The sequence below is a fragment of the Equus caballus genome, chromosome 8 (assembly GCF_041296265.1).
Source record: "Equus caballus isolate H_3958 breed thoroughbred chromosome 8, TB-T2T, whole genome shotgun sequence".
NCBI lineage: Eukaryota > Metazoa > Chordata > Mammalia > Perissodactyla > Equidae > Equus > Equus caballus.
The window spans coordinates 88,299,188-88,371,276 of NC_091691.1; the positions used below are offsets into that span (position 1 = coordinate 88,299,188).

The 72,089-nt window shown below is 38.7% G+C and overlaps 2 protein-coding genes, 1 long non-coding RNA gene and 1 pseudogene across 4 annotated transcripts; 2 read left to right on the forward strand and 2 right to left on the reverse strand.

Moving 5' to 3' along the window:
- The first annotated feature begins 8,073 nt into the window (after positions 1-8,073).
- On the forward strand, positions 8,074-25,027 carry SERPINB13 (serpin family B member 13). Of its 2 annotated transcripts, XM_070275810.1 has the most exons (9): positions 8,190-8,233; positions 8,426-8,536; positions 9,905-10,086; positions 10,629-10,685; positions 19,921-20,049; positions 20,439-20,556; positions 21,937-22,079; positions 22,288-22,443; positions 24,233-25,027. In XM_070275810.1, the coding sequence occupies exons 2-9, from the start codon at positions 8,467-8,469 to the stop codon at positions 24,635-24,637; spliced, it is 1,260 nt and encodes a 419-aa protein (XP_070131911.1). In that variant the 5' UTR covers positions 8,190-8,233; positions 8,426-8,466; the 3' UTR covers positions 24,638-25,027. The 2 variants fall into 2 exon arrangements, with proteins under 2 accessions (XP_005613027.2, XP_070131911.1); XM_005612970.3 differs by lacking the exon at positions 8,426-8,536 and having other exon boundaries at positions 8,074-8,233.
- Positions 25,028-33,492: 8,465 nt separating this feature from the next.
- LOC100057303 (tricarboxylate transport protein, mitochondrial pseudogene) lies at positions 33,493-34,084 on the reverse strand (annotated as a pseudogene).
- Positions 34,085-43,230: 9,146 nt separating this feature from the next.
- On the reverse strand, positions 43,231-50,913 carry LOC100057342 (serpin B3). Its single transcript, XM_001490711.4, has 8 exons — positions 50,782-50,913; positions 49,989-50,179; positions 49,316-49,372; positions 47,940-48,068; positions 47,067-47,184; positions 46,114-46,253; positions 45,677-45,832; positions 43,231-44,059 (listed from the first exon to the last, which is right to left on the reverse strand). Exons 2-8 carry the CDS (start codon positions 50,151-50,153, stop codon positions 43,658-43,660), a joined length of 1,167 nt encoding a protein of 388 aa, XP_001490761.3. The 5' UTR covers positions 50,154-50,179; positions 50,782-50,913; the 3' UTR covers positions 43,231-43,657.
- A 3,659-nt stretch (positions 50,914-54,572) lies between these two features.
- Positions 54,573-55,074, forward strand: LOC138915333 (uncharacterized). The gene is made up of 2 exons (XR_011421140.1): positions 54,573-54,768; positions 54,993-55,074. It is a non-coding gene; the product is annotated as an uncharacterized lncRNA (long non-coding RNA).
- Positions 55,075-72,089: the final 17,015 nt, after the last annotated feature.

Sequence of the window (72,089 nt, forward strand, 5' to 3'; positions counted from 1 at the left end):
TAAGGGTTGTAACACAGCACTCCCATAAGCAATGTATGTAGGTGCTGGTTTCCTTATAAGTATACCCACAGAATGTGACAAAACCTTTGGATTTTTACCAAACTGATAGGTAAGAAATGGTGTATTAGTATAGATTTAATTTGAATTTCTTGTTTCGAGTCAACTTGAGCATGTTATCATATGTTAAGTCATTTTGTTTATCTTTTCCTGTGTAACATCTTGTTCAATTTTTTTTGGACCATCTTATGTGGATTATTTTCTTGATATTTAAGAGCTCTTACATTTGTTAGGAAGATGAAGCCTTCATGTTAGAATTAGCAAAAACCTTTTCTCAGTTTGTCATTTCTTTTTGATATTGCTTATTGTATCCATATTTTCTTTGGTGCAAACAAAACCAAGTAAAGTTAAAAAAAATTTTTTATAAGCTGAATTGATCAGTCTTTTCTTTTATTGCTCCTAGATTTTAAATCCAGCTTTACCCACATCCAGGGTATGAAATAATTTACCCATGTTTTCTTCCATTATCTGTATGATTTCAGTATTAAAAATTTAGATCTCTGGTCCAGATGGAATTTATTCTGGCATATGAAGTGAAGTATGGATCCAATTTTTATCTTTTTCCAAATGGCTATCCAGTTGTTCCAACACCACTTATTCATTTATCTGTCCCTCAGGAATTTGATACTCATTTATCATGTACTAAATTCCCATATGTGCCTTGGTCTGTGTATGCACTTTTTATCCTGTTCCCTTGGTCTGTCTACTCATGTGCTAATTCCACAGTGTTTTAATTATAGAGGCTTTATTGCTTTTCCTTTACAGTACTTGCCTACTGATTCATCTTTGTGTATTTTTCCATATGAACTTTAGAATCGTTTTGTCATGCTGTTTCACTGCTCCCTTTTCAACTTTTCCTTGTGATATTTAGGAAAATTTGTGGTTTTTTTTAAGATGTAGCTTTTATCTTATATCCTTATATAATGATATTACACTCCTTTTTTCCTTACTTATGTCTCTATCATTTTTAAATGATGTCTTTTGACTTGCATCTATTACCTAGGCAATAATCAGTGGACTTATTCTACCTTTGAATTTCTTTCTATCATCTCCTGACACTTTTTGAGCCATGTTATTTCTACTTTGGCAGAACATATAAAACACATAGTATTTGCATGTTACTTTTCCACCTTTATCTCCATATTTGTTTTAGTCTTCCAAATGCAATAAAATATATTCATACTCACTACCAGCCTTTTGCTGAAGTTTCCCCAATCAGTTTCTGTTGTTTTTCGATGAAGCTTATCATATCTCAAGAAGGGCCAACAAGTACAATATTCTGGAAATTCTTGACTGTTTAACACTGTTTCTCTGTGGTTTTAATTCATGAAAGAGAACTTGTTGAGATATAAAATCTTTGGTTTGGATTTTCTTTGAGTTTCTTTAAATATCATTCTACTGATTTATATATTGCTCTCAAGAAGTCTGATGTCAACCTTATTTCCTTTACTTTATAATGACTTGATTTACACCTCCCAGCCTTCTTGGAGATGGTAAAGACTGATCCTTTTTCTAGAATATGTCTTAGACTGGTTTATTCAAGGTCAATTTTCCCAGGTACATTATGAGCCCTTTCAATATGTAGATTCAGGATTTAGTTGCAATTTTTGAAATTCTTTCTTGCACTACAGTTTTAAATTTTATTTCTACTACACTTTTATTTTTGTACTGCAAAGACTATAATTACATATATTTTAGACTCCTTTGTCTTTGATTTCTACCTTTCTCTTTGGTCCCTTTACTCTTTTCTTCATTTTATTTCTCTTCTTTAGCCTATTTTTTATTGCTCTTCTCTATGCCCCTTTTGTACTTTCTCCTGTAGGCAACTTATTTAGTCTTATTAGTAAGGTGATTTTATTGTTTCTATGATTTCTTTCCTAGGTTCAGACAGATCTCATGACACATTTTTCTTTTTGTTGTTTATTTCTATTCTGAGTTTTTGAAATTATGATTTGTAGCATTCTTCATGTTCACAATTGCTTTTCAAATGATATTTAATTCATAAGGTAGTGCTATCCTGCAGCTCCTTTTTTTTTTGGCCTCATGGTTGATTTCTTGGGGAATATATATATACATATATATATATTTTTTGCTGAGGAAGATTTGCCCTGAGCTAAAGTCTGTGCCAATCTTCCTCTGTTTTGTATGTGGGTTGCCAACACAGTGTGGCTGCTGACAAGTGGTGTAGGTCCACGCCTGGGAACCGAACCTGGGCCGAAGCAGAATGTGCTGAACTTAACCACCAGGTCACAGAGCCAGCCCTGAAGAATATTTTCATTAGCTGAAAAGTTTTGATTTTCACTATTTTATTCTTATAGTAGTTTTACATATTTGTTGGGCACCTTTTCCTGTTCATACTGAAATGTGTAGGATTTTCGGACTAAAAATGACAAGTAACTTTGCAAGGGTGATTTGGGTTCCTCACTGTTTCTTGGTTCAAGAGGGCTCTCTTCTGTTGGTACAGTTAAGTGCAGCTTTTGAAATAAATGGTGCCTTATTGCTGTGCTTGTTGAAATGAGTTATGTGCACAGAGATTTGAAATTATACTGAGGAACAGTTCCACTGAAGGAATAAATACTGGTAAAGAGAGACCAAGGCATTATTCAGAGACTTTATGATCATCTTTCTAGAAAATCTAAGTAAATTAGCTGACAATGTACCAAATAAGAAAGTTCTTAAAGATAGTTAGCTAGATATCCAAAAAATCCCACACCTTTCTTATACACTAGTAATAACTATTTGCAAGTTCATTGTTTTATTTAATTTATAGAGTCACCAGCTCAGGACTGAGTTACTTAAAGGAAGTTTCAACAGCACTTACCAGTTCCTCAAAGTCACTTTTCAGGTCTGTTCCAGGAAGACGAGCAACCACCAATTGCCCTGAACTGCTCCAAACCCCACTGCAGGAGTGATGCCTGCATGGACGGGCTGAGAAGCACCCAAAATGTTACCTTTGCTTCATTTTGACACTAAGATCTCTGCCCCAGAAGGAGCTTAAGGCTTATTAGCATAACATGTGATGTATGTGAAAGCATGAATATTCATTCCCCACCCAAAATAAAAGACACCTGCTTTCCCTTGCTTGAGGAGACAGAGCTTGGGAACTGATTCCCTGTGGTCTTATTTGCTGCAAATAAAATTTACTTTGTGTGACAACTACTTCTGGTGAAGGCTTTGATTTCAACTCACCAAGAAGTGAACTCATGTTGGTTCAGTAACAATAGCTCTTAATTCCATTTGAGATTTTCCTGTTACTTATTCGTTTATTTATTGGATGTATTTCCCCATTAGAATGTGAATTTAGTGAGAGAAGAAATATTTTATGCTTACTCATTGATGTAGCTCAGTACCTAACTCAGTGTTTGACATGGAGAAGATGCTCAAAAAAATTTGTTGAGTAAATAAAAGAATGGGAAAATGAAAGACTCTATTCACAAGAATATCAAAACTGTAAAATATCTATGAATGAAAATAAAAAGAAATGTTTTTTGTGATGAATAACATAAATATGGAAATATTGAAAAATATAAGCATATAGCTCAATGAATTATCAAAAAGTGAACATTCATGCCACCACCATCCAGGTAGAGAAATAAAACATTATCATTACCCCCCAAACACCCCTTTGTGTCCCTTCCAATTATTACTTTCTTCATCCTCTTTAAAATATCACCAATATGCTGATTTGTAGTGCTAAAGTTTGCCTGATTTTGAATTTTACATAAAAGGAATCATACAGTATGTATTCTTTGCATGTGGCTTCTTCTGATCAATACTGCTTGTGAAATGCATCCATTTTGTTGTCTATAGTTTTAGTTCATTGTCATTGCTGTGTAATATTTCCTTGTATGAATGTATTATAATTTATTTGTATGTTCTATTTTTGTACATATCTCTTGATGCCCATGAGCACACATTTCTGTTGAGTGTATACCTGACATGGAATTGCTGGTTTGTAGAGTAAGTATTTGTTCAACTTTAATAACATCTTTTGATTAATGAAAGTTTTTAACTTTTGTGTAGTCCAATTTGTTAATCTTTACTGTTAATGTTAATGCTTTGTTGTGTTTCATTTAGCTCTGCAATTCACTTGGAAGTGATATTTTGTATATGGTATGAGATACTAGTCAAGATTTATTTTTTCACCCTGTGGCTATCCAGCTGACTCAGTGTAATTTATTGAAAACTCCACTCTTTCTCCACTGCTCTGCAGCAATACTTAAAAAAAAAATTGGGTGCACATATGCAAAGAAACTTTTCTGGGCTTTTGTTCTGGCCTGTCTTTTGCCAAAATCACACTTAATTACTTAATGACAAGTCTTGCCCACTGCTAGAACTGGTCTTACCTGCTGCTCCTCGTTCTTTAAGAGTGTCTCAGCTGTTCTTGGCCCTCTGCTACTTCAGATGAATTTACAATCAGTGGGTCAGTTTTTTGAAAAATAAAACCTCCTGGGATTTCAATTGAATTTTCAGTGATCAGTTTTGAGAGAATTGACATCTTTACAATATTGAGTCTTTCACACCATAAATAAAATGTATCTCTCCATTTACTTAGGTCTTCTTAATTTCTCTATATTATGCTTGATCTTTTTCTATGCAAAGGCCAACACATCTTTCATTTTTAATGGGTATGTGATGCTTTTTGATGCTCTTTTAAATCAGATATTTAAAAAATTTTGATTTTCTCTGTTGCTAGTATATAAAAAATATTTGATTGTTTTTATATTGACCTTGCATTCAGCAATCTTGCTAAACTCATTTTTTAATTCTTATAACGTATGTGTCAATTCCTTTGTGAATGATAGTTTTACTTTTTCACTTTGAATTTTGAAACTTTTGATTAAATAATTAATTAATCAATTGCCTTATTGCACTTGATAGGATCTCTGGTTCGATTTTAAATGGAGGTGGTGAGAGTGGACGCACTTGTTTTGTTTTTGATCGTGAAGAGAAAACTGAATTTCTAACTCTCTCTTTCTCCATTTCTTTCTGTCTATGAACTCTATTGAAGGATATGTAAGACAAGCATGTTCCTTGCTCAATATGTAAAGATGACAATCCCCCTGACTTTAATGTACTAATTCAAAAATCCCAATCTAAATCCCCAGAGGATTTTTCACAGGCCTTGATAAGCTGATTCAGAAATTTATCTAAAGGAGAATGCATGCAAGAATTGCCAAGGAATTTTTGGAAAGCAAATACAATGAGAGGGCTTGGGCTAGATATTAAAACACATTTGTCTTAGGTCAGGTACTTTAGAAGCAGAGCCAAAGACAGAGGTTCTTATTCAGGTAATATTTTTGGGTAGAGGAGAGCAGAGTGCTTCTTTGAGAGAAGCAGGACAGAGCAAGGCAAACGTTTTAATAAATCATGAGGTCTCAGCTAGAGGTTGGCCTCAGTCTGATCCTATGGGGGAACTCTGGAGGACAAAGAACACTAGAAAGCTAGTCCTATTTTGATGACAAGGGGGTCAGCCTGTCCTTTTATATCCTTATGCCAGTGAGTTACACCTGAGGTGTGCCCTGGCTGGGGGTGGGGTGCTGCCTCGCTTAGCAGGCAAGTGGCTCTCATTCAGGTGAGAGTCGTTCGACTGAGAAAAGGGCAGCTGTAAACAATAAGACAAGAGTAACTGGGTGATAGGAGCACTGGCTGGTAGGGGGACCCCAATAGCAATCATTGCAACATGATAGACTTGGAGAAGAAAAGTCTTACAAGCCGGTGTCAGTAACAGACATGCAGAGGTTATGCCAAAACCTGGGATGGGGTGGGAAACCCACTAGCACTCTGGTTCAGAGCTTAATTACTTCCTGTCCTCACTCTAAGCAAAGGAACCATTTTTATGGTTTCTAATCATCTACATGTTTTCTACCTTTGGGACAGTTTTGATACTGGAAGGAAGAGACTGATAAAATAGAAGAATAGAGAGGGGTCCGATGATTGGAGGTTGTGATGACATTGAAAATTAGGTTTAGAGAGAACAACGATGAGAATCTGTAATCAGAGGGAGGAATTTTGGTGTCCAGTAATTTATAGCAGGAGTGGTTCCTGGTGATGACAACACCCAGTGCATGACCATGTGCGTGGGCTACGGGGGGGAAGGGAAGGTGAGGGTCAGAGAAGTGAAAGACAGCACTGACATGGTCTGTGAAGACATACAGAGGAGTGGTAGCTGTTAGGGTAGACAGAAAGACCGTGTGCCAAAGACCAGGGGGCCTCTGGTTGGGGAAAGGGTGCCACAGCAAGATGGGGTAAGTCTCCTAAGGGAATATTGAAGATGATTAAAGGAAGATAGGCTTGGAGGAAGCAAGAGTAGGAAGGGGCCAAGGAATGAGGACCTTGTTTCCTGATCCCAAGACATGAGGGACAACCAGTGAAGACTGGGATGTGGGCCCTCCAAGGAAAGTCAGGTCTCCCTGTTATGCAGAGTGGCAGAGAAAGTGCTTTAGGAAAAAGCAGAGGGCTTATGGAAATAGCTGGGTGGTAGAACAGGGAGTCTAGGGCCACAGAGAAAGGAATTAGAAGACATAAACCGATAGGGATGTGAAAATGTAGAGCATTATTGCCAACTCAAAGATTTCATACCATTTAAAAAAAGCAGCATTTTCATTTTATTGTCATGCAAGGTTAACTCCATAACTAAGTGCTAATTCTTTCCAAACCTTACTTAGTTTGCTTATTTCTCAGTGACAATTAGAAAGTAAAGTTAATTAAATACTATTTTGACTTTGCTTAAAGAACTGTAATCAACATATTTTAAAAAAAAAAAAGCAAATTGTGAGTATTGAGATTGGTGCATACATTACCCATGCCCTTAGAAGCTGCATCACTGAGGTGCTTTTTCAGGCAGACATTACAGGTGAGAGGGAAAAGAAGGATGCCCTTCTAGCTGTTGGGATTTGCTGTTTGGCAACAATGATGAATTTTCACACCCTTTACTCAAGACTAAGGCTGAGAATAATGAAGTGCTGTTTTTTTTGATAAACTAGTACAGCGAGTAGAGATGCTCCAGAGTTGACAGGAAAGACTGGAATTTGGAGGTATGATTTCCTATTGAGTTTCTTTTTTTAAAAAAAATAGTGTTGTTTTTCTAAAATCAGTAAGATTGTGGCACGTTTATGAATTATTGGTGCTTAGCTCAGTGTCTTGTATATAGCAGACTCAACAAATGTTCATGGAGTTAATTTAAATGAGAGATTTCATAATTAATGGGCAGAATATTTGAGAACAAGAGTGGTGTGAGTGTATGCGTTATGTGTTTAGCTCCCTGCCCAAACTTTTCTCACTACTTTTCCTCCTTCTTTTCTAGCAAGCAAATTTTCTTTCATTTTATTCTTTGCATTTGACACCCCAAAATAATGCAACAGCAAAGTTGACTATATTACAGAGACTGGTCTTGTCAGGACACAGCTCTGCACATCTCTGGTAAGTAAAGTACACATTAGTTCAGGTCTTCGTCAGCCTATAAACCAGTGATTCCCAACCTTGGCTGCACATCATCATCTCCTGGGGTGATAAAAATTCTGATGCCTGGCTCCCACCCCAGAGATGCTTAGTTGTCTGGGGACGGGGTTTGGGCATAGACACTTTTTTAAAAAGTTCCTCAGGAGATTTTAATGTGCATCCAAGGTAGAGAACCAGTGCTCTGAACAATTCTTTCCAGAGGATCCTGGATGCCAATAGCGATGAAGTCCCTCTCATGGTCTGTCCCTGGTCATAATTCATTTAACTGGGCCATCTGACGCAGCCCTTTGGTCCTGGACTGAGCTCCTGCTTTTAGTCTTATTTTGTTGTCTGGTTAATTTAGATCTCTTTATGCTTGGGTCCCCCAAAGAATTTGTAAGGGATTTTGGAGAAGATAGAATTCAAACTCTATTCCTCTATGTCTAAGATGCACACTTTCTGAGCTACAGTTCACAACCCAATTGCTGACAACTTCATTTCATGGCCATAAATGAAAGAAGAAGGAAATTCAATGCTTAGTTTTGTCATAAACTTTGCCTGCTAATTTTTTTATTAGGGGAGTCGTCATTGAGAAACCAAAAGTTGTCTCACAGGAAATGCAAATGATGATGAGTAGGCAGAGGCAGAGACAGAGCTATAAATTAAAAATTTCAACTACGCATGTTTCACATGCTTTCTGGCTCCTTGCCCAGCCACGTCGTCTCTCCAAAGCCAGGTAAGTTTTTCCTTCAGCTCCAACTTAAGACTTCAGTGTTTTGAGAACATGGATGCTTGTTGATTTGAAAGAAGTGTTCTTATTGTGCATGACTTTCCTTGGGATGGTTTTATTTAATTCAGTGCCTACATGGCTATGACAATGTATCTTCTTCATCTTGTTTGAAGTAAATGAATTCATTTTATCTGTAAGTTAACCTGCAAAGAATCCCTGAAAGGAAACCCGAGGTTGAAATGGGAGTTTTAACAGAAGATGTGAGATGCCTCAGCAAGGATGAGCCCTTGATAGCAAAAAGCCCTCAAAGTATGTAGCCTTTCAAAAAATTTTATTTTGCATTAATCTCATTCTTGTTTGAGGATTTTTCTAGTTGTAATATAGCAGATGACGAAGATAATATAAAATGTGTTCTATTTGTTTATTTTTGGTAAATATTCATTGCTCTTTAAAAATTAATTTTTTGTGAGATAAAAAAATTAATATGAACTCTGTGTATGTTGCCACCTACAAACATAGGTTCTTTACTCGCCGCACAAGAGGGGCCAAATAAAAACTGGAACGCCAGGCTTATGGCAAGGAAAGAGTTTTCATTTGGGATGATATCAGCTGGGAGATGAGAGTGAGCCCTCAAATTTGTCTCCTTTCATTTCATCTCCCTGAAAGATGAGAGGCCAGGGGTTTTAGAGGTTTGTGAGGAATGTGGCTGCTTGTAGATAGGGGGGAGTCAGAGGCCTTGCTGGTTGGAGCTTTCCCACCAGCCTGTGTTCAGCCTTGGGAGGCTGCTTGCAGGAAGGAGGAGGAGATGGTAAGGAGTCCAGGTGGACGACCTTGGCTGTCTGTCTCTGTAGTGGAGAGTGGATTCTGGAGCCAGGGAGCCAGGGAGTAAGCAGGGAATGAGTGCTTTGGTTTTAAACCTGTATATGCTGGGTTTAATGTAGTGGAAATGACATCAGGGCTGGCATGATGTACAAGCCTGCAACAATATAGAAAAGTATAAAGAAGAAATGCTTTCACCCCGACTTAACAATCCAAAGCCAGAGATATGTCATTGCCCATTAGCGAAAATTCAGCCCAGGGTCAAGTTTTCATGCAGTTAGGAATTGGGATTTAAGAGAATTAATCTATCTTACCACTCTCTGCACTGGATTTGAATCAATTGAGAAGTTGAAAATATCAGAGAAAAATGTGACTGTTGGCTTTACTATCGTGAGGGCTCCATTGGAGAACACTGCTTGCACCTGAGGCCAATGGGGATTCCTAGCCTGCCCCTTGCCTGGTCATGAGCCTAGCAGCTGGACAAGCCCAATATTGCATAGCCAGAGATGGGCCTGCCTGAGGGAGCTTAGCGTAGGGAGGAGATGGCCTGCAGGCAGAGGCAGGAAGGTTCTGATAGAGAACAAGAGAGAAGAAAACCATTTGAGGCATTAACCCTGCTCCCAGGTGAAATGAGAACTGAGAACCACTGGATCATGTCAGAATGATTATCTCTGTCAAGAGAGGGTCAAGAGAAGGGTTGAGAAGTGGGCAGCAGTGGCCTTTCACCAACAGGGTGAAAATCTCTATTTTCTGGATCAATGCAGGAAGAAGAAGAGAAGCAGGAAGGGTTCCTGTGAATAAAGCAATTCAAATGAGTGACAAGTGCTTGTCTTGTTTTGATTGTTGTTGCTGTTCTAGAGCTCACTAGAATCATCATGGATTCACTTGGTGCAGCAACCATTCAGTTTGCCATTGATCTTTTCAAAGAGCTGAATATAACAAAGGATGGCAACATCTTCTTTTCCCCTGCGAGCATCTCAGCTGCCATCGGCATGCTCCTCCTAGGGGCCCGAGGAGCCACCGCCACCCAGCTACAGAAGGTAAGATGGGCTTCCCTTGCTTTCCAGACAGAGAGTCATCTCCGGGGGCAGCCTTCTAGCATTACCTTGAAAATATGCTCCTCTTGACCGATGGGCCAGGAAACAGAGAAAGCATATGAAGACATGGAACAATTTCAGGTCTATTGGGGAAGTCCTCTTCCCTCTCCAAATACCGCCATGCCTTCTGCTCCCTGGTGCTTGAAATTGCTATGAGCAGGGGCTGGGTGAGTGGCCTTGTCCAAAGCCATCAACCTCCTAATTAAGGATGAAGCATGAAGAAGAAAAACTACTGGGAGATGTTGCATAATCCCCACTAGGGTATAAATGACACATCAAAGATGAAGATCTGAATGGATAAACCAATGTAGGCTCCTCTGAAGAGATCAGTGGGCAACCCAGACTTTTTCATGGTTTTGCAAGGAGAGAAATGTTACCTGTGTACCACTGAGGTTTCTTTAAAAAACATCCAATTTCCTCTGAGTGATCCTGTGTGAGGTTGTCTCTGCTCTGATCACTGCCATAATATTTTTTGTCCCTTGCAGGTGCTTTGCTCTGAAAAAGACATAGAAAGCTCAAGAATCAAAGCTGAAGAAAAAGAGGTGGGACACATGTCTTACAACCTTCAGTATGGTTGCTTTGTAGAAATGGGCTCACTGGGGGGATGTGCAGAAGAGGTAATACTTCACGCTTATTTTCAAGCAGTCACTGCAGTCAAATAAAGTTGGTAGGATTATACAATAATAATAAACCCTTAATGTTAAGAAGAAGAAGAGACATTAACTTTAATGTGCACCAACCACTATGATATATGCTGGTACAGGCTAATAGACTGAAAGTCCCTATATCAGAGTAGATGAGTTTTGAAATTAAACAGATTTGGGTTCAAATCCTGGCTCAGCTATGCTACTTTGGACAATTTATTCATCTTCTTTGAGCCCCTGTAAAGTGTCCAGTGGAGTGTCTGGAATGCACCAGTAAGTCACCCAGTGGTTGTCATGGTAGTCTTAGGTGATATTATTCCTACATTTCATTTTTATTTTAAGTGCCCTCTGCTGATATTCCACTTTAAAAAATACTAGCACAGGACCAATGACTTCCTGGGGTCTCTTCAAGCTCTAGGGTTGTAGTATTCCTCACCCAAAGGATAGTCTGTGCAAACATGGGGGAGGGATTAAGTCCATAGGTGAGGATTGGCATCCAAAGACGGTTAGAGCTCTCAGGAAGGGCATACTTGCCCTGACAGCAGTCCTAGTCCATTCCCAGGCCCTCATAAAATCATGGCTCAAATCACCAGCAATATGAGCTGTTCATTTCACAATCCCACATGGTCAGGTTGTCTGGGTGGTTCAGTTGCATATATGGAGAGTCAGCCTTCCTTCCAGAGTTTGTACAACAGAGTTGGGTCAGATAACTGCTGTGCTGTCCACTCAATCAAGGAGCACAGTTGTTTTCAGAGCACTTTCCTTTCCAAGCATGGTAGCCTATATAGAATCTTTGCGCAAATTAGAAAAAGATACACCCCCTAGGACAGATGCCCCTCCTGGCTGAAGAGCTTCGTGACTGAGGTGAGGGTTGAACTTCAGCTTTGTGCAGGGCACAGCCTGTATGACTCTGTGCAGTAGCTCTGTCCATTCCCCAGGATTTTTCTGGGAGTCACAGCGGTATGAAGAAGATTAGAATTCTTCCTTTTCTCTTTTCCTCTCTCCTTTCCTTTCCCCATTCCTCCCTCCTTCCCCCCTTCCTTCCTTCCTTCCTTCCTGAAATGACCTTATATAAGCCTTGTAGTTTACCTGGATGGCGGTCTCTCTAGTCCTGAGCTATCAAATATGGTAGCCATTCAAGTGGCTGTAGAGTGCTTGAAATGTATCTAGTCCAAATTGAGATGTGCCATAAGTATAAAATATGCACTGAACTCAAGAACTTGGTATGAAAAAAGAATGTTAAAGGAAAACTGTTTTTATACTCGCAACACTGACATCAAATGTGTGGGTTTTGTTGTCACATTAAATAATTCTGATGCTAACTACCTGGAGTTAGTGCAGATCCTACAGGTGAAGAGCTGAGTCCCACAAGACTTTCCCCACTTCAGATGCCAGGCACAGGCAGTGGGTTCCCAGGTTACCCACACTTCCGTCTGACTTGGCTGCAAATCGGAGGATCCTATGACCCCCTCCTCAAGTTCAATAATTTGCCATAATGTCTCTCAGAACTCAAGGAAACACCTTACTTTTGTTTACTGGTTCATTTCAAAGGATACAAATGAATTTCCAGATGAAGAGGTAGATAGGGTGAGGTATGAAAGGGTCCCGAGCACAGGAGCTTCTGTCCCTGTGTTTTGGGGTGCACCACCCTCCCAGCACATGGATGTGTTCACCAACCTGGAAGCTCTCTCAACAATAAAAATAGGGATTTTTACTGAAGCACCATCACATAGGCATGATCGATTATTAACTCAATTTCCAGCTCCTCTGCATTCCCTGGATGATGAGGTATGAGGCTAAAAGTTCCAAACTTCTAATACTGGTTTGGTCTTTCTGGTGACCAGATCCTACCTTGAAGCTATTCAGGAGCCCACCAAGAGTTGCCTCATTAGAACAAAGGGTGCTCCCATGACTCAGGAAATTCTGAGGGATTTGGGAGCTTGGTGTCAGGAACTGGAGTCAAAACTCAAATATTAGAATACAAGATGTTCCTAGCACCCCTGTCACTCAGGAAATTATGAGTTTTAGGAGTTCTGTATCAGGAACTGGGGACAGAGACCAAATACATATTTTTTATTATGTCACAAATGTAAAAATCTCATTAATTTTTTTTAAGGTTTTATTTTTTTCCTTTATCTCCCCAAAGCCCCCCGGTACATAGTTGTATATTCTTCATTGTGGGTCCATCTAGTTGTGGCTTGTGGGACGCTGCCTCAGCGTGGTTTGATGAGCAGTGCCATGTCCGTAGCCAGGATTCGAACCAATGAAACACTGGGCCGCCGCAGCGGAGCCCGGGAACTTAGCCACTCGGCCACGGGCCAGCCCCAAAATCTCATTAATTTTTATCTGTAAATTTTGTTGAAATAATACCTAACACATTGTATTTTAATATATAATTATTATAGTTATATATTGAAATGGTGATGTTCTACATTTAGTTTGATAAAATGTAATATTAAACTTGATATCACTTATTTCATTTTACTTTTAATAATGTAGTCACTAGGAAGTTTAAGATTGTGAATGTAGCTCAGAATTGTGGCTCACGTTGTATTTCAATGGGACAACGCTGGTCTATAATATGCATCTGGGAGGTAGGGTGTATGCATGTTCAGCTTTATTGACTATTACCAAATTGTTTGCCAAAGGGATTGTACCAATATCTATCCCTCTCAGCAGTGTATACAGGCCCATTTCATACAGCTGTGCAGAGAACGTGGGACCTGAAATCCCACTGACCTTGCAATCCCTAGTCATCCAGATTCATACATACATACATACATATGTATATCTTTTCTGTATTGTTGATGACCATATGATTTTTCTGTCTGTTAATGAAGCAAATTATATTAATAGAATTTCTAATGTTAAGCCATTTTTGTATTTGTGGCATAATCAACTTGGTCATGAGTTTTAAAAAATTTTACATTATTGAATTGGATTTGGTAATATTTTGTCAGGGTTTTAAAAAATCTCTGTTATAAACAAGATCAATCTGTAATATTTTTTCTTGTCCTGTCCTTGTCTAGTTTTGGTATCAGAGTATCACTAAACTCCTAAGATGAGTTGGGGAATGTTTCCTCTTTTACTGTTCTCTGGGAGAGTTTGTATAAATTCAGAAACACACCTGATATTCTGGGAAGAATTTGGATTTAAAACTGCCAGCCTGTTGATTGTTGATTGACTGATTGATTTCTAATTTCTGTTTCTATGATTTTGACTACTTGCAGTACTTCATGTAAGTGGAATCATGCAGTATCTATTCTTTTGTGACTGGCGTATCTTGTTTACCATAATGTCCTTGAGATTCATCCATGTTGAGGTGTGTAACAAGATTTCCTTATTTTTAAAGGCTGCATAATATTCCATTGTAGGTATACACCACATTTTCTTTATCCATTCATATGTTGAAGAACAATTGGGTTGCTTCCACCTCTTGGCTGTTGTGAATAATACTGCAATGAACATGGAAATGCAAATACCCCTTTGAGATCTCACTTTGAAGTTTTTTGATATATATTCAGAAATATGATTGCTGGATCATATGGCAATTTCATTTTTAGATTTTTGAGAAACCTCTGTACTGTTTCCCATAATAGCTGAACCATTTTACATTCCCACCAACAATGTTCAAGGTTCCAAATTCTCCGCATTCTCACTGACACTATTTCCTGTTCTTTTGATAGTGGCCATCCTAATGGATGTGAGTTGATATCTCCTTCTGGTTTTGATATTTGCATTCTTCTTGTGATTAGTGATGTTGAGTATCTTTTCACATGCTGTTGGCCATTTGTATATCTTCTTTGATGACTTGTCTATTCAAGTCCTTTACTCATTTTTTCTTTGGATTATTTTATTGTTGTTGCTGAGTTGTAGAAGTTCTTTATATATTCTGGATATTAACTCCATATCTGATATACGGTTTGCAAATAGTTTATCCCAGTCCACAGGTTACCTTTTCACTATGTTGATTGTTTCCTTTAATGAGCAGAAGTTTCTTAGTTTGATGTGGTTCCATTTGTCTATGTTGCTTTTGTTGCCTGTGCTTTTGATGTCATACTTGATATATCATTACCATCCACAATCCATAAGATTTTTCCTTAGGTTTTCTTCAGGGTTTTATAGTTTTAAATTTTATGTTTGGTTCTTTAACTCATTTTGAGTTAATTTTTATATATGGTATAATGTAAGGGTCGTACTTCATTCTTTTGCTTGCAGATATTCAGTTGTCCCAACATCATTTGTCAAAGAGACTATCCTTTCCTCATTGTGTAGTCTTAGCACCCTTGTTTAAAACCATTTGGTCATATAAGCAAGGGTTTATTTCTGGTCTCCATATTCTGTTCCATTGGTCCATATATCTGTCTTTATGCTGGTACCACACCATCTTTATAACTGTTGCTTTGTAGTATGTTTTGAGATCAGGAAGTGCGAAGTCTCTAACTTCACTCTTTTTTTTCCAGATTGTTTTGTCTATTTGCTTGCCTGAGATGCCATATGAATTTTAAGATATTTTTTCTATTACTGCAAAACATGCCATTGAGATTTTGATAGGGATTGCATTGAATCTATACATCACTTTGGGTAGTGTGGCTATTTTAACAATATTATGTCTTCCAATCCATGAACATGGATTCTTTCCATTTATTTGTATCTTCTTTGATTTTTTAAAGCATTTTTTTTTGTAGTTTTCAGTGTACAAGTCTTTCTTCTTCTTAGTTAAGTTTATATCTAACTCTTTTATCCCTTTTGATACTATGGTAAATGGGATTATTTTCTTAATTACTTTTTGGATTGGTCATTGTTAGTGTATAGAGATGCAACTGATTTTTCCATGTAGATTTTGTATTCTGAAACTTTGTTGAATTAATTTAACAGTTTTTTGTGGAATCTAGGATTTTCTACATATAAGATTATGTCATCTGTGAACAGACACGAATGTACTTTCTTTCTGATTTGCATTCCTCTTATGTTGTTTTATTCTCTAATTTTCTTCTTCTGGCTAAGACTTTCAGGACTTTGTTGAATATATTGAATAGTAGTGGTGAGAGTGGACATCTGATTTTATTATGTTGATTCCTTCTATTTCTAGTTTGTTGAATGTTTTTATCATGAAAGGGTGCTGAATTTTGTCAAAAGATTTTTCTACATCAGTTGAGATATTCATGTGGCTTTTGTCTTTCATTCTGTTAATGTTGTGTATTACATTGATTGAGTTTCATATGTTGAACCATCCATACATTCCAAGTATAAGTCCTACTTGGTTATGGTGTATGATCCTTTTAATGTGCTGTTGTATTTGGTTTGCTAGTATTTTGTTGAGGATTTTTGAATCAATACTCATCAGATATATTGGTCCATAGTTTTCTTTTCTTATAAGCTTTGTCTGGTTCTGGTATTAGGGTACTGCTGGCTACATAGAATGAGTTTGAGAATGTTCCTTTCTCTTCAAGTTTTTGGAAGACTTTGAGGAAGATTGGCATTAATTTTTTTTAAATGTTTGGTAGAATTCTCCAATCAAGCTATTTGGTTCTGAGCTTTTTTGTTGTTGGAGGTTTTTGATTACTGATTCAATCTTCTTACTAGTTGTCTGTTCAGATTTTTTATGTCTTCATTATTCAGTCTTGGTAGGTTGTATGTTTCTAGAAATTTATCCATTTATTCTAGATTATAATCATTAATAGTAATCTCTCATAATCCTTTTTATCTCCATGACATTAGTTGTAATGGCCCCTCTCTGATTTCCAATTTTAGTTATTGGAGTCTTCTATATTTTTTTCTTAATTGGTCTGGTTAAGGATTTGTCAATTTTGTTGATCTTCTGGAAAAAAACCCCAACTCTTGCTTTTGTTGATTTTTTTCTATTGTTTTTCTACTCTCTGTTTTGTTTATTTCTGCTCCAATCTTTATTATTTCCTTCCTTCTGCTAACTTTTGGTTTAGTTTGTTCTTTTTCTAGTCCCTTGAGATGTAAAGTTAGGTTGTTGGTTTAATTTGTTCTTTTGACTGGACCATGTTTCCGTGTCTTTTTGTGCCTTGTTATCTTCTTTTGGGACTTTGGCATTTGGAAAATCAGCCACCTTTCCCAGTCTTTGTGGTTTGGTTTAATACAGGGAGAACGTTTTCCAATCAGCCTGGCTGGAAATTCTGGAGACCTCTTAAGCATTTTCTGGGGATGCCTCCTGTCTGGGCTTGTGCAGGTAATCTCCTAATTGAAAACGTTTGCTGGTTTTTACTTGGGAGCTCCCCTTGGTGTCTCTCTGTGATACTGCAGACTCTAATGCTGCTGATTGCCTTTGTTGTCAGTGGTCAACCTGGTGCTCTGTTCCTGTCAGCAGTTTGATTGAGACAAGACAGAAACCAGTCTCTCAGGCAGCCTCCAGAAAAGCCAGAATGGTCGGTATACATTCTACTCTTCTGTTTCTCTCCCCCAGGAGAAGTTGGGAGTTTTCTCCCAGTCACACCATACTGTGTTGGGGGAAGGAGCTCTGGTGAATGAGTCCGTGAATTTTTCTACTGGGCCTCGATGCAGTTGGTTCATGCTCATCTGGGGTACAGGGACCTTTGAACTGGTTTCTGGATCTTTTGCAAAGGCATTTGGTTCTTGTACTGGTGTTAAGTCAGCCTCTCCAGTCAGGGAAGGAGGATCTGGGGCTTCTTATTCTGCCGTCTTGCTTACATCTCTCCTCAAAACTTTCTTTAGTAAAGATTGACACATGGCAGATGCTGTCAGGTTATATTTGCCTTTGTTTGTTCTTGAATGAATATTTAACTGTATTTTGAATTCTAGATCGATATTTCCTTGCAACTCTTTGAAGATACCATTCCACTCTGCATTTCTTATGTTGCTGTTAAGTTTGTTTAATTGGCATTCCTTGATAGCTGATCTACCTTTGGCTGCATTTAAGTTTTGCTGCTTCTTCTTGCTGTTCTTGAATTTTACTGCAATGTGTCTAGGTGTGAATTTCCTTTATTCAACAAGACTGATTTACCATGTTTTCTGAATATGAAAATTCATACTTTTCAATTCTGGAAAATTCTCAGCCACTTAATTTTTTAAGTAATGCATTTTCCCTATTCTCTTCTTCTTGCCTTTTGGAAGGAGTTTAGAATTCGTATTGTATTTTCTAGATTTCTTCACTTGTCATACATGTTTTTTATCACTTTTTGTCTTTGTGCTGCATTCTGAGAAAATTATTCAGCTCTGTATAGTTCACTAATTTAGCTATTCGTAATTGTCTATTGTCCCATCTATTGAGCTTTTAATTTCAATGTTTACTGAATATTTATGTATAGAAGTTCTAGTTGATTTATAAAACCAACCTGAAAATTGTTGATAGTCCCTGGTTCCTTAACCATATTTTCAATATCTTTTCAGGTTGACATTCTCAATATATTGCTTTTTAAATGTGATATTTGATAATTCCAATATTTTAAGTCCTTGAGGGTCTAACATGACTGTTTGCTATTTTTGTTTCTGATTCTTGATGTAGGACTTATTTTCTAATGACGTAATTTTGGAATATGAACTAATATTTGGCTGATAATTTATGCGGGTCCAGTGAAATCTGGAATATAGTTATCGTTCTAGTATAGGTAATTTTTTTTCTTCTGAAATAAGATCCTGGGGTGTTATCAACCCAAGGTCACTTTAAGTTAATTTCTTAGTACGGGATTTCCCAGGCCATAGAGATGGTATAAATTCTAACCCCAGACCTGTTTGACAGTAGCCTTCCCTCCCTTTCCCCATTTTTAGATCAACTCAGTCACAACTGGCCTACTGGAGAAACACTCCCATTACATCCTCCTCTTTATATCAATCTGTTATTCACCAAAGGCTTCAATACTTTGATCTGCTCACATCACGTATCAGTTAAGCTGAGCAGCCATAAAGTGATCACTTGCCCTTTAAAGGCTCATAGTAGCAAGGAAAGAGCCAAAGGTCAAATTCAACTTCAGATATTTTTTTAGAGCAGCACATTTTTACATTTTCACTTTGAATGTCTTCAAATGTTGATTAATTATTCACAAAAATTAACTAATTGTTTTTTTTTAAAGATTTTATTTTTTTCCTTTTTCACCCCAAAGCCCCCCAGTACATAGTTGTACATTCTTCGTTGTGGGTCCTTCTAGTTGTGGCATGTGGGACGCTGCCTCAGCGTGGTTTGACGAGCAGTGCCATGTCCGTGCCCAGGATTCGAACCAACGAAACCCTGGGCCGCCTGCAGCGGAGCGCGCGAACTTAACCACTTGGCCACGGGGCCAGCCCCATAACTAATTGTTTTTTATGTGCCAGATACTACTCTAGCCATTGGGTAACCAGTAGTGAAATAAAGAGATAAACAACAAAAACCCATGGGCTTTATATTCTGGAGGAAGAAAGCCTTTCTGTTCTCAGTGCAATCACGAATAAGCCTTTCAGGTCAAATTTAAAATGCCTCTCCCCTCTCCTTTGCAACCAGTGTGAATGGAAGCAGCCACATACATGTCACTCAACAGGCAATGCGACTGTGTTCCTCTTTGTTTCAGGGATGTGTGCTGGGTCAGCTGGCTCTGCCATGGAGCACTCACTCCTCAGCCCTCAATCAGAAAACTGATGGAGTCTACAAAAAATGTCCAGAAAAGTTTCCTCTTTTTTTTTTTTTTTCCCGCAGAGACAAGGAAATCTCACTTCAGCCCAAAGTATAGCTCTGACAAATGGCTACTTATACCATCAGGAGTCACTTTTCTTGTCCACTATCTGGAACAGAAATTGCCAAACTTTAGAGTGGATAAGAATCATCTGAGGAGTCATCTGCTTTCCTCAAGTAGTTAGCTTGTGGTTAGCTAAAAACAAGCATATAAAACATTTAGTGGGAAATTACAGCTGAGATAAAAATGCACCCCAAGCCAGAAAAGCAAGATCTGTGGCATTGGCCGGCAGAACAGGCTTCTTTGTGGAGCTGAGATGGATTGTGACTTACGTTATCACATGATTTGTGTAAAAGTCACCTGACATCCAGGGGCCACACCAAACTCGTGGGCCACTCTCAAGACTATCAAACTGAGAGAAAGACCTAGCAGCCCTGTCTCTGAGGGAGAATCTAGGCTCGCTTTTGACAACATAACTCTGAGGTTTTGTTTTGATTTTGAAGATTGAGAAGAGAGAAGAGATTCATCACCAATTCCAAAAGTTTTTGACTGAGACAAGCAAACCCACTAATGATTATGAACTGAAAATAGCCAACAGGCTATTTGGAGAAAAGACCTACCTCTTCCTTCAGGTAAGTTTTGCTGTGTCCACCACATCTGTGAGTGGTATTCATAAATGGCCAAATGCCCTTGTTAGGATTGTGGGTTCTGGAGGCATGCTGCCTAAGTTGACTGCCTGGCTCTGCCCACATCACTGGGTGTGCCCCCTGCCTGCTCTCCAGACATCTAGTTTTTTGGAACTTTTTAAAAATCCTGGCAGTCTAAATCTGATTTTTGCCTTAACCCTATTACACCTGCATAAAAATGTGCACGGAAGTACTCAAAATGATTTGCCCAGGTCCTAAAAATCCCTGATTACACTGTGAGTCATTTCGATGTACAGATAAATTTAGGCAGAGATGTTGCAAAGTATAAATCGAATTTTCAAACTCTTTCTGTTCCTTCCTTGTTTCTCCTAAAGAAATACTTAGATTATGTTGAGAAATATTACCACGCTGCTCTGGAACCCACTGATTTTGTAAATGCAGCAGATGAAAGTCGAAAGAAGATTAATTCCTGGGTTGAAAGCCAAACAAATGGTAGAGTATGGTCATTCATCATAAAAGCGCTTCTTGAGTACTCACTGTGAGTGAAGCCCTGTGCTTGACACTGCTCAGGGTGCCAGGGTAAGAAAGCTTTGGGAGGGGACTTGAGATGGAGTCTCAGGGTTGGAAGGGCAGGGCTGGGCATGGGGGGTATGACAGAGGGCACTGAACACGGTGGAATGTTCTCAGCAAATATATTGAGAGTCAAGGGGAACCAGGGAGGGGACCATAGGAAGCCAACTTCATGGAAACACAACACTTAGTGGAGAATTATTTGCACATGCTGTGGATTACAATGTTTTTGGGGATCCTGAAATTGGTTTCATGTCTGTCTTGGGTTCACATTTTTTCTTTTATATCAGAGCCTTTCTTTCTGAGTCTGAGTCCCTAAGTGAGAGTGTCATAGAGGGTTTCCTTTCTCTTTGTCAAGTGAGAAACGTTCAGCTCTCCCGTCAAAGCCTGCCTTTGCTACCTACAGCGGAGCTTGCCTAGGCCTCATCTCCACGGGAGCACCATGCGGGATGATAACAACTTTCACCCCATCCGCAGCAGAGAACTTGGCAGAGGCCTCACTTCATCCTCCTCTCCTCATCTCCTAGTATGAGCCAAACACACAAGAAATACCAGAGAGGAACGCTGATATGGAAAATATTTTGGGGAGCAATACTGATACTTTAGTATTAGAGTTTCAGATTACATTTTTTATTCCAGTTATCAGGGAAGCATCTCTTATTTCAGATTGCATTTTTTTTTTTCACGCTTAGTCCAAAGGAAAAAAAGTGTCTTCAAAGGGTTGATTGAAGGCAGTATTCTCCAGAATTTAGTGCGAGTTGGGCTAAACCCAGAGCCCAAAACATCAGCTCCTTTTCCAATAAAATAAGTAATCTCTAAAGGTCAGGTGGTAACTATATTGAATGGGCAAAAATAATGATAGCTAACGCTTACTGAGCGCTTATTATGAGTTGGGTAGTGTTAGAAGTGCTTGACGTGTATTAAGTCAACTCTTTTCAACAACCCTATGAGGCAGGTTTTATTCCTGTTTTACTGATGTGGAAACTGAGGCACAGAGAGCTTAAATCACTTGCCCAAGATTCCTCAGTTGATAAGAGGCAAAACTGGATGCTAGCAGAGGCAATCTGATCCCAGAGCCTGAACTCTTACGTATCACATTTCAATGTATCCAATGGGATAAATAGGCATTGGGCGAGGTGAAAATGTCCTTACCGATTCTGCTAGCAAACGCATTGTTGGCAAGGCCTTCAGGCGCTGACGTGGCTGAGTTCACAATGATCACTCAAGTCCATCTGCATTGTATGTGCCACGCATATTGCTCATAATTTTGAAGATGGGCCAATTTTTGTTGTTTGTTTGCAGAAAAAATCAAGGACCTGTTTCCGGATGGCTCTATAAGCAGCTCCACTAAGTTGGTGCTGCTGAACGTAGTTTGTTTTAAAGGGCAATGGGACACGGAGTTTAAGAAAGAAAATACCAAGGAGGAGGAATTTTGGCTGAATAAGGTTTGGTCCTTTATTTACAACGTGTGCTGTGCTTACATGTGGGATGTAAAATCTAAAGTCATATTTGAGCAAGTGTACATGGTGGATAGCGAATGCTGATTCTGAGGCTCTGATCTTTAACATGATTTTAGACCAAGCTAATTATTTTGGTGCGCTCACTTGGTTGTCTTACGTCTCTGACATTGCGTGCCCTGTGCCTTTGTTGCAGAGTACAAGTAAATCTGTGCTGATGATGACACAGCGCCATTCCTTCAGTTTCACTCTCTTGGAGGACTTGCAGGCCAAAATTCTGGGGATTCCATATAAAAACAATGACCTAAGCATGTTCGTGTTGCTGCCCAATGACATAGATGGTCTGGAGAAGGTAAAACCTTGCATTGCTCCAATGTTGCTTTCATTTCCTGAGGCTTTGCATCCCAAAGCTTGTTCTGGGTGAGCCTGGAAACAGGGCTTCTGATTTGGAGCTGGTGTCTGGCAACACCAAGTAGAAAATATTTCTCACTCTGTGCAAAAGCAAAGACAGATGGGTGTCTAAAGAGGAACATTAAAAGTTATCAGGTTTATTGAGAACAACCAATACTAAAATATTTGAGGATGAGCTAAAATGAACGTTTAAGGACACATGGGAATTCTAAAGATCATCCACCATTCTGAGAGATGGTTGATCCGGATGGACCCTCTTTCCCAGAAAAAAATTACATATGCACATGCACAGCAAATTTTGCGTTCATGCTTATTGGACCTTTGGAATTTCTTTCTTAGACTTTTAATCTTTTTTAAAGGCAATTTTTTTAGAGCAGTTTTAGGTTTACAGCAAAATTGAGAGGAAGGTACAGAGATTTCCCATATACCTCCTGCCCCCACACATGATAGCCTCCTCCCATAATCAATATCACTTACCAGAGTAGTACTTTTTTTTTTTTTTTTTTTTTTTACCAAGGATAAACCTACCTCAACACATAGTAATCACCCAAAGTCCACAGGACCCTTAATCTTGAGCCCCTGGATTTAGTCCCACCCACTTCGCAGTTAAAAATTGATATGGCTGGTATCCTGTAGTTTTGAAATTAGGAAGGCTTTGTTTCAAATCCCTGTTCTTCTAGTTAGTAGCTTTCAGTCCTTTGATGCTTAACTTCCTGGAATGCCAATATTTTCCCATCTATAAAATGGGCTCCATAGTTCTTAATGTATAGTATTGTAATGATTAGAAAATATATAGAAAAAATATATATACAGAACAGGACCCAGTATTGTAATAATATAGCATTTATCATTTATTGAGTGCTTTCCATGTATTGGACCCATTCTAGGAGATATCTTAAAATAGGTCCAGGACGTGGAAATTACTCAATAAATGGCAGATGTTATATTGTTATAATACTGGATACTGTTCTGCTACTGTGAATCATCTCTAGTAGCATTATATGTTGGAAAGTATTTTGTCACAGTAAGATGGCAGTATATATAAAAGCTTTAAGAATATTCATACTCTAACTCAAAAACCCCAGTTGTGGGAATTACCCTAGGGAAATAATCCAAAAGAAAAAAACTGCCTTTCTGAGTGAAATCAGTAATCTCTGCATTAAATACACTAGGATACCTACTTTGAAATTCATGATAATATTATTTTTGTATCTACAGTATCTATCAGCATTTATCATAATGCTTAATGCATACTAGATGATTAAAGTGAATGAATGGATGAATGTTGGGTAAAATTTATCAACTTGATGAACAAAAGTTTACATTATAACAAGTAAAATGGACATCCACTGTGATTGCAACATGTAAATGTATATTACATATTTACATATATTATAATGTATTATAAATTGTATAATATATATGCATATAAAGACTAGAGAGGAATAGTAAAAATGAAATATGTATTAGGTTGCTAGAATAAGAAATGTCTTATTTCTTAAATTTAAAAGTTTATTTAATACTATTGAATTTTCATATATACACAGATAGTTTAAGTAGAGAAATATATTATATTAAATGCTCTATAAAATGAAGAGTCTAATGAAATGAAATTTTTACTTTTGTTTGTTACTAAAATTAGTAATTTCCTAGTGATAAAATCAGTATTACACTGTTTAAATTTGTCTCGATAATCATACCATTCTTCCCTCCCTTTTTTTCCTTAATAGATTTTGGATAAAGTAACTCCTGAGAAATTGGTAGAGTGGACTAGCCCAGGGCATATGGAAGAAAGGAATGTGAATTTACACTTGCCCCGGTTTGAAGTGGAGGATAGTTATGATCTGGAGGCCGTCCTGGCAGCCCTGGGGATGGCGGACGCCTTCAGTGAGCACACAGCTAACTTCTCGGGGATGTCCTCACGTTCAGGGTTGCATGTCCAGAAGTTCTTGCACAGGTCCTTTGTGGTGGTAACCGAGGAAGGTGTCGAGGCTGCAGCTGCCACCGGCGTGGGCTTTGCTGTCACATCGGCGCCAGATTATGAAAATTTTCACTGCAACCATCCTTTCCTGTTCTTCATCAGGCACAATGAGTCCAATAGTATCCTCTTCTTTGGAAAATTTTCTTCTCCTTAGGACAGTCAATGCCTTGGCAGAAAACTGGTGTTGGAGTATCAATACCACTATGGAAATAGCCCATTCTTTTAAAATTTGTTTTACTTGTTTGCACACCGTCTTACCATCAAAACTGATGTGACTGTAGTAGGGTGTGTGCGTGTTTTAAATTTTCCTTAAAAGTGAAATGTCCTTTTGTTTGTGCCATGCACAAAGTGTGTTAAATCAAAGTTCATTAATAATCTCCTGTTGATTTCTTCTGAAAGTAAATCAATGTCCTGTAGTGTTGTGCACTAATGGAGAGAAACATCTCTTCAGTAGACTGTGGACTAGTGATTTGGGGAGTCCCTCTGGTTCTAAGATTTTGGCGTGTTATAATATGCAAATAAAATAAAACAATAATTTACTCAATTCACGTGTTACTTTTTTCATTCTCAGCAGATAATGTTGCAAACAGCAAATATGAAAGAGATTTTAGAAACCTATTAGCAAAGCATAAATTAAAACTGAAGGGCCAGAACAAGATGAAACAGTATACCAGACAGAAAGGATTCCCGTATTTTCATCCTCTATTCCAACAGAGTATGTTATCCATTGTCCGTTGCATAAGCATTTTGATACTGTGAAATAAACATGACATTTGAGAAGATAAACATTGTAGCTGATACACATTCCTATTCTGTCACCTTTTTAGGTGACAGTAAATATTTGGAATGACTTTTAGAAGAGTGAATATTTTCCTTTCTTTTTTTTTCCCATTTACATATTTCTGGTTATTTTGTGAGTGAGCTGTGGGTATTACCAAATGATATTTTCTTGCAGATACTTTTTGAAAGACTCCGAATCTACCGCTGATGCTCTTTATTGAGGGCCAGCTTTACTTTGATATTTTCAAATTTTAACAAGATCCCACTACTGACATTTTTTAACATCATTATTGAGCTATAATTTACCTACCAGAAAATCCACACATTGTAAATTTACAATGTAATGATTTTTGGTAAATTTCTAGAGTTGTGCCTCTATCATCACAATCCAGTTTTAGAATATTTCTATCACCTTAAAAAGTTTCCTATGCCTGTTTTCACCTCTAGTCCCAGGCAACCGTTGATTTGTTTTGTCTTTATAACTTTTTCTTGTATTTGACATTTCATATAAACAGAATAATAAAATATGTAGTTATCGTATCTGGCTTCTTTCACTTAGCTTAATGTTTTTGAGGTTTGTTCTTGTTGTAGCGTGTACTGCTGAATAGTATTCCATTTCACTGAAAGGATAAGTTCTGTTTATCCGTTTACCAGCTGTGGACATTCAGATTGTTTCCACTTTTTGGCTGCTATGCATAATGCTTCCATGAACATTTGAACAGAGATCTTTGTGTGATCATACGTTTTTATTTTTCTTGGGTGGATTCATAGGAGTTGCTGGGTCATATGATAAGTTGTTGTTTAGCTTTTTAAGAAACTGTCAAACTGTTTTCCAATGTGGCTGTATAATTTTACATTCCCACCAGCAAGTATAAAGTTTCTAGTTTCTCCACATTCTTGCCAACAACTAGTATTGTGTTTATGCTTATAGCAATTCTAGTGGGTGTGAAGTGGTATCTCGCTGTGGTTTTAGTTTACATATACCTAATGACTAATTAGGTTGAATATTTATTCAAGTGCTTACTTGCCATTTGTATGACTTCTTTGGTAAAATGTATATTCAAATCATTTGCCCATTTTTGAATTGGATTGTTTGTCTTCTTACTATTGAGTTGATAAAGTTCTTAATATATCTGGCTACAAGTCCTTTATCAAATACTGGATATATGAATAATTCCTCCTACTTTATGGTTTCTTTCCATTTTCTTATTGGTGTCTTTTAACTTTTTGAAGGATAATTTACTTACAATGAAATTTCCTATTTGAAGTGTACAACTCAGTGGTTTTAGTATGTTTACAGAGTTGTGTAAACATCTGCACTATCTAACTTTAGAACATTTCCAACACCTCCAAAAGAAACTCCACCCCATTGACAGTCATTCCCATTTCTTCCTCCCTCAACTCATGGAAATCATTATTCTGTCTTCTATCTCTATCGATTTGCCTATTTTGGACATTTCACATAAATGACATCATACAATATGTGGCCTTTTGTAACCGGATTCTTTCACTTAACATAGTATTTTCAAGTTTATTCCAAGTTATAGTGTGAATCAGTACTTCGCTCCTTTTTATGACTGGGTAATATTCAATGGTATGAATGTTTCAGATTTTGTTTATCCATTCATCAGCTGATGAAAATCTGTATTGTTTTCATTTTTTGGCTATTATGAATAATCCTGCTATGAATATTTTGTATGGACACATATTTTCATTTCTCTTAGGTATATACCTGGGAATGGAATTGCTGGGTCATATGGTATCTTTATGTTTCTCATTTTGAGGGAGTACCAAATTGTTTTCCAAAGTAGATGCATCATTTTACAGTCTCATAGCAATGTGTGAGGCTTCCAATTTCTACTCATCTTTGCCAATACTTTTTGTGGTTTGTCTTTTTAATTTTAATTTGAATCACTACCTTAGTGATTGTGAAGTAGTATCTCATTGTAGTTTTATGGTATCTTCTTTTTTTTTGGTGAGGAAGATTGGCCCTTAGTTAACATTCTTTGCCACTTTTCCTCTTTTTGCTGAGGAAGATTGTCACTGGGCTAACATCTGTGCCAGTCTTCCTCTATTTTGTATGTGGGACACTGCCACAGAATGGCTTGATGAGCAGTGTGTACATCTGTGCCTTGGATCCAAACCAACGAACCCTGGGCTGCTGAAGTGGATGGAGCATGTGAACTTCACCACTATGCAACCGGGCCAGCCCCCATGGTATCTTTTTAAGTGTAATTAGGGTCTAATTTATTAATATTATCTTTGAAAGATCATGCTTTCGGTGTTGTATCTAAGAACTCTTTCCCTAACCCAAGATTACGAAGATTTCCTCTTGTTTTCTTCTGGAAGTTTTATGGTTTTAACTATTACATTTAAGTCCATGGTCCGTTTGTGGTTTTTTTTGTTTGTTTTTGGTGTGTGTGTATGTGTGTGTGTGTGGTGAGGTAAGAGTCTAAGTCTAGTTTTTTGTGTATGGATATATAAACATCACACACGATTTCCTAAAAAGATAATCCTTTCTTTATTGAATTGTCTTGGTACCTTTATCAAAAATAAATTAACCATATTATAAAGTTATATTTCTGGGCTCTGTTTCCTTCTATTGATCTATATGCCTTCTGAAGTGTCAATACCACACTGTCTTGATTACTGTAACTTTATAGTAAGTTTTGAAATCAGTGATTGTAATTACTTTGTTCTTTTTCAAAATTGTTTTGGTTATTCTCAGTCTTCTGCATTTTCACATAAAGTTTAGAATTAGCTTGTCAATGCATTTAAAAAGTCTCTTGGGATTTTGATAGAAATTGTCTTAAATTTACAGATCAATTTGCTCAATATTGAGTTTACCAATACATGAATATTGAATATTGAATCTCTCCATTTATTTAGTAATTTCATTTTTTTTTGAGTTCCAAATTCCAATTTTTTTTGTAGCAGTAACATTGGATTATAAGATTATATAACTTTCAGGTGTATGTTGTAATGTATTTCAAATTCTGTGTAGATTACATCATATTCACCACCCAAAAACTAATCAGAATCCAACACCACACGCTTGTGCCTAATCACTCCTTCCGCCCTCCTCCCTGCCTCCTTCCCCTCTGGTAACCACCAATCCAATCTCTGATTCTCTGTGTTTGTTTGTCTTTGTTTTTATGTTCTACCCATGAGTGAGATCATACGGTATTTGACTTTCTCCCTCTGACTTCTTTCACTTAGCATAATACGCTCAAGGTCCATCCATGTTGTCACATATGGCCAGATTTCATTGTTCCTTATGGCTGAGTAGTATTTCATTGTGTATCTATACCACATCTTCTATATCCATGCATCCCTTGATGGGCACCTAGGTTGCTTTCAAGTCTTGACTATTGTGAATAATGCTGCAATGAACATAGGAGTGCATGTATACTTATGCGTTTGTGTTTTCAAGTTCTTTGGGTAAATACCCAGCAGTGGAAAAACTGGATCATATGGTAGATCTGTTCTTAATTTTCTGAGGAAACTCCATACTGTTTTCCATAGTGGCTGCACCACTTTGCACTCCTACCAGCAGTGTATGACGGTTCCCTTCTCTCTACAGCCTCTCTTACACTTATTGTTTCCTGTCTTGTTAATTATAGCCATTCTGATGGGAGTGAGGTGATATCTCATAGTATTTTTGATTTGCATTTCCCTGATGGTTAATAATGTTGAACATCTTTTCATGTGCCTGTTGGCCATCTGTATGTCTTCTTTGGAGAAATCTCTGTTCAGATCTTTTGCCCATTTCTTACTTGGGTTGTTGGTTTTTTGTTGTTGAGACTTATGAGTTCTTTGTACATTTTGGATATTAACCCCTTATCCAGTAAATGGTTTGCAAATATATTCTCCTAATTGTTAGGCTGTCTTTTCATTTTGTTGATGGTTTCCTTTACTGTACAGAAGATTTTAGTTTATTTATTTATTTATTTTTTTCTATTGTTTCTCTTGCTTGGTCAGACACGGTATTTGAAAAAACGCTGCTATGACTGATATCAAAGAGCATACTGCTTATATTTTCTTCTAGAAGTTTCATGGTTTCAGATGTTACAGTCACGTCTTTAATCCATTTTGAGTTGAGTTTTGTGCAGGGTGTAAGAAAATGGTCTATTTTCTTTCTGTTGCATGTGGCTGTCCAGTTTTCCCAACCCCATTTATTGAAGAGATTCTCCTTTCCCCACTGTATGCTCTTGGCTCCTTTGTTGAAAATTAGCTGTCTGTATATGTGTGAATTTATTTCTGGGCTCTTGATTCTGTTCCATTGATCTGTGTGTCTGTTTTTGTGCCAGTACCATGCTGTTTTGGTTAATATGGCTTTATAGTATATTTTGAAATCAGGGTGTGTGATATCTCCAGTTTTGTTCTTTTTCCACAGGATTCCTTTGGCTATTCGGGGTCTCTTGTTATTCCATATAAATTTTAGGATTCTTTGTTCTATTTCTGTGAAAAATGTTGTTGGAACTTTCATAGGGATTGCATTGAATCTATAGATTGCTTTAGGAAGTATGGACATTTTAACTATGTTAATTCTTCCAATCCAAGAACACGGAATATCTTTCCATTTCTTTGTGTCTTCCTCAATTTCTTTCAACAATGTTTTATACTTTTTGGTGTACAGAACTTTCACCTCCTTGGTTAAGTTGATTCCTAGGTATTTTATTCTTTTTGTTGCAATTGTAAATGGGGTTGTATTCTTAATTTCTCTTTCTGCTACTTCATTGTTAGTGTATAGAAACACAACTGATGTTTTTAACTTTTTATTAAGATTATGAAAGTTTACAACCTTGTGAAATTTCAGTTGTACATTATTGTCAGTTATGTTGTAGGTGCACCACTTCACCCTTTGTACCCACCCTCCCTTTCCCCTTTCTACCAATCAGTTCTCTTTGTCTATATGTTTAACTTCCACCTATGAGTGGAGTCATACAGAGTTCATCTTTCTCTGTCTGGCTTATTTCACTTAACATAATACCCTCAAGGTCCATCCATGTGTTGTGAATGGGACGATTTTATCCTTTTTTATGGCTGAGTAGTATTCCATTGTATATATATATATACACACCATATCTTCTTTATCCAATCATCAGTTGATGGGCACTTAGGTTGCTTCCATGTCTTGGCTATTGTAAATAATGCTGCAATGAACATAGGAGTGCATGGGACTTTTCAAATTGCTGATTTCAAGTTCTTTGGATAGATACCCAGTAGTGGGATAGCTGGGTCATATGGCATTTCTATTTTTAATTTTTTGAGAAATCTCCATACTGTTTTCCATAGTGGTTGCACCAGTTTGCATTCCTAACAGTGTATGAATCTTCCTTCTTCCTCTATTGTTTTGTTCCTCTATTGCTGCTCTATCCTGTAGATTGTTATTATTTACAGTATTTGAATATAGTAATTGTATCACTTGGTGTCCCGGCAGGAAAGAGATGACACATTTAACACTTAACTAGGATTTCTGAAGATAATTTTTTACATAAAGTTTTTCTTTGGAATAATTTCAGGTTAAAAAATGTTGCAAAAATAGTACAGTGAGTTTCCATATACCCCTCATCTGGTTTCAGTTCCCCCAATGTTATTCTCTCATGTTAGTTTAGCACACTTGTCAAATCTAAGAAATCAATGTTGGTCCATCATTGGTAGGCAACATTCTAACTTCTGGGTCCCTGGTGTACACCCAACCTTGCCCAGTTATTCAAGCAAAGGCTAATTCTAGGTGTTGCTGTGAAGGGATTTTGCAGAAGCAATTAAGATTCTAAATGAGTTGGCTTTAGGATAGAGAAACTGGTGGACCTGTTCTAATCATATGAACTCTTAAAATCTTGGTCTAGAGGTCAGAGATAGGGAAGTCAGAGAGATGCAAACCTGAGAGGTATTTGACAAAAGCAAGATTCTCTTGCCAACCTTGAACAGGGAGGGTGCCATGTGGCAAGACCCTGAGAGTAGCTTTAGGAGCTTAGAGTGACCCTCAGCTCACAGCCAGCTAGGAAATGAGGACCTCAGTCCTGTGAAGGCAACCAAATGAATTTGGCCAACAACCCAAATGAAATGGAGTCTTCTGTAGAGCCTCTCAAAAGAAGCACAACCTGGCGAATACCCTGATGTCAGCTTTGTAAATCCCTGAAAGTAGGAGTCGATCACAGTGCCTGAACTTCTGATCTATAGAACTGAGAGAAAATCTATTTATGGTATTAAATTATAAAGTAATAGAAAATTAATGCAATTACTATTAGCTAAACTCCAGGCTTTATCTGGATTTTACCATTAATTTTTCCATTAATGTCATTTATCTGGTCCAGAATCCAGTACAGGATAGAACGATGCATTTTGTCATCGTGTCTCCTTAGTCTGCTCTGACGTGGGACTGTTTCGCAGCCTTTCCTTGGCAGTTTTGAGTACTGGTCAGGTATTTTGTATTTTGGACTTGTCTGACATTTTCTAATGATTAGACTGGAGTTATGGGATTTGGAAAGCATATCACATGAGGGGGCTCCTACCACCTATATGACATCACTGGGGATCTTAACCTTGATCACCTGGTTAAGGGAGAGTTTGCCAGGTTTCTGCATTATAAAGTTGCTATTTTTCGCTTTCCATGCTCTATATTCTTTGAAAGTGAGTCACTAAGTGGGGCTCATCCTAGTAGGGGTGGGGAGATTAAACTCCACTTCCCGGAAGGGGGAGGGCATTGACATATGTTATTTGCGATTTTTCTGTAAGGAAGATTCAGAAGAGACTTAAAAGAGTTAATAGTTAATCACTTTATTGAGATATAATTTACACAAAATAAAATGCACCCATTTTTAATCCTAGAACTTGGTGAGTTTCGATAAATGTAAATACCCATGAAAACACTACCACAACCAAGACACAGAACATTTTCATCATCTCCCAAGCTTCTCTTGTTCTACTTCCCAGCCAACCACCCCCATACAACCCTCTCCCAGGCAACTGCTGATCAGCCTTCAATCACTTCACTTCTAGAGTTTCATGTGAATGGATTCAGATAGTGTGTTCTCCTTTGCGTCTAGTTTCTTTTGCTCAGCACTGTTTTTTGAGATTCATCAATGTTGTTGGCACATCAGTAGCTTGTTACTTTCTACTGATGAAAAGTACTCCATTGTATGGCTAAAATACATTTTGTTTATCCATTTACGCATTGATGCGCTTTTGTGCTGCTTCCGGTGTTTGGCTTCCCTGCAGAATGCTATTATGTACATTTGTGTGTATAAGTCTTTGTGTGGACATACGTTTTCATTTCTGTGGGTAGGCACTTAGGAATGAAATTACTGGGTCATATGGTAAATATATGTTTAAATTAGAAGAAACTTCCAAAATGTTCTCCAAAGTGGTTGTACCATTTTATTCTCTTACCAGCAATGTATGAGCATTCCGGTTGCTCTGCATCCTTACTAATGGTTAGTGTGGCCAGTTTTCTTCATTATGGACATTCTAGTGGGTATGCAGGTGGTATTTCATTGTGGTTTTAATTTATGCATTTCCCTTATGACTAAGGATGTCTAGCATCTTTTCATGGGCATACTGATTATGTGAATATCTTCTTTTGTGAAGTGTCTGTTCAAATCGTTTGCCAATTTTTATTAGATTGTTTGCCTTCTTATTGACTTCTAATTGTTTTTAACATATTCTGAATAAAAGTTCTATGTCAGACGTATAGATTGCATTTTTTTTTTTTCTGACAGCAGCCAGTTTATGCTGCCTTAGAAGGGTGGTCCTGAGAGTGCCAGGTGCCAGCTATCCCAGGCAGAGGGATGACCCGAGGGTCAGTTAAGGCCAGCAGGGGGAGAAGGGCATAGGGCACAAAGCCCCTGGAATGCAGTGAGGCCAGGTTGAGGCAGGTGCCTCTGCTGCCCAGGGTGGAAGGCACTGGACTAGGACCAGGCCATGACTACAGGGCTGTGAACCTAGGCCATATGGCACCCTGGGAAGCTGGGCACAGGATCAGTGACACAGAACATGAAACACAGGCACACGGCTCACGAGTAAGCACATGAACAAGTGAACACAGATTCACTGGCAAGCTATGACCAGACACAGGGACAGAGTGGTGTTGTCACACAGACCACATGGCACTAGAGTCACATGGACTGGATGGCCACAGGGTCAGACACAGGCCATGGAGGGCGAGGGCGAGGTGAAGGGGGCCTTTTGGCACACTGTACAGCCCCCACGCAGCCCCTCTGGGGCTCAGTCCTTCTTCCATGCTTTGTTGAGCACCTTCACCAACTCATAGTAGATGATGAACACAATGGCCACACGCAAGCAGGTCCAGCCCAGGAGGGGGACAGTGTCCTTCTAGAATGCCTGCAGCCGCTCATTCCTCGGGAGCCGCAAACCGCAGCCCACGTGTTCTGGCGTTTGTGCCCCGCCAGGTCCTGCATCCGGGTCTCGATCACGTCTGGAGGAGTGTTCTTGTAGACGCTGGCTGTACCCTGGATAGCTTGGAATGCCCGGTGATCAGCGGTTTCAGGGTTTGTTGGGGCTGTCCCCTCCGTACCACTTGTGTAGGGAAGTTGTGACAAAGAAGTGGATGGCCTGGTAAGGCCCTGGTATTTCCCCTTCAGCCCCTTTCCCCGCTCAATCTCCCTGACTCCGTGGAAGAATCCTCCGTATTGGGGGTTGGGGGAGGTCTGGTCGTGGATGAACTTCACGTTGATGGTCTCCATGCGGCCTAGGACCGCCATGGCCTTGGCCAGGCTGGCGCCCAGGCCGTTCAGCAGACGGCCCAGGCTGTCCCATTTCCTTGGGCATCCGTGGGGTTGCTGAGGAACGAGAACATCCCTAACCTGATGGCCGCCTTGGGGATGGAGCCTTGGGGATGGAGCCATGCGGCAGGGAGCTGAGGCCTTGATTCAGGCCCAGGATGCATGGCTGCAAACCGTTGCGGCACAAAGATCTGTATGTCCGGGTCCTGCTCCTCATGTGGGGGAGGTGATGCAGATTTCAATGCAACCCACCAGGCCACCTACGGGGACGCAGGATCTGGGTCCTGAGCCGACCTGGAGGCCTCCCTCACCCCCCACCCTCCATCCCTATTGTCCAGGCAAGGCATGGAGGGGCGACATGCCCTGTGAGACCCTCTGCGCCAGCTGGGGACCAGGGCCCTGCCCCCGCCCCCCCCAAGTCCAAAAGCAGGCTGGCTTGCATTTTCTTGATGGTGTCCTTGAAGAGCAGCTTTACATTTTGATGAAGTCCAGTTCATTAATTTTTCCTTTTACGGTTTCTGTTTTTGGCCTTATTTAAGAAATCTTTGCCTATTTCAAGTTTGCAGAGACTGTCTTCTATGTTTTCTTTGAGAAATTTTATGGTATTAACTTTTACATTTAGACCTATTATTTATTTTGAATTAATTTTTCTGAAGTAAGGCTTGGGGCTCATTGTTTTTCATATGGATATTCACTTGTTCCAGCATCGTATGTCCAGAAGACTATCCCAAGCGGGATGAATTAATTACATTGGAAACTTCATGACAAATGTATGTGGGTCCGTTTCTGGATCTTCTGTTCTTCCACTGATCTATCATATGTCAATACCTCCTCATCCTTGATGATACTCCTTGTCTTGAGGTTTAATTTGTCTAGTAATAACATAACCACTCAGGCTTTCATATGACTAGTGTTGGCATGATATGTCTTTTTCTATCCTTTTAACTTAAGTGTGTCATTATATTTAAAGTGAGTTTTTTTTTTTAATAGGCATCGTACAGTGGGATGTTATGGTCATCCGATGGAGGTAGAATGGACTCTCTCCCCCCAATTCCACCTCCTCAAATTGGTTGGATGTTGAGACTGATGTTGCCACACATCCACCGAGAGGGTATGAGGAGATTTATTACTCACATAATGAGACTTTCTGCGGGAGGGCATGGCAGGGTCCCGATGGCTTCAGAGAGCCAGGAGGGCTTTTGTTGTGGTTAGGAGTTGTTCCTGTGCATGGTCAGTGCTTGCTTTGTTTGTACTTCCTGAAAGTGCCAAGGGAGGGAGCTCAAGGGTTTTCTCATCAGCTAGCCCAGATGTGGATTAGAAGGAAAGAGAGACCTGGAAGGAGAGAGCCATGGGACTTGAATGCAGGCAATAGCAGAACGGAGTCAGACTTTATTGTATTGGGTCTTGCTTTTTAATGCAGTCTGACAATTTCTTTTCTTTCTTTCTTTTTTAATAGAAAGACTACGTGCTTTATTGACTATAGGTTGTATGGAATGTAATCACTTGAAAAATACTGAATATGGAGACATTTCCAGGCATGACTTTCTTTAAATATGTTTAAGGACAGAATCATGAATTATGTATGTTGTTAAGGGCTTCCTTAGCCTTACCTCGTGTAGGGTAGAGGCCTGATTTCTGGAAGGTTTTCCCCATGTTCTTGCTCCACCCTCAACTTTCAGCCTTCTTTATGCACTTGACCTCAGAGGGGGCCTTTCTGCCTGCTTGGAGCTTGCAGGACTAGCCTGGGTTGAAGGGAAGCAGGGGGAGTGGTTTCTGTCTTTCCCCAGAGGAAGGAAATCTCTCATGGTCGGGGCCTGGGACAGGATTGCACCCCCCAGGAGAAGAGGGTGTTTACTTTTCCCCTTACCCAGTCACGTGAGTCTTCTCCTCTGCTTTGGCAGTGACAGGGTTACTGCCCTGTCTCATCCACTCGGGACATTTGTTTCTTGGGGAGAAGAATCAGGCGTGGCTTCTTCCCTTTTCTGCCTTGGCCGTTCCTTCCTTTCTCTGGACCTACACCGCTGAGGGTGCCCTGCCCCTGGTCTTTCTCTTCAACACCCAAAGAACTTCTGGAGAAGAGTGAGTGGGCATCAACTCGCCTTGTGTCTGCAGCTCCCAGGGTTTTAAACGCTTGTGCTATCTGCACTTGATCATCAACACTTGTCTGGGGTCCTGTGTTCTGCTGTGTTCTGCCCCAGGCAAGTCGGCGCTCAATCTGTCTCTTCTTGGAGGGACTTGTCTTCCCTTAGATTTCAGGCTGGGTGGTGATGTCAGGACCGTGGCCTTCTGATGGCTTCAAGAATTTGAGTATTACCCCAATTTTTCTGTTAGAGTGGAGCAGCACTATTCCAGCTTTCTCCGTCACAGCTGAAGCTGGAAGTTGTGTGAGTCCATGGGTGACCCACTTCCTCCATGCTCCTGAGGCAGATCAGGTCCAGGAAGCTGCCTGCTGCCAACCTGGTGTGCTCAGGTCCTGTGCAAGTAATTTCCAGAGAAAACGTGGTGTTTTCTGTATTCAGGGTGAAGTTCTTTCCTGTAAGACATGTATTTTTGCTGAACTTTCTGAAATCTGCTGCTGCTGAGCCCTCTCGTCTCTCTTCTTGCTTTTCTCTTCTCTTCCTCCAGGGCCTCCTGCTCACCTCCAGCTACTTTCACCTTTGGCAACCTTGCCATGAATCGTGAGACTCGGAATTATAGCTGCCTCTGAACTTCAGTGAAAAAGGAATTTACAGAAATATTTTATTTTTTATTTGTTTATTGCGATTTGAAAAGGAGAAGAGGGAGAAAGATACTGATATACAGAGCCATCTTCATGCTGGAAATCCCATTTTGATTTTTTCTTTTCTTTCATTGACTAAGCAAGTTTCTCATCTACAGCTTTATGTGTGAACTTAAACAATAGGAAGGAGTTTCCAGGGGTTACTTGACATAATTTATGGTATGGTGCTCTTTATAAATCAATACATTAACATCCTGGATTTGAAATATGTAAAGCAGACACTTCTGGGTTTGAGTCACATGAAACCCTCCTCCAGGAAGCATTTTCTGTGCCTCCCAAACTATCCCACTCAGTTCAGTCTTCAGAGTGCTTCATGAACCTCATTTGTACTACTAACTCTATTGTATTGATGTTTTCTGTTTATATGAGTCTCCATCTCTAACCGTAGTCATCTTTGCATGCTCAGCATTACATCAACTTTGGAAATGCAAGTGCTCAAAAGTGTGATTAGTTCCTGGTTCCCCCACATCTTATATCCAGTGTTTTATCCATCACCTTTTTGGGGGAGCAAGGAAAAGGCATCTAATGGCAGCTTATCAATTTTATCCTAAAGAAAGTGGAAATGTGTAGCTCCCACATAATCTGTGAGGCATGAACTGCAGTGCAATCAGCAGTGCGCTTGTTGATCATGGCCAAAGGGCAGTGATCTGGGAATGGGTACCCCCAGCCTGTGCAGTCAGTGCTTTCTGAGGGTGACAGTTCAGTGCCTGAGTGGGCAGTGTGACGTGTAACATTAAATTGATCAATCTGGTGGAGGGAAGGAAGGAAGGGGAAGAACACCAGGCCTGGAGTCAGGAAGCTGGAGTTTCTATCCCAGCTCTGCCCTGACCTAATTATTATCTCAAGGATGACAATTAATGGAATTTTGTTTCTTTATTGCTTAAATGAAGAGAATTGTATACATGATCTTTACTATCACTTCTAACATTATTTTGGTGGCTACTCTCTATGATATGATCCTACCTAATTATAATGGGAAATAATTAATTCAGACATAAAGAGGGAGTTAAGGCCAACGACTACAGTAACAAAAACCAATTTTGTTCATGTCCATGTCTAAATCCTCCTCCTATGTGCCAGCCTTAGTGTCAGACAAACTGAATGTAAATCTGGGCTTTGGGAATAGATATATGGCCTTGGCAGTTAGGTCAACTTTCTGAGCTTCAATTTCTTCCCTTTAAAAAAGGGTTTTATTAAAGTTCTACTTTATTGAGCTATTGTTAGGATAAATAGAATATGTGCTTATCAAAGACTGTGGAACAAGGTATACATCCAGTTTATGTAAGCTGCCGTTTTCTTTGCCATCACCATCATCATACCACCACCACCTTCATGTCATCATCATCATCGTCATCAACAGCAGCATCCTCTAACTTTGCTTGGCAACCAAATCGTAGGCATCTGTCCTTAGCTACCATATTAGAATCTGAGTTGTTATTTTATCAGTCCCAAAATGTTGGTGGATTCTAGATCAGAGAGACGTTTTTCTCCCTCTTTGATTCATGTCTCTATGTCAGTATTTGGAATGAGTGTTCCAGGAAGCTGTACACCAATGTGTGTATTAAGCCCATCAAAGGTTTTCAAAAGTTCTGGCTCCTAAGCTTGCACAGACAAATCCTCTGGTTTTTGAAAATATTCATTTATGATCCTATAGTTTTGATGCATTCTGCATCTCCAAGACAATTTCATGTCATTGTCACACACAAGGCCTGTCACTGAAGGAGGTGTCAGCAGAATAACTGTTTTTGAAAGGGACATATATACAAGTTTCTTTTCCATGCCCCGCCTCTGGGGGTCAGCAGAAGGTCCCAGGACCTCTGAGCACTTATCTAACTCTCCGTATTTATGCAGATGTGTATTTGGAGGAGGGAGGCTTGGGATGGAGAAGATGACCTCCCCAGCATCACCATTAGTGCAATCCAGGATGTGCTCTGGGGAATAAGGGATCAGGGATGTTGTGGTGCATGGGTTATGGGTGTTGGGATGTGGAAATCCCTAGTGTTGGAAGTAGAGGGACTCCAGGATCCTGTGCAGTAGCTGCTTCAGCATTGCCTCTGGGGTCACTGATGTGCCACCCCTGGAATGGGCATCAACAGCACTGCAGGGAGGTGAAAATGCAGACGTTGCTTCATTTGTCATGTGCAGTTTATCTAAAGGTGAATTTCACTTTCGTCTGATCAATGTCTGACTAGAGTGTACTAAAAAAATGCAAGTTTTTGTTTTTCTTAAAAATATTGTTAGACAAAAATATAGGTAAAAAATTTCTTAAGGAGAAAGCAATTGCATTCTTAATCTCAAATGAAACATACATTATCTTAGGCAATATATTGGGATTTGAGTGTTTCTGGTTTCCACCCATCTGGGCAGATAATTATCAGCAACAGAGACAATATAGTCTTAGATGTTAAGATTCTAGATAGGAAGGGCCTGGCCCTGGGTTCCTATGTCCTGGGATAGCCTTATCTTCTGTGGAATCACACTCACACACGCACACACACACACAGCCACTTGGGAGAGCAGGACCCTCAGTGAGTTCCGGTCCCTTGTGTCTATTGCTAGATGTCCTCCTGAATTTCTGAGTTTGCCTCTTTTATGGGATCCTTAGGTTTTGTGGATTTCTAGTTTTCTGACTGCCCACTCGCTCAGCTCTTTTCTGACTCATCTCAGGTACTTCCACATATATGTTGCATCCATACTGCTGCTCTTGTTCCAGCCCTTGAAGTCTGTCTTGACCATCAACATTAGGGCATTTTTCCCAGTTCTGGCCTGCTTGTGCTCCAAATTTGGTTCCTCTATTCTGGTCTTCAGGATGCTTGGTTTATTTGTCTTTTTTGTCACACTATATCTGAGAACCCACTGCTTAATCCATTATTGCATGTAATGGGCGCAGAATAGTTGTTTCTTGAATGGCCTACACTACACTATACACAGTGAGGCTGATCATGCATTTTTTGGATCTTTATGATGTCTTTTATAACAGAAACATAAATGAATTCTTACAGGAGGAATGATAGGCTCCCGTGTGACTTATGGGGAATGACTCAATCATTCATTCATCATGTAGTTGTTGACCATGTGTGTGCAGTCAAGATATACAATAGAAATAATTCTGACAGAGCCGTGTTCTGATTGAGCTGACCAGATTATACATTGAGGGCTTTTCCCAAAAGAGGATTGTTTCCCAAGGGAAGAAGGTGTCTATCTTCCATTTATATGATATAAATGGTTTGTCTTTCATGTTTGGCTATTGAAAATTGTACCAAAGACTGACACAGAAATAACTCTAAATATCATATTTTATTCAATGACATTTAATGGAAAATTATCTGGACATGAATTTTCTTGTTCAACTCTTTTTCATCTCAAACTGAAATTTAAATATAGTTATCTTTTTAACTCTTGATGGTCCGTAAAGGCAACTTGGTAGATTACAAATGGCAGAATTTTTTTTTTTTCTCAAAGATTGGCACCTGGGCTAACAACTGTTGCCAATCTTTTTTTTTCTCCTGCTTTTATCTCCCCAACCCACCCCCCCAACCCCCCGTACACAGTTGTATATCTTAGTTGCACGTCCTTCTAGTTGTGGGATGTGGGACACTGCCTCAACGTGGCCTGACAATCAGTGCCATATTCGCGCCCAGGATCTGAACCCTGGGCCGCCGCAGTGGAGCGCACGAACTTAACCACTCGGCCACGGAGCCGGCCCCCAAATGACAGAATTTTATTTTATTTTAAATTTTTTTCAGAATTGTGTTTTTAAATTTACAGTTTCATGAAGTTTCTTGTTCCATATGACAAGGATATTGGCATATTATTAAATAGGCTTAAATGACTGGCCAGAAGTTGATAAGAATGGAGTTGCTCTTAAAACTATATTTAATTAAGAAGTGTTCTTCACTCAAATATTTCCAGTGGCAACGTAACTATGTGTCTTTCTTACCATTCTCTACCTCCTCTCCTGTCTACTTTATTGAGACATAATTTACATAAAACCAAATTCACGTGTTTTAAGTGTACATGTCAATGACTTTTGACAAATATAAACACCTTTGTAACCACCACCTAATCAAGCTGTAGAGCATTCATCTCAACCAGAAATTTCTCGTGGACTCTGTTACAATCAATTTCCTCCCACACTCCAGCCCCAGGAAAGCACTAATCAGCTTTCTGTCACCACAGGTTGAACCTCATATATGTGGACTTATATAATCTGTGCCCTTTCTGTCCAGCTTCTTTTGTGCAGAATAGTGTTTGAGAGGTTCATGCATGTTGCTGCAGGATTCAGTAGTTTCTTCTTTTCCATTGCTGAGTACTATTCCATCCCATTGTTTGTTTATCCAGCCGCCTGATGATGCAAATTTGATATATTTCCAGTGTTTGTCCAGTGTGAATAAAGCTACTATGAACTTTGGTACAGTGGTGCATTTATGGGCACGTGTTTTCAATTCTCTTGGGTAAATATGAAGGAGTGGATTTGCTGGATCATACGGTAAGTAAAGGTTTAATTTTATAAGAAATTCCCAAAGTATTTTCCCAAGTGGTTGCACCCTTTGCATTCCCACCAGTAGTGTGTGAGAGTTCTTGGTGCTCCACATTCTCTCCAGCACTTGACATGGCCACTCTTTTTAATTTAAATTTAAATTTTGGCCACTGTAATAGGTGTAAGAGGTATTCTGTGGTGAGGGACATCGAAAGCACATAAATATCCACTTTTTAAAAAACTTTATTTAATTATTTAGTTATTTTATATCAGTATGGACTCATTGTATTCTGTTTTATTAAATAAATTACAGTCTGTCACTTTAAAGAAAGTTACAAGATTTGAATGTCTCTTACATATGGCCACAATGCAGGGGTAGTTGGCTCTCTGACCCCCCTAGAATGTACGCAAAGCTTTTCAGTTCTCAGAACTAGATGTCAGCCATCTCCTCTACTCGATCCGAATCAAATGCCTATGAGCCTTTGTCTTAACTTGTTGGCTTCTATAAAGTTCCTTTTGAAAACCCAACTGAAATAACAAGTAGTTGAAAGTTTTGGTCTAAAGGCATTCTAACAATCAGTTCTTCAAACTCCCCAAAACTCTATACCAGTTTCAACTTCATTGAACAATTAGAAATGAATTCACACCCATAGTGACACTCTGAGCTTATTTATTACCTACAATTTTCGATTTTAAAATACACTTACACTGGGCCAAACTTCTAATCCTTTGATAATTCTCACAACCTCATTCCCATCATTTCTGTTGTTTAATCTCGTTAACTACTTGACTGCCTTTCAGTCCATCAAGGCACCTGCCTCGTGCCTTGCCTTCTGTTCCCAGCCCATTCACTGCATGATTTACTCATGTTACCCATTCTGTTGCCAGTCTGTCAGTTTGCTTGGTCAAATCTCACACGTACGTGGTGAAACATCTCCTTCTTCTTCTCTGTTCTTTGGCTGTCGAATTCTGATGAAGAAAATTTCAACCTTGCTCCAGTCCTCCAAAATTCAAGGTTTATGAAATAAGCTGGGATTCAGTATTGACTGGGAAGGATTTAGAATGAATACAGTCCCCTAAGGAAAACTGTGTTCCAGAAAATAAATTTTGTCAATTCCTAACCTTTATATATTGACATACTTCAAGGTCAGTGCCGGGCCCTCCTTTCTTATCACCTTATACTCTCTCTCTCGGATCTCATTCTTGACTTTAGCCACCTTTTTTTTTTTTTAACTAAGTTCTAGAGTTACCATATTTATTCAGTAACTCTAAAACTTTTATATTGAGCATCACAAATTTAGAGCTTCAGATCATATCCTGCATCTAGCTCTAGCCTCATTTAAAGTGCTTACTAGACAACTCCATTTGGACATCTCAAAAGAAATGAAAATTCAACAAGTGTAAACCTCAACCTGAGATCTTCTCTTCTCTCCAAAACAAATCTTCTTCCATCCAACAAATTGGTTAGGCCAGAAACTTGGGACATCATTCTTGGCTTCTGTCTCTCATTTCTGCCATAGATAATGTGTTGCCAGAATTCTGTGGATTTTGCTTCAAATAATCCTCACAAATATCTGTTTCTCTCCATCTCTACTCTTGACATTCTAATGGTTTACTCTAATCTCACTGTATCTACACTGTGGTTTCTTCTCCTCCATTTACACCATAATAGCCAGAGATATATTTTAAAGATTTATATGATAATCTCATTCTCCAATTTGGAGGGCAAATGAACAAAAGCTATGATGGCTTTCCACTCATTTTAAGATAAAATAGGAAGTTCTTAATGTGGGCTACAAAGCCTTTCATGTTTTGGGATGAGCCTACCTCTCCAGCCTCATCATGCACTACTACTATTTTGAATTTTCTTTTTATATGATAATATATTTCTAAATTATCTCTCCTATGTGTGGTGGGCCACTTGCACTTTCTTGAGAAGAAAAACCAAAAAAAGCACCAAGTAGTATGAATGTCCTTGTTTTATTGATAATGTCTTTCATAAAATCAAAAAATTTGGAAATTCAAGGTCCCAGCTATCACCAAAATCAAATAAATTTCGGTGTCTAGGTTAATAAGTTTGAATAGTAGTTGTAATTTTTGAAATAGCAGATATGACATTTCAAATTTGGATAAGTTAGAGTGTTGAAATATCCTTTTACTTTATCTTGAACATTTTGTCCCAAAGGGAATCATCACGGGGAAATGAAGTAGGTTTTATATGTGTTAGTAGAAAGGGAGAGATAGACATGTTAGTCCAACCATTGCATTCTCAGTGATGACTATGAGATTGGAAAGGAAAAAGAACTAAAGAGAACCTGTTATTTCCAGCAATCAATGCCCTGGAACAACTGTGAACTTGCCCCTAAATTAGTAACAGGCTAATTGCCTCTAAGGGGAAGAGACTCTACCCAAGAAGAGGATGCTGTTGGTCTTATTGTGCTTGATGAAGAACAGGAAAGGGTGATCACAGTGGAAACTGTAAATTGGCGGTGATGAAAGTTTAGTTACTATGCCAGTAGCAGCTGCAGCCTCTGTGCCCTCCTCATTCACCTCCACAAAGGACTTGTGTAGGATTTTAGACACCACGAGACCCCGGCTCCCAGTCATGCCAGAGAAGTCGGCGTCCTGCGGACTGAAGGCATCCAGCATCCCCAGGGATATCATCGTGTCCTTGAGGTCATAGCTCTCTTCCACTTTGAACCGAGGTAAATGTAAATTCACTAGGCTCTCTCTCATATTCTGTGAGCTTGTCCACTCTATTAATTTCTCAGTGGTGAGTTTATCTTCAAGCTATAAAAATGGAAAAATGCAACGGTTCACATGATTCTCGGTGGACATCAAACACAACTGTAACATTGGATTGAATCATGTGGAAAGCCTTTGTTTTAATAGTAAATATAATTACAGAATATTCAGTTTGTTAGATTTAATCCAAGGAGGTTAAAATAACACAATCATGAATATATATTATACAGTAAAATAAATATATGTATATATTTGTGATTGTGTTATTTCTCTGTATATATGTACACTAAATATATGCATGTTTAAACATATATATATACATATGTGTATACGTATGGCCATATATACAGCAACAGAATCACTAAATAAAATTATTTTGTAAGAGATGAATTGTATATCTGCATCCCTTATGCTTCCAGCCTATTGCATGCTTCATTTTCAAATACACTTTTTAATGTCTTTTGTGTACATAAGTTTCTACATTGTGCAGTTCTAGTGTACACATTATTTTTAATCCTTTTTCTTGCTTGACCTGTTTGTAAACTTTCTAATATAATAGACATATATTTCTCTAATCATGTTTAAATTGTTACATAGTACTAGTATTAAATTGATATTCAATGTATATATTGAATATTACTTAATATTTTTTAAGCATTCACTGTGTGTCAGTCCCTAAGCTAAACCATTGGTAATACGAAGATGCAGCATTGTTCCTTGTTTTGAATTTTTCATTATTTTGAGCCACTTCTATCCAAAAGCTTTTCCCTTGTTTACATTAGTTAACTTAGGCTTCCTGATGTCATTGATAACCAGGATTGATGAGTTGGCGTATGAATATTGTAATGGTCCTTCACATATGTTGCTGTATTACTTTCCTGAGGATCACCAATTTCCAGAGTTACCACAATATATATTTTGAATGTGATAGGTTCACTGCAGCTTCAGCAGCATCATTGACCATCATAATAATTGCGGATGGCCATTTTTGGAATGGCCTTAATATGCCAGATACTGTTATTGGTATTTTTACATATTAACTCTAACTATTATTGCAGTGCTAGGAGAGAAATTCCATAATTCCTTTTTTAAACTTCCATCAATTAGGCTCCAAATGACTTTTGAACTCCTAGGGACAGAATACTTCTAAATTGAAAAGTATGGATCAAGATAATTCTATTTGTCTACTGTATGCTTTGTTGTTTTAATTTTCGTATTTTGTTTATGAGTAAGCTTGCAAAGATTTCCATTTTCACCTACATATGAGTGTTAATTTCCTTGTCTTCAAATGAGTACACTGGAATATACCAGGGGTTCTCATGGTTGCAAAATATAATGTGTATGCCTAGATATATCTTTTTCTGAACTGACATTTCATAGTTTCCTCAGAATATTAATGGGACCTGTGATGTTAAGATTTTCTATATATTCTTTCATATCACACTGCAATGCATAGGCTATTTACTTTTTAGAATGCGACATGTTGTCAGGTTCTCCTTAACAATTCTCTTTTAGGCTATATGCAGAGAAGGAATGATGTACTCTGTACTTGAGCTCTGCCAGCCACCACCTGTGAGCCTGCTTCCACGAACAATGCATACAGGCATTGTGTTACTAGGAAATTAGGCAAAAGAAGGAAGAATTGGCGGCAGAAGCTATTACCTTCTTCAGACCATCCACTTCATTTGGCAGCAGCAACATCATGCTTAGATCTTTGCCATTGTATGGCACTTCCAGGATCTTGGCCTGCATGTCCTCCACTTCAGTAAAATTAAAGAAACTGGTTTGTCTCATCATCTGCACGGATTTGCTGGTATCCTGCAGTAACAAATGCCAAGTGAGGCATAAGTCAAAGAAAGATAATACTGTTGAGATACCAAACACATCCTCTTTCTATGAGATGATCTGGGAAATTTGTGAATTAGAGAGAAGAGTCTCTTCAAGTAGTCCCAACTAAATAAAGTTAAAAAAAATGAAACAAGAAAATACACCCATGACAAATTCTGTTTTCTACCTGCAGCTGTACCTTCTATCAAATATGAGTTTAAATTAACATTCCAGGTATAACTACATTATCATAAATAAATTATAGACAACACCTTGTTCAGCCAAAATTTTTCCTCCACAGTTCTTTTTTTATCAAATTTCTTGTCCCACTGCCCTTTGAAATAGACTGCGTTCACCAGAACCAGAATGGCGGAGCTGAGAGAGCCGTCGGGAAACAGATCCTTGATTTTTCCTGAAAAAGAAAGAAAAACAAAGGTCTGTCGTGAAAGTACAAGTGGTTTATCTGAAAGATGCTTACTCCTCCCTCTGTCCTTTCCTTTCTGCTTTTTTGACTTTGGACCCACTACTTAGAGGAAGTAGACCTAGATTGTTCTTTAGGACAAATGGCATGAACTCTATTATCTGAAACACATACCCTGTGCTGTGAGACGCTACTCCCTGTGGTGTCTTCCTCTTCCTTCTTCACTTTGAATAGCTATAGGTTTGGATTCTAATGGGAGTGGGGGGTAGGATAGGGGTTCATAGGATGGAGAGTGAGTCAAGCTCTCTGCCCTGGATGAGGAAGACAGCTGAGGAAGTCTCTGCAGAATGAGGGGATGGAGAAATGGGCAGGCAGCTCCAGCTGCAGCTGGCAAGGAGGGGAGTTTATAGGACAGCTGCTTGTTTGCCAATTAACAAAGGAGATGGGAACCCTTTCTGATGTTTCCCTTAGGAGCTATATACAGAAGTTAAGGCTCTGATTTAAAGTAAAGGATGTGAATGTAAGAATGGCTCTGATCAGAGACTTGGGATTGACAAAGATAGCCATCCATGGCCATGAGCAAACACAGATCTCCTGTGTTTCCACATAGCCGGTGCTGTGACCCTCCTGGGTTCCCTTTGTTTCTCTCCACATTTAGTTGGAACATTCCATCTGCAGTGCCCCGCCATCCTCTGCAAAGTCATCTCATTTTCCTCTCCTGGCACCCCACACAGTGTCCAGCACAGGGTTCATGCACAGTGGAGACTCAATGTGTTTCTTTATGGGTGATCTCCCATACTCTACCATTTGTTTGGCTTTCCACCCAGGAATTAATCTTCTTACGACTTTCTTCTGCAGCATTTCCAAAATCAGCAGATTCCACGCTGGCGAGGTAAAATTTTTTAACTTTATCCATGTATTCCTTTGACATGGGAAGGAAGAAAGGAGGAATTAAGTAAATTATTATTAACTATGTATTCCCAAGTTAGTTACTTTAAAACTTGACAAAATATGAAACAGGGACCCAGACCCTGAAGAAATCTACTTTTTTTAACCTGTGCGTATTTTAAGACAGGTGCCTGTGGGTAACGTGTAAGGGATGTACAGGCTGGCACAAGATTGAGGTCTCTGAAAAGCAATGCCATCTGACAAAGGCAGGAACAGAAGGGGCTGTGGGTTGCAAACAGCAAAGCTTGTTGCTCTGAAGGAGATGGTGTGCTTCTGGGACTCCTCTTCAGTAATATCAACTCTTAAGGTTCTGACCTTTGCTTCTATCTTCCATCCTGGGCATTCAGTATTCCCTGGTACTTCCCCAGCTTTCCTCAGAGACTCATCAAGCCTGCCCATCCTGTCAGTATACCATTAACCATACATTTCCTGGGTTATTGGGCTATGTGACTGAATGGCGTCAGGTCATTAGGGGCATCCCCTGACTTAGTCTGCTACTGAACCTGCTCATTGGTCATAAAGTCATCCCTAAACCCACACTTTCTTGGTGGATGGTCAGGCTCTAGGACATTCCTTTGGGTGTAGTTGTGGCAACGGAGTCTTGCACCCTGGGTAAATGCTCCCCATGGGGCTCACCCAGGCTCATCTGTTCACTCTCCTCTATTTGGTGATTGGGAGACAGAGGCCCTAGGATGCAGATTAAAGGTGTGGCAGGCCGGTGAAACTTACCTGAAGAAACTGGAACTTCTTTTCTCCATAGAGCCTGTTGGCGATGCTCAGCTCATAGGCATCAGTGGGTTTCTTTAGCTCAGTCAGAAGCTTTTGAAATTGGTGATGTACATTTCCCAACTTTTCAACCTTCAAACACCAAAAAGTGAGCTCATTGCATTCTCTGTCAATGTAAATACTAAGCCCATATAAGTCTGTTAGATGTATACCTAAAGTTTGGCAGTCCCTTGGATGACGTTTGTTGTTCTTCCATGCTACAGGTGTACTTTATCTCAAATGTTCTTCAGAATTTTTACATTCAATCTCTTCCAGGAAATTCTTTGTATCTGCTCTAAATAATAGAATATTTTCCCTTTTGAACTACAGATGCAGTGCCATTCTATCATTGGATTGTTTTCTAATTGGTACATATGGTTAGGTCAAGCTTACCAGCTAAACTTAGCTCCTTATGGGTTAGAACCATTTTCATTGTAACTGCCATCAAGGTATGAAAATGTTGAATTTGTGTATTTCAATGATGTTATGACATGAAGCCCTGTACACTCCTAAGTGGTATTCTCTTGTAAGACTTGTTGGCTGTGATCTATGTCTCTTCACTCATGATTGTCATACTCCAAGTGTAGGAAGAGTGTGTGCCTGATACACTGCTAAGGCTTTACATTGGTGTCTCTAAGTCTTTAGCCCAAGTCAGAGGAAAACAAGAAAGTTCAGAGAATTAAATAACCTATCCGAAGAGACACAAGGAGGTAGAGCCGATTTTTGAACCTAGGTCTGTCTGAACCCAGAAGCTTCCATTTGCTAGCTAAAGCTTTTGGACCATTAAGGCTATAAACTATGTATCTCATACAATTATTTCTCAAAATGTACTTGGATGTATACTTAATCTTGTTAATCCCATTTATGAGTTAATTAAAATCATATTATTTTATCAACATTATTGTGATTACTATAATTATTTCTGTTCTGTAATAATAACACATAACATTTGTTAGGGTTTCCTGTAACCCAAGCACTGTTGTGATGTTGGCATGTACGGAGGCAGATCTTTCACTATTGCTAGTTTACTGGCATGAGATCAGTGTGTCTCAGAGCAGTTGTGCCTGCACATGTCTCCTGTTCATGAACAGCAGGGCAGGAATTTGAAGCTAGTGTTCCAGTTCCAGAATCCATGCTCTTAAGCAAATGCTGATCTCTCAGGAAACAAAAATATGAAATAAGTAAGTATGTAATATGACATGAGAAACAGCTCTGCTTCTCCAGTATATTTTGCCCAAGATTTCCCCTAAAAATGGACTTTTCACTGAAGTTCCCAGTTTAAACTCTGACCCTCTTGGATATGTGTTTCTCCTTCTACACCCGAGTGCTCTGTGACTCACCTGAGCTGTTGTAGGGCTTCCTCTTGTGTTGTCTGTGACATCATTAAAGTGAAGGACCTGGAAGAGAAGGGAAGTGTGACAAGAAAACTTTACTCAAAAGATCTGTCCACATTAGGAAATTTTCAAGAAAGGAAGAAAAAAAGAAGGAAAGAAACCCAGAAATAAACCCAAAGTAATAAACAGAAGAAACTTCCAAACCAACCCAAAATAAAAAAAAAACAATGAAAAATGAAGGAAAAAGAATAAAGAAAACTTCAGTGTAAGCATTTGCTCGTTGAAAAGCTACAGCTGAACTGGTTGATCACCATTCACTGTAAAGAATACTGATTTATCATTCAATCAAGGCCAAGGAATCATGTGAAGATGTTTCCCATGGATTTAAGTCAGTGCATCACTTCTGCAAGTGTTCTGGCATTTAAACTCCGCCTCTTGTTATTGGGCAATTGTAGGAGTTGATCCCAGCTCCCAAAGGGAATCTAAGCATGGGGAAGCAGATGGAGCAGAGCACTAGGGGAGGGCACATGCCCCCCACAGCCCTGTGCTCACCCAGTTATGGGAATGCTTGCTCAGTCCCCTGTGCTACCTCTGGGGGCAGCAGATCTATGAGCATCTGCACAGATGCCAACAGAGAAATCAGTCTAAACAGGTGAATGTAAAGGGAGCTGACACCTACCTTGCCCATTTGGAGCGCAGTGTTTCCTTGGGCCCCTAAGTACATCATGGCTAACGCTGATGTGATGCTGAGAGGGGAATAGAAGATGTTGCCCTTCTCTGATTTTTTGAACTGTTGGAACAGATCAAGTGCGAAGTGGGTGTTTGCTTCACTGAGTGAATTCATGGCGGCCTTGGTGTGATCTGGAACTCCTGCAAAAGCATCAGGTTCATTGGATAATGAGTTTACTGAAGAGAAGCTTAGTCTGTAATGAAATTTTCTTAGAAGAAATGACATATTTTGCTTGTGGGAATCTCACAGGTAAAGTTTTCCGTTGTTTTACTTTTCAAGCTGTTTTTAATGTACATATATACATTTTGTGATTAAAAGATCATCAAAATTACTATTTAAAAAAACTTTTGTGAAAAATTAATGGAACGTCTTTATGTTTCTTTCATTGCCAGTTGTCCTAGGTCTGGGTAGAAAATGTTCTATAATAGATAGTAAGACCATGATCCATGTGGATCACATCCAGCCAGCTCCCATGACACACTGCTCTGCTTTTTCCTTCAAAGTCCCGTGGGTGTCAGACACACTTCCCTCCACCACATGAGTTCCTAAATAAGCATTTGCTTCATCAGAAATTATTACATTAGGTAAAGGATAAATCAGATGAAGAAGATGTTTCAATTTGCCCTAGCAGAAGAAGTAAAATACAATCAAACAGAATGAATAGATGCATGATATAAAAGATATCGTTATTATTTTCAAAAATGATTCATGCTGTTAAGCTGGAGCAGCTGGAAGCTCTTACCTGTGTTGCTGGAGGAAGCAGAGGTGGGCAGGGAGCCTGTAAGCCTGTGTGTGGTGACTGGTAAGATCCTGAATATATACCTCTCTGTTGTCACCTCCCATTGCTTGGTGCGGTTGGTATTTCAAGTAAATCAACTTTTGATTTCTTAACCAGGCTAAGCGTCACCTTCATGAACATCAGTATTTATGAGGAAAAAAATGCTATTGTTCTGTTCCTGTACTTCCTTTTCACTTGCAGAAAACATGGTGGACCTGCCATCATTGGCAATCGTTGGCTCATATGAAATTCATGGAGGTGCCTTTCTAGTACCAATGAGAATAAAGGTAAAATCCAACTATCTCTCATGCTCCAAGCTACACTCACCCAGAAATAACCCTCTTCCTTCTTTTGGATGTTGAATAGTCTTTAAGGCCCACTCAAATGTAAACAATTACAAAGCTTACGTTTTTTATTTAAATTTCTAAAAGGGCTGTTCAACCTATTGATTTCATTAGTAGTTAGTCTGTATAACCAGGAAAATAACTCAAATTCTCAGTTTAGAGAGATACTGATAATGTTTTGCAGCAGTACATGGAGAACAGGAATCATTGCCTTCCCCTAAAGGCTGTACCTTGGCCAAGGTCCTCCTTGTTACCGCTCATGTCCCCGTGCAGCTGGTCCTTTATTTTCCCTGCTTTTCTAAGGTCAGTGTGAAGCTGATGCAGCTTGCCATGTTAACACGCTCACAAGGAGAAGAACAATTGATACAAACAGGGGCCATTTGCATGGCAGCAGTCTAAATTTTGTTTTAATATGAGACAGAAATAAATCGTTTCATCTCCATAATCATGACATTTATTTGTCATCCTGTACTTTAGCACATCACCTCCAGATTCCTGGAATGAACATTTGGGTCAAATGCTCATAAGAAAAAATGTGAACAAGGTGTTCTTTGAATGCTATGGTTAATTTCTTTCTTTATAAAATTTTATTGAGGTCACATTGGTTTCTAACATTTAGTAATTTCGGGTGCACAGGTGATCAGGTGTTCAGACTTCTGTATGGACTGCAACGTATTCACCACCAAAAATCTAGTTGTCAGCAATCATCAGACATATGTGCCCCTTCTCTCCTTTTGCCTTCCCTCACTCCCTTCCCTTCTGGTAACCATCAATCAGTTCTGCATGTCTATGTGTTTGTGTGTTTATCTTTCACATATGAGCAAAGGCAGATGGGAATTGTCTTTGTCCATCTGATTTATTTTGCTTAGCATTATGCCCTCAAGGTCCATCCATATTGTTGCATGGCATGGTTTTGTTTTTTTTTTAATGGAGGAGTAGCGTTCCCTTGTTATATATACCACAACTTCTTTATCCGTTCATCTGTTGATGGGCATTTAGGTTGCTTCCAAGTCTTGGCTGTTGCCAATAATGCTGCAATGAACTTAGAGGTGAATTTTCTTTTCCACTTAGTGTTTTCATGTTCTTTGGATAAGTATATAGTTATGTTTATTTTCACGGGAGCCTTATTCTCTTCATCTGCATGCTGTTCCAATAAAGAGAATAATATTAAAAACTATTGGCTTTTATTGAGCAGGGATATCTATTTGCTCATTTACATCTTAACAACTCATTGAGGCAGGTCCCTTTGTTGTCCCCATTTTACGGATGACCTAAGTGAGCCACAGAGTGGTTGAACAGAAGCCCAGGTTTCTACAGTCGTGAATTGCACTGTGAGATATCCAGGCAGACAGTCTGGCTCAGGACCCTGCATGCAGATCCACCATCCCAACTGTGTGAGACAGACTCTGGGTTTACAAAGACGCGCATCTCCTTATGTTTAAATGTAGAGAACAGTTTTCTTCTGCACTCTCAGCAGAGATGATTCCTCGACAGAATCTGAAGGGGTGGGAATGGGTCAAATGCTCAGCCCCAAAGTCTCCTCTGTGGGCCCCACAGTCACCAGGAAGATAGGCTGGCCTTTCAGGTGCCATCTTAGGGCTCCATCCTTAGAAAAACAAGGACTGTAAGTGGGAATGGAATTGGGGTGATTTCCTCTGAGTATGGGGCTCAGAGAGAGTGTGAAATCATGCCCAACCCTCCATTCCTGTTAACAGCTCTATCAAGCTGGGATTGAGTACATTAGAAACTCTGAGAGGGAAATCAGGCAGACAGAGGAAGTGTTTTTCCCCAGATTTCACTGTCCCTGGGGGCCTGGCTGTGGCCGGGGAGAAGGCTGTCGTTCCAGGGCACCCAGCCTCTTGTCTCCCTTACCAGGGGTAAGGATGTGGGTACTGGGGACCGACTTTTTAGTTGAGATGTAATTCATATACCTTAAGGTTCACCTTTTAAAAATGTACTGGTCACTTGTTTTTAGTACTTTCACAAGGTTGTGCAACTGTCACCATGGTCTAATTCCAGAACAATTTCATCCTTCCCCAAGAACCCGCCTCCAAAGTTCTCCCTTCACCCTGGTCCCTGGAAACCACTAATCTACTTCTTCTCTCTCTGGACATTTCATATATTCATCAGCACATCATGAGGCCTTTTGTATCAGGTTCCTTTCACTTAGCATAATATTTTCAAGGTTCATCCATGTTGTAGCATGTATCCATACTTCATTTCTTTATGTGACTAACTATAATGTTCTGTTGTATGATATACCGCTTTGTTTTTATCCCTTCATGTGTGGACGTACCTTTAGGTTTTGACTACTGTGTGGCTATTGTGAAAATGCTGACACGAACTCTCTTGTAGGAATTTCAGTGTGGACAAATGTTATAATTTCTTAATTTCCTAACTGTAAACCTGGGGATTGAAATCACTGAATCATGTGGTAAGTCTATGTTTGATTTTGAAGAACTGCCCAACTGTTTTCCACAGTGGCTGGGCCATTTTATGTTCCCTCCAGCATATGAAGGGAAACTGTATGAGAGTCTGATCTCTGTACCCTATCCAACTCTTTTTGCTCTATTGGATCTTTTTAACACCTGCCCTGAGCAGGGTCTCTTGTCTCAGCACATCATGCATTCACAGGAAGATTCACCTTCTATAAGTTCCCAGAATCACAGAGGATGGAGGTAGAAGGTGAAGGGTGAGAGGATCTTTGTTTGTAAAACTGAAAGTTTTTTCTACCTGAAACCACACCCCCAGGCCATGCTGCCTTTGGGTCTCCTTTATCAACATGTGTTTAGTGAATCCCTGAATGAGACTGTTATGTAAAAGATCCTTGAGTTTAGATGAGGTGAGGATGTAGACTATTGGACACTTGATGATGGAGTACATCCGAAGGTAGAAGGGCATGACAAGAGAAAAGATGCAGGACAAAAAATTAGAAACAGAAGGAATAGGAGCTTCACAGTTGAGGCTGCATCACTGGCCATAGTCTCCAGATAGAAGTGGAGGTTCCTAGAGCAGCAGCAGGATGAGTTTCTTTGGGTTCTAGGGGAAAGGTACCTGACCCCCATAGGATTGAAGCAAGAAGCTCAGCCTGGGTGTAGAAAGAAGACATTTAGTGAGAAATTAGGGTAAAGTGGCCTGCAAGGGAACTTCTGACTAAGGCTGAATTCTCCTGAGACTACGCCACCAAGATTTCTCATGCAAAGATTGATTGAGTTTGAGGAAAATGCACTCGTTCACAAGGACCAGGAGTTTGCTAAAATTTAGGGAGAACTTGAGTTAGTTCCAATGAGAAACCATTTCGTAGTTTTTTCTGTTTTTGAAAAGTGCTCCTGGCATGTAATAGACAGCATTATGACATCCTGATGTCATACAGTGTCATAGACAACTCAGAAGTTTCAGAAGTTTTTGCATGTGAATACTTGTCAACCCTTGTCTTTGGGTATTTCTAAACATACACCAACATCATTTGTTCTGGTAATCCAGACACCCAATAAAACTCAAAAGGAAATTACACTTTGAGGAACCATCCTGCTATTGGTTAAGAAATATCTTCTTGGTTTTCCCAAACCATACTTCCTTGTGAATGTGTGAGGATTTTTTGGCATTGGTGAGTTGCAAATCCCGGGGGCATTTTATTTCTTCCTTCTTACAAAGTATGTTGTTGTGTCTGTGTACAAGGAAACTCATTAGTGGAGAAGATCCTTCAATCATCCAGTAATAGAATATCAGCCAATTACTGTATTTCCTGAAGATACAGATGTAGATATAGGTATGTACACATTGAGTAATGTATGAATGGGATTAATTATTATTTCTTTTTAATTTTCACAGGAGGAACCCATTCCACGAAAATTTGAATAGGTGTTACACAGGGAATTCATCTCATATGTAGATAAAGCATGGAAGACTGAGACCAATTCATGAGACCTCCTTCTTTCCCCATTCCCCTGACTCTAATACCAGCAAGGACAGTCCTCCTCCTTGCTTCTTTCAACTGATTCCCACCCTGTGCCTCCCTGACTTCTTACAACTGCACCCTATGGCCCCAATTAATTCACCTTGGCAATTGTGTTCCATTGCTAAGCAAAACCAGTGTTGGCTCTCTCTTTCCCTAGAACTCTCCCTCTTCGTCCTTGCTTTATCTGAAATATGGATTTTTCCCATGACTGTGTGTCCCTTGATCTGTTCTCAGGGGCAGCTCCTCAATCCCCCATCTTCACACTGTGAAGCCAGGAAACTGGCCTTGTCTTTCTTTTATTCCCACTGACTTTTCTTGTCATTATTCTTTCTCTGTCTTCAATGCCCTGCTTTAAGTTTGGAGCCCTGGGGGTATATCACCATATGCCCACCTACTATCTTGTATGTCATTCCTTAATATTCACTACGTAATCTGTTGCCTCTCCACTGTTTTATGATTTTCCTCTTCATCCTAACTGCTTCTGGTATTCTGGGTGGCTTCACTTTCATTTCATAGTCTACAAATAGACTCCATTCTTCTTTTATTTTACATCTGTATTTTAGTTGAATCTCTTCCTTTGTGAAAATCTTGTCAGTTCTTTTGCCCTGTTGTTCTGTAGAGCCATGAGGTTTCCTTATCTGTTTGAATATGCTCTTTATATAAAGGTAATATTAGTTATTGTGGATGTCTGTCTCTGGAGTACCAATGGAGATGCAAAGTTCTAGAGGGATAAAGAAATTGATTAGATGGGGTGTGGATTTTCTGAGGACCACTTCTGACCTAACCCCTTTGGTCAGATGGTGTTTGGATGTGGTTTCAGAGACAGAGAGAGGGGTAGGGAGGAAGACCATGGGAAGGATGAGAGTAGGGAGGGAAGGAAAGACGGAGAGAGGGGAGTAAGGAGGGAAGCTGGAGATAGAGAGAGTGTGAGAGAGTGTAGAAGGGAGCAAGAGAGAGAGAGACAGGGAGAGAGAGAAAGAGAGAATGAATGCCACTTAAGTGGATGGTGGGTCATGGAACCATTACAGCTGAGTGTATCTGGGGAAGAGAAACTTCCTCTAACACCAGCATCTTCTAAGAAAACAGTGATCTTGGGCCAGACCCTGTTGCCTAGTGGTTAATTTTGGTGCACTTGGCTTCAGTGACCCGGGTTTTGTTCCCTGGCACCCACCCACATGACTCATCTCTCAGTGGCCATGCTTTGGCAGTGGCTTACATAAAAAAAAAAGAGGAATATTGGTAACAGATATGAGCTCAGGGAAAATCTTCATCAGCCAAAAAAAAAAAAAGCAAAAAACAAAACTAAAGAAAGAAAACAGTGGTCTTCAATTTAGAGTAAAGCTAAAGGTGTCCACAGAGACTTTTCTATTGTATGAGAATATCTAAATCTCAAATGCATGTTCTCTCTTGTCCAAAATATATCTGCCTGAAAATGTCCTGTGTTCACAGTGGCAGGTTTCCAATTCTTCCACTTATCAGAAAAAAAGCACAAACTTGTCACCTACCTCAAATCGTATTTCGGTGAGATACCCGGGAGCAACAAGGGCAAAACTACATTTATTGATTAGTCCAGATACTACAGGCCCACCTAGGACTTCTGCATTCTCTTGTGTTATATTGACTCCTGTAAACTGTGAAAGATGGAATTTCAAGTGGGGACTTTTTTCAGCTCGTGTTGGGTTGTTCTGAATTACAAATATATATAAGTTAAGGCAAGATGGCAATGAGAATAATGACAATTCTTCAATAACGACAGAGCCTCTATTGTCAAGATCACATTTTTCTGGAGAGCATGGCAGAAAAGCATCTCAAGAGCTACTGAACACTAAATACAATTTTTTTACCCATGAATGCACACATCACAAATACTCTTCTGCTATTCCTAATACTTATCCCAGGCATAAGAAAACACAAAACTACTGGAATGTTTTAGTGAGTTATATATTTTCAAGATACATTGGATAAAACCTATGAATTTTTTCACAATTTATGTACATTATTCAATTAATATATAAAATCTGTTTTATCAAATCTCATCATGGATATTTCCTCTTGTGAAAGTGGGTCCTCATTGTATCTCATCTCTAAATGTGTTTAATGGTTGCTATTAACAAAATCCAAATTCTGTGTTAGATGCAGAACCCATGAACTTTTAGTAGTATGCATTTATATCTTAATTTAACAAGCACAGAGAAATTTTATTCTGATTCACATCATTCAGAGACGCTGCTCCAATAAAAAATTAGCTTTCAAGTTTAATAATTATTTATCAAAATGTTAATGTATTCATTTAATGGTTTCCAATTTCATACTAACAGCAAGTGTAGTGATAACTCAACCCAAAAGAGATTTTAAACATTTAGAGCAATATTCTCATAGAAAAAAAGAATATTTTATATTTTAAATTTATAAACATTTTCATTGGAGAGAAGGAGGACAAAGTTTTCAATAAAGGTCTTTAAAATATAAATATACTAAATTAGGGTGAAATTCTTGGAGAAAGTGGAATGGAAATATAATTTCCATGTAAAAAGAAATGATATAAAGTATTTGAAAGTTAAAGAGCTTGTTTGTGTGTTTTGAAAAAGGATGATGGAGTGTATCATATTGTTATTTTCATAGGATGCATTTAAAAGAATGATGTAACAGTTTATTTGAAAATAGCAACACTCATAACATGACATAAATTATATCATTTATAACTATTTATATTATGAACAAAATTTTAGGTGTCAACTGAAAAATGTGTTAGGTTTAAACAAAAGTTATGAGTTATACTTGAGCAAAGGGTTTGGAGATCACTATTACAGGGTCCAGATCCAGGCCATGGTATTGCTGTGTGCTACCAAGTGCAGCACATTCAGGCCACACCACTAGTGACACCATGTGGCAATGGCTACAACAGCAACTTGGTAGTACAAGATTTCCTGGGGACAAAATAAATGGGTGACTTTTCCTTTTTAAAGCAAGTGTAAGGCTGACCATCTCTCTTCACACCCAAACTGGCTAAACATCCTGGGTTCTTAAACTTATTAAGGAGAGAAAGGATCCAGGGAGAGAGAATGACATATTTGACAAGACAAGATGGTGGATGGATTCCATTTCATCTGATTATGAAAAGGAATGTGGTCTTATTTTGTATTCACAATAAAGTCGTGGTTTCTCCCAACAAAGGAAAGACTTGGTAAATGACCTCACTGTTGATTTCTACCAGATATTTAAAAAATTGGCACCAATCTTTCTCAAACTCTCCCAAAAATTGAAGAGGAATATGAATGAATGAATGAATGAAGAGGAATAGGGATGAATAACTCATTCTATTAGAACAGCATTACCCTGAGGTCAAAGCCAAATAAACACTACAAGAAGAATACTACAGACCCATATATCTTATAAATATTGACACTAGGTTCCTCATGAAACACTACTGAACTGAATTCAGCAGCATACTAAAAGGATTATACATGATGATCAAGTAGGATTTATTTCTGGAATGCAAGGATAGATCAACACAGGAAAATCAACCAATGTACTACACCACATTAAAAGAATGAAGGGCCAAAACACCATGTGATCATCTCAAATGATACTGAACATCATTAGGCAAAATTCAACACCTTTTGATAATAAAAACATTCAAGAAACATTAAAAAAAATCAAAATTCTAGGAATAGAAGGAGATTTACTCACATGGTAAAGGATATTGATGAAATACCCCAGCTAACTTCACAGTGCATAGTGAGAGACTGAAAGCTGTTATGCTAAGAACAGAAGCCTGCTTTTCCCACTTCTACTCAGCATAGTGTTGGAACTTCTAGCCAGAGCAATTAGGTAAGAAAAAGAAATAAAAGGCATTCAAATTGGAAAGGAAGAAGTAAAACGATCTCTATTCACAGATGACATGATCTTACATGTAGAAAACCCTAAAGATTCCACAAAAAATCTGCTAGAACTGATAAATAATTCAGGAAGTTTCTAAGATATACAATCAACAAACAAAAAGTGGGAGATCTTGTCAAGAAGGTGGCATAGGCAGACTGAGTGAGGGCATGTTACCACTATAATCATCCTTCAGACTGAGCACAACTGAGACAAGTGTCATAATATCTGCCTTTGCTGGCTAGAAACTACAATAGGGAGTACCTCCCAGAAAAGCTATTGGACATAAGTGGAAAAACCCAGGTCTTAAAGGGCCCATGCACAAATTCACCTGTCTCAGAAAGCAACCTAAAACCACCAGAAAGAAAGGTGCATAGTCCTTTGGTGAAAAGTGACTCACCTGGTAGGCTCTGCATGCATGTAAAAGGTGAGACCTCTCTAGAGACTGAGATATTGGTAGCAGCAACCGCTGTAACCTAGTACTGGAGGGTGCCATTAGAGTTCTTCCTCTGGCCAGATAGCCCAGGGGTCTCCACACCCACTAAAGCATCAATTTAACCCAGCTCAGCCAGGGAAGGCAACCTGCCCTAGGGACTTTCCCCACCCAACAGCAAGTCTCAGGCTACTTGTCAGCCTGCATAGACTGGGTGCCTGGATCCTCTGCAGGCACGTGATTGTGTCTGCCTCTGTGGGGCAGGGCCTGTGTGAGGAGCAGGTGAAGTGTGGGAAGTGTTGGTGGAGAGTGTGTAATCCTCTTCAGTGGGGTGACTGGGTACACTCCATGGGGTCGGGAAGTGTGTATGGGCCAGGACTATGTTGACAGTGTGTGTGGACTTGTGGGGAGTGGAGTTTATCAGTGGCAGAAGACCTGTGCTTCACAAATAGGAACAAAAGGGATTGACCCTGCCTTCCAAAGCCTGAAACAATTGGGTGCTCTTGTGCCTGGGGCTAGCCATCCTCATCTGCAATCTTAAGGGAGCTGACAACAGCCTTGCAGCCCTGAGGCCTACAGCAATTGTATGCCCCTGAGCCTAGCAACCAGCCACACTGGGTGCCTACTCAATTATCAGAAAAACTGCAACAGGAATATGCTATTACATCTTGCAGCCAACTCTGCTGGGGCTCCAAAACCTGATTGGAAAAGAGCAAGCCAGGGAGGGAAAGCATAAACTCCCTGGGCACCTACAATAACAGCAACCCTGCTGAAACAGAACACAAGTAGCATACACAGGGGCCAATCCTGGAATCTTTGGACTGGGGACAAAAGGGAAGAACACTGCTGGGCCTGAAAAAGCATCTCTTGCATAAGGCCACTTTTCTGAGATCAGGAGACATAGCTGACTCACATAATACATAGATGTAAGCACAGAGAAAGAGGCAAAATGAAGAGGCAAAGGAATACATTCCAAGCAATGGACCTGGACAAAACCCCAGAAAAAGAACTAAATGAAATAGAAATAAGTGATCTACCTGACAAAGAGTTCAAAGAAAAACTCATAAGGATGCTCACTGATCTTGGGAGAAGACTGGATGAACAGAGTGAGAATGTCAACAAAGAATTGGAAAATATAAAAAAGAATCACTCAGAAATGAATACGATACTGGAAATGAAAAATTCACTAGAGAGAACTCAACAGCAGAGTAGATGATACAGAAGAATGGAACAGTGATCTGGGTGAAAGACTAGAAGAAATCAACCAAGCTGAACAGATAAAAGAAAAGAGAATTAAAAAGAACGAGAACAGTCTAAGGGAACTCTGGGACAACACCAACTGCACTAGCATTTATATTATATGTGTCCAAGAAGGAGAAGAGAGAGACAAAGGAGCAGATAATGTATTTGAAGAAATAATAGCTGAAAACTTTCCTAACCTAAGGAAGGAAACAGACATCCAAGTACAGGAACCTCAGTGAGCACCAAACAAGATAAACCCAAAGAGGCCCACACCAAGATATATTATACTCAAAATGTCCAAAATTAAAGATAGAGAATCCTAAAAGCTGCAAGAGAAAGGCAACAAGTGATGTACAAAGGAAACTCCAGAAGGCTATCAGCTGACTTCTCAGGTGAAACGCTACAGACTGGAAGAGAGTGTCATGATATATTTAAAGTTCTGAAAGGAAAAAACTTACAGCCAAGAATACTCTATACAGCAAGGTTATAATTCAAAATGAAAGGAGAGATGAAGTGTTTCCTAGACAATAAAAAAAGGATTTTATCACCAAGAAACCAGTTCTACAGGAAATGCTAAAGGGCCTTATTTAAGTGGGAAAGAGAAGACCACATATAGGAATAAGAAAATCATCCAAAAAAACCCCAAAAAACAAAAACAAACCAAAACCAGGCAATAAAACCAGTGGTAAAGGCAAACATACAGTAAAGGTGGCTGTTTGACCATCTATGGAGATAATATGAAGGTTAAAAGACAATAGCACTAAAATTACCTATTTCAAAGATAAGATGGTAATGGATAGACCCACACAAAATAAGACATTAGATATGATTTCAAAAACATGAAATGTGGGAGGAGGGGAGTAAAAAAGTAGAGCTTTTAGAAAGAAGTCAAACTAAAGAGACTATCAACTCAATAGGCATTGCTATATACCTAGAATACAATATATGAATCTCATGGTAATCGCAAACCAGAAACCTACAATAAATACACAAATCATTAAGAGAAAGGAAATCAAACATATTACTAAAGAAAGACATTAAACCACAAGGGAAGAGAGCAAGAGAAGAAGAAAGGAACAGACAAGAACTACTAAAACACCCAGAAAAAAGCAACAAAATGGCAATAAATGCATATTTATCAATAGCTACTTTAAATGTCAATGGACTAAATGCTCCAATCAAAAGGCATGGCATGGCCAATTGGATAAAAATACAAGACCCATATATATGGTGCATACAAGAGACACAATTCAGACCTAAAGACGCTCACAAACTGAAAGTGAAGGGAGGAAAAAGATACTCTACGCAAATAGCAAGGAAAAGAAAGCTGGGATAGCAATACTCATATCAGACAAAATAGATTTTAAAACAAAACTGTAACAGGAGACAAAGAAGGGAATTGCATAGTAATAAAGGGAACACTCCAACAAGAGGGTATAGCACTGGTAAATATCTATGCACCCAACATAGGAACACCTAAATATATAAAGCAATTATTAACAGACATAAAAGGATAAATAGATAGCATCACAATAATAGTAGGGGACTTTAACACTCCACCTACACCAATGGATAGATCATCCAAACAGAAGATCAGTAAAGAAACATTGGCCTTAATGGCACATTAGACCAGAGGGACTTAGTGGATATACACATAACACTGTCTAAAACCCTCAGAACACACATTCTTTTCAAATGCACATGGAATATTCCCCAAGATCGATTACATGTTAGGCCACAAAACAAGTCTCAATATATGTAAGAAGATCAACATAATACCAAGCATCTTTTCTGACCACAATGGTATGAAACTAGAAATCAACTACAGGAAGAAAATCGGAGATGCCACAAATATGGGGAGGTCAAACAAAATGCTACTCCACAATGATTGGGTCAATGAATAAATCAAAGGGGAAATAAAAAAATACCTGGAGACAAATGAAAATGAAAATGTGATATCCTGAAATCTATGGGATACAGCAAAAGTGATTCTAAAAGGGAAGATCCTAACAGTTCAGGCCTACCTCAACAAATAAGAAAAATGCCAAATGAACAATCTGACAGTGCACATAAAGGAACTGGGAGAAAAAGAAACAAAGCCAAAAATCGTAGAAGGAAGGAACTAAAAAAAATCAGAGCAAAAATAAATGAAATAGAGACTAGAAAGAAACAATAGAAAAAATCAGTGAGGACAAGAGGTAGTTCTCTGAAAAGATAAACAAAATTGACAAGTCTTTAGCTAGACTCATCAAGTAAAAAAGAGAGAAAGCTCAAACAAATAAAATCAGAAAAGAAAGAGGAGAAATTACAATGGACACCTCAGAAATACAAAAGATTATAAGAGAATACTATGAAAAGCTATATGCAAAAAAATTGGGTAATCTAGAAGAAATGGATAAATTCTTAGGATCATACAACCTTCCAAAACTGGATCAAGAAGAAGTAGAGAATTTGAATAGACCAATCACCAGTAAGGTGATCGAAACAGAAATAAAAAATCTCCCCCAAATATAAACGTCCAGGACCAGATGGCTTCCCCAGTGAATTCTACCAAACATTCAAAGAAGACTTAATACCTCGCCTTCGTAAACTCTTCAAAAAATTGAAGAGGAGAGGAAGCGTCTTAATTCATTGTATGAAGACAATGTTATCCTGATACCAAAACCAGGTAAGGACAACACAAAAAAAGAAAAGTACAGGCCAATATCACTGATGAACATCAACGCAAAAATCCTCAACAAAATACTAGCAAATCGAATACAACAATACATTAAAAAGATCATACACCATGATCAAATGGGATTTATTCCAGAGATGCAGGGATGTTTCAACATCAACAAATCAATCACCGTGATACACCACATTAACAAAATGAAGAATAAAAATCACATGATCATCTCAATGGATGTAGAGAAAGCATTTGACAAGATACAGCATCCATTTATGACAAAAACTCTAAACAAAATGGGTATATAAGAAAAATACCTCAACATAATAAAGGCCATATATGATAGACCCACAGCTCATATTATTCTCAATGGAGAAAAACTGAAAGCTATCCCTCTGAGAACAGGAACCAGACAAGGATGCCCACTTCCACCACTCTTATTTAACATAGTATTAGAAGTCCTAGCCAGAGAAATCAGGCAAGGAAAAGAAGTAAAAGGGATGCAAATTGGAGAGGAAGAAGTGAAACTGTCACTATTTGCAGATGACATACTTTATGTGTAGAAAACCCTAAAGAATCCACTAAAAAACTTTTAGAAATACTAAAAGAATATACTCAAGTTTCTGGATACAAAATCAATATGCAAAAATCAGTTGTGTTTCTATACACTAACAACGAAGTAGCAGAAAGAGAAGTTAAGAGTACAATCCCATTTATAATTGTGACAAAAAGAATAAAATACCTAGGAATAAACTTAACCAAAGAAGTGAAAGTTCTGTACACCTAAAAGTATAAAACATTTTTGAAAGAAATTGAAGAAGATACAAAGAAATGGAAAGATATTCTGTGCTCTTGGATTGGAAGAATTAACATAGTTAAAATGTCCATACTTCCTAAAGCAATCTATAGAGTCAATGCAATCTCTATCAAAGTTCCAACAACATTTTCCACAGAAATAGAACAAAGAATCCTAAAATTTACGTGGAATAACAAGATATCCCGAATAGCTAACGGAATCCTGAGAAAAAATAACAAAGCTGGAGGTATCACACTCACTGATTTCAAAATATACTACAAAGGTATAGTACCAAAACATCATGGTCTTGACACAAAAACAGACAGATAGATCAATGGAACAGAATCAAGAGCCAGGAAATAAACCCACACATATATGGACAGCTAATTTTCGCCAAGGGAGCCAAGAACACACAATGGAGAAGAGAAAGTCTCTTCAATAAATGGTGTTGGGAAAACTGGACAGCCACATTCAAAAGAATGAAAGTAGACCATTTTCTTACATCATGCACAAAAATCAACTCAGAATGTATTAAAGACTTGAATGTAAGATCTGAAACCATGAAAACTCCTAGAAGAAAACATGGGCAGTATGCTGTTTGACATCGGTCTTAACAGCATTTTTTTCAAATACTGTGTTTGATTTCGCAAGGGAAACAATAGAAAAAGTAAACAAATGGAACTACATCAGACTAAAAAGCTTCTGCACGGAAAAGGAAACCATCAACAAAATGAAAAGACAACTTAACAATTGGGAGAAGATATTTTCAAACCATATATCAGATAAGGGGTTACTATCCAAAACATAAGAATACATACATCTCAACAACAAAAAAACCAACAACCCAATCAAAAAATGGGCAAAAGATCTGAACAGAGATTTCTCCAAAGAAGATATACAGATCGCCAACAGGCAATTGAAAAGATGTTAAACATCATTAACCATCAGGGAAATGCAAATAAAAATTATAATGAAATATCGCCTCACTTCAGTCAGAATGGTTATAATTAACAAGACAGGAAACAAGTGTTGGAGAGGATGTGGAGAGAAGGGAACCCTCATACACTGCTGATGGGAGTGCAAACTGGTGCATCCAATATGGAAAACAGCATGGAGTTTCCTCAGAAAATTAAGAATAGATCTACCATATGATCCAGCTATTCCACTCCTGGGTATTTATCCAAAGAACTTGAAAACACAAATGCATAAAAATACCTGTACCCCTATCTTCATTGCAGCGTTATCCACAATAGCCATATTTGGAAGCAACCTATGTCCTCATCAAGGGATGAATGGGTGAAGATGATATGGTATATATACACCATGGAATACTATCCAGCCATAAGAAATGATGAAATCTGGCCATTTGTGACAACATGGATTGACCCTGAGGGTGTTATGCTAAGTGAAATAAGTCAGAGGGAGAAAGTCAAATACCATATGATCTCACTCATAAGTAGAAGATAAAAACAATAACAAACAAACACAGAGTAACACAGTTTGGATTAGTGTTTACCAGAGGGGGAGAGGTGAGGGGAGAGGGTGAAAGGTGTAATCAGGTACTTGTGTGTTGGGATGGATTTTAATTCGTCTTTGGGTGGTGAATATGATGCAATGTACACAGAATTTGAAATATATTACTATGTACACCTGAAATTTATATAATGTTATAAACCAATGTTATTGCAATAAGAAAATTTAAAACCCCCCAAATTATTTGGATTTCAATGCCCTAAAAAATGAAAATCTCAAAAAGAGTTTAAGAAAAACATTCATCGGTGGATGGGCACTTGGGTTGCTTCCATGTCTTGGCTATTGTGAATAATGTTGCAATGAACATAGGGATGCATAGATTTCTTTGTATTGCTGATTTCATGTCCTTTGGTAAATACCCAGTAATGGAATAGCTGGATTGTAAGGTATTTATATTTTAAATTTTTTTAGGTATCTTCATACCGTTTTCCATAGTGGCCATACCAGTTCGCATTCCCGCCAGCAGTGTATGAGTGTTCCCTTTTCTCCATATCCTCTCTAATACTTACAATTGCTCGTCTTGTTAATTAGAGCCATTCTGATGGGTGTGAGGTGATGTCTCATTGTAGTTTTGATTTGCATTTCCCTAATAATTAGTGACATTGAACATCTTTTCATGTGCCTACTGTCCATCTGTATATCTTCTTTGCAAAAATGTCTGTTCATATCTTCTGCCCATTTTTTGATTGAGTTGTTTGTTTTCGTGTTGTTGCATTGTATGAGTTCTTTATATATTTTGGAAATTAACCCCTTCTCAGGTATATGATTTGTAAATATTTTCTCCCAGTTGGTGGGTTGTCTTTTCATTTCGTTCATTGTTTCCATTGCCTTGCAGAAGCTTTTTAGTCTGATGTAGTTTCATTTGTTTATTTTTTCTTTTGTTTCCCTTCCCTGAGTAGATATGGTATTTGAAAACATGCTGCTAAGACCAATGTCAAAGAGTGTACTATGTATATTTTCTTCTAGGAGTTTTATGGTTTCAGGTCTTACATTCAAGTCTTTAATCCATTTTGAGTTAATTTTTGTGTATGGTATAAGATAATGGTCTACTTTCATTCCTTTGCATGTGGCTATCCAGTTTTCCCAACATCATTTATTGAAGAGAATTTCCTTTCACCATTGTATGTTCTCGGCTCCTTTGTCAAAGATTAGCTGTACATAGATGTGTGGTTTTATTTCTGGGCTTTCAATTCTGTTCCATTGATCTGTGTGTCTATTTTTGTGCCAGTACTGTGCTGTTTTGATTACTACAGCTTTGTAGTGTATTTTGAAGTCAGGGATTGTGATGCCTCCATCTTTGTTCTTTCTTTCAAGATTACTTTGGCTATTTGGGGTCTTTTGTTGTTCCATATAAATTTCAGGAATCTTTCTTCTTTTTCATGAAGAAATGTCATTGAGATTGTTGTAGGGATTGCATTGAATCTGTAGATTGCTTTAGGTAATTTGGACGTTTTAACCATGTTTGTTCTTCCAATCCAAGAGCATAGAATATCTTTCTATTTCTTTGTGTCATCTTCCATTTCTTTCAATAATGCCTTACAGTTTTCAGTGTATAGGTATTTCGTCCTCTTGGTTAAATTTATTCCTAGAAATTTCATTCTTTTTGTTGTTATTGTAAATGGGATTGTATTCTTGACTTCTCTTTCTACTAGTTCATTATTAGCATATAGAAATGCAATTGATTTTTGTAAGTGACTTTTTACCCTGCAAGTTTGCTCTAGTTTTGATTATTTCTCATAGTTTTCTGGTAGATTCTTTAGGGTTTTCTATACATAGAATCATGTCATCTGCAAACAGTGAGAGTTTCACTTCTTCCTTTCCAATTTGGATAAGTTTTATTTATTTTTCTTGCCTAATTGCAAGAGAAATGGATAAATGGATGTTGGATCTTGTCACATGCTTTCTGTGCATCTGTTGAAACAAACATGTGATTCTTATTCCTCATTTTGTTAATGTAGTGTATCATATTGATTGATTTGTGGATGTTGAACCATTTTTGCATCCCTGGTACAAATCCCATTTGATCATAGTTTATGATCCTTTGAATGTACTGCTGTATTTAATGTTTTGCTGATTTTTGAATCAATGTTGTTCAGTTATGATGGCCTGTAGTTTTCCTTCTTTGTATTGTTTTTATCTGGTTTTGGTATCATCCTGATACCATCATCCTGATGTTGGCCTCATAGAATGAGTTAGGAAACATTCAGTGTTCTCTAATTTTTTGAAATAGTTAGAGAAAACTATGTATTAAATCTTCTTTGAATGTTTGGTAGAATTCTCCAGAGAAACCATTTGGTCCTGGACTTTTGTTTTTTTGATAGGTTTTTTATTACTGTTTCAATGTCTTTACTTGTGATTGGTCTATTCAGATTCTCTGTTTCTTCTTGATTCAGTTTTGGGAGGTTGTATGAGTCTAAAAATTTATCCATTTCTTCCAAGTTATCGAATTTGTTGGCACATAGTTTTTATAGTATTCCCTTATAATCTTTTGTATTTCTATGGTATCTGTTGTAATTTCTCTTCTTTCATTTGTAATTTTATTTATTTGAGACTTCTCTCTGTTTTTTTAGTGAATCTAGCTAAGAGTTTGTAAATTTTGTTTGTCTTCTCAAAGAACCGGCTCTTAGTTTCATTAATCTTTTCTATTGTTTTTTAGTCTCTATTTCATTTACTTCTGCTCTAATTTATTATTTTCTTCCTTCTGCTGATTTTGGGCTGTTTGTTTGTTCTTTTTTTAATTTCTGTTAGGTGTAGTTTAAGATTACTTATTTGATATTTTTCTTGTTTGTTGATGTGGGCCTGTATTGCTATAAATTTCCCTCTTAGAACCACATTTGCTGCATTCCATAAGAGTTGATATGTTGTGTTTTAATTCTCATTTGTCTCCAGGTATTTTTTGATTTCTCCTTTGATTTATTCATTGACCCAGTGGTTTTTCAGTAGCATGTTGTTTAGTCTCCACGTATTTGTGGCTTTCCAAGCTTTTTACTTGTAGTTGATTTCTAGTTGCATAGCATTGTGATCAGAAAGGATGCTTGATATGATTTCAATTTTCTTAAATTTGTTGAGACTTGCCTTGTTTCCCAACATGTGATCTATCTTTGAGCATGTTGTGTGTGTACTTGAGAAGAACGTGTAGTCTGCTGTTTTCGTACGGGATGTTCTGTATATATCTATTAAGTCCGTCTGGTCTAGTGTTTCACTTAAGGCTGCTGTTTCCTTGTTGACTTTCTGTCTGGATGGACTATCCATTGATGTAAGCGGGGTGTTGAGGTCCCCTACTATTATTGCATTGCTGTCAATTTCTCCCTCAAGGTCTCTTAGTAGTTGCTTTATATACTTTGTTGCTCTTGTGTTAGGTGCATGCATATTCATAAGTGTTATTTCCTCTTGGTGGATTGTCCCTTTTATTATTACATACTGCCCCTCTTTTCTCTCATTGTCTTTTTTACCTTGAAGTCTGATTTATCTGGTATGAGTATGACAACACCTGCTTTCATTTGCTTGTCATTTACTTGGAGTGTCATCTTTCACGCCTTCACTTCAAGCCTATTTTTGTGTTTAGAGCTGAGATGTGTTTCCTGGAGGGAGCATGTTATTGTGTCTTGTTTTTTAATCCATCCAGCCACTGTGACTTTTGATTGGAGAATTCAACTCATTTACATTTAGAGTGATTATTGATACATGCGGGCTTACTGCTGTCATTTTATCTCTTGTTTTCTGGTTGCTCTATATTTCCATTTTTTCTCTTCCCTTGTATTTCTCCCATTTAACTTTGCTGGTTTTCTCAGTTTTCTCTTTATTTATGCTTTGTGGCTCTATTCTGATTCTTTGTTTAGTGGTTACCATGAGGTTTGTATAAAAGATCACATAGATGACATAATCCATTTTCTGATAGCCACTTATTTCCATTAGCCTAGGCAGGTTCCATCCCCTTCCTCTTTCCATTCTGAGTTATTGTTGTCACAGATTATTGTTTTTTCTGTTGTGATTTTGTGACTAAATTGAAGTGTTTATACTTGTTTTTGATGTTTTCCTTCCCTTTATTTCTTGTGTTTTAATTAAGTGTTTGCTAACTTGTTCTGATAGAGAGCTACAATTTTCTGATTTTGCCTGTCTGTTTATCTCCTTACTCAAAGCTTTGTAAACTTTTGCCTTTTTGTTGCAGGTAGAAGGGCTTCCTTCATCATTTCTTGTAAGACAGGACTAGTGGCAATGAACTCCCTCAGCTTTTGTTTATCTGGGAAAGCTTTTATTTCTCCATTGTATCTGAAGGATAGTTTCACTGGATAGAGTATTCTTGGCTGAAAGTTTTTGTCATTCTGCATTTTGAATATATCATTCCTTCTCCCCTAGCCTGTAAGTTTTGTGCTGAGAAGTCTGCTGAAAGCCTGGTCAGTGTTCCTTTGTAAGTGATTTTCTTCTGGCTTGCTGCCCTTAATATTTTTCCTTTGCTATTGACTTTTGCCATTTTTAATATTATATGCCTTAGAGGTCTTTTCACATTAATGTAATTAGGAGTACTATTGGCTTCATGTAGTTGTAAGTCTAGTTCCTTCCCCAGGTTTGGTAAGTTCTCAGCTATCATTTCTTTAAATGAGCTCTCTGCTTCTTGCACCCTATCTTCTCCTTCTTGAATACCTATAATCGTTATGTTGTTTTTACTAATAGAGTCAAATATATTCAAAGAATTTCCTCATTTTTAAAAAATTTTAGTTCTATGTCCTCCTTCACCTGAAGCATTTCTCAATATCTTCTATGTCACTTACTCCCTCCTCCATCAGGTCAGTTTTATTTTTTATAGTTTCTAGATTATTTTTTATCTCATTAATTGTGTTCTTCATATCCAGAATTTCTGTATAGTTTTTTTTAAGGGTTTCAGTCTCTTTGGTGAAGTATTCCTTCCACTCATTAATTTTATTCCTGAGCTCATTGAACTGTCTTTCTGAGTTTTCTTGTAACTCATTGAGTTTCTTTATGACAACTATTTTGAATTCTCTGTCATTTAGATTGTAAATTTCTGAGGTTTCAGGATTGGTTCCTGGAGACTTGTCATTTCCCTCATGCTCTGAAGTGTTACTGTAGCTCTCCCTGGTGTTTGATGAATTGTTCCTTTGCTGGTGCATTTTTCGTAGTATCAGTTCACAGATTCCACCAGCCCCGACTTGGGGGGCAGGTGCTGTGTTTTCTGATCCTTCCCCATCTGATGGAAGTTGTGCTGGTATGGCTTCTCTGCGTTTGTGTGGGCTGGCTGCAGCCACTTGGTGGGTTGCACATGTGCAGGTGGGGCCTCAGTGCTCAGCAGGTGGGGTGCTTTCATGAGGGTGGGGATGCTTCACTTGGCAGGGGACCTGCTGGGCTGCTGTGCTAGGTGAGAAGGGCTTCTTCTTGGGGGCTGAACCACTATAATCAGTGGGGGGTGTTTCCACAGGTGGGGCTATTGCCACACAGTGGGTGTTCTTGTGGGCTGTGCTACCACTCTGAAAGCATTTGAGCGTCGGCTGGGTTTCCCCTGCCTCCTCTTACAATTGTGTCAGCTGCTGTGTGAGGATCTGCAACTTGGGTCACTGCCACAGAGGGGGGAGGGCTCTGCCCACCTTTTCCACTGCTTCCTGGGGATCCTGTCCATCAAACAGTATGGACGCATGGATCTCTTAGGTGTCCTGCTGTACTGTGTAGGGAATCGTCTGTTGGTTAATGAATGTACATTTAGTTGTAACTTAGAGGAGAGAAACAAAGGGAACAACTCTCTCTGCCATGTTGGTGATGTCACTCATCTAAAACTTTTAATTTAGTCATTTATTATATTATATCAGTACGGACTCATCACATTCTTTTCGTTCAGTGAATTATAATCTATTACTTTAAAAAGAGATACAAGATTTTAATTTATCTTCAATTTCTCTTACATGTGGCCACAGTGCAGGGGTAGTTGGTTTTCTGACTGGCCTAGACCATGAGCAAAGCTTTTCAGTTCTCAGAACTAAATGTCAACCATGTTTTCTACTTGACATGACTCAAATGCCTATGAGCCTCTGTCTTAACTTGTTTGCTTTTATAAAGTTCCTTTTGAAAACCCACTTAAAATAACAAGTAGTTGAAAGTTATGGTCTAAAGGCACTCTAACAATCAATTCTTCAAACCTCTCAGACTCTGTACCCATTTCAACTTCATTGAACTGTTAGAAATTAGTTCACATCCATAGCTAGGCTCCAAGCTTATTTATTACCTACAATTTTCTATTTTAAAATACATTTCAGAATCCTAGATCCTGGGCCAAACTTCTGAACCTCTGATAGTTCTCACAAACTCATTCTCATCATTTCTGTTCTTCAGGCTCATTAAGTGCCCCACTGCCTCTCTGTTCATCAAGGTAACAGCCTTCTGCCTTGTCTTCCCTTCCCAGCCTGTTCACTGAA

Coding starts and splice junctions, on each gene's coding strand:
- LOC100057342 (XM_001490711.4), bottom strand. CDS start 50,153: ATGAATTCACTCAGTGAAGCAAACACCCACTTCGCACTTGATCTGTTC. Junction 47,185..47,939: donor AGAAGTTCCAGTTTCTTCAG/GTAAGTTTCACC, acceptor CCCATGTCAAAG/GAATACATGGATAAAGTTAA. Junction 46,254..47,066: donor GGTGGAAAGCCAAACAAATG/GTAGAGTATGGG, acceptor TTTCTTTTTCAG/GAAAAATCAAGGATCTGTTT.
- SERPINB13 (XM_070275810.1), top strand. CDS start 8,467: ATGGGAGTTTTAACAGAAGATGTGAGATGCCTCAGCAAGGATGAGCCC. Junction 8,537..9,904: donor GATAGCAAAAAGCCCTCAAA/GTATGTAGCCTT, acceptor TTGCTGTTCTAG/AGCTCACTAGAATCATCATG. Junction 22,444..24,232: donor ACATAGATGGTCTGGAGAAG/GTAAAACCTTGC, acceptor TTTCCTTAATAG/ATTTTGGATAAAGTAACTCC.